Here is a 71,459-nt window from a genome sequence, read left to right as displayed (position 1 = left end):
TCAGAACGAGGCATTAAAGTATTTGGATCATCCAAGATGACAGGTCCTAGCACAACATCAGCTTCCGTTTCCTCCACTGAAGGATCATCTGTGTAGGAAAGAAGTTCAGAACAATTTTCACCTAGGCTGAGCTCATTTTGTATTGATACACACCCTCCAATCTAAGAGATGGGGATCAGAATTTACTGTGTATAGAAGCAGCGTCTCTCTGGAATCTTCCTCCTGAGCCTCTCCACCAGGCATTGCGGCTTCCAGATTGGCCTCCAAATAACCCACAGTTCTTAGTCTCACAACATCTGCAAACATCTCCAGTACCTTCAACTGGGAGCCAACTGCAGCAAGCCAAAGTAGAGAAAGAAGTTTGAGATCACTCCTGCATTAACCTGCTCTTTATTTTCCTTTCCTCCCTCCTCTCCATGGCTCTCACTTGCCCTTCTTACTTGTTACTGGCTTTATTAAAAGAGCAAGCCTTGTTCAGAGGATCCAGAGGTTGATCAGCTGCTGTGACTTTCAAGTGGCAGGTAATGTAAATCTGGAAGGACAGAATAGGGGATGACAGTGAAGCACCTCTGGAAAGTAAGTTAGGGCAGAGAGGACAGATCTGGATCTTGAAGTAAAGTTTTGCTAGCATTAAGTTGTGGGAGCAGAAACTAGTTATCTGCAGGACAATTCATGGCTAAAGTGACAAGCCACTGTAACATAAATCAATGGCTTAGTGTGACATGCAGTCACTTTCCCAATAACACTAAGGCAGTTCTTCCAGTGATCAATGTTGAAAAGGAATACAGCATGCAAATGTTGTGTGTATTATGGTGCATTTCAGGACAACAAGCTCAACATCTTCTCAGCTATCTAGAGCAGCATTCTATTGAACAAACGGAGAATTAATTCATTTCTAAAGATCCCAATAAATGTATGTGAGACAAGTGGTGGATTATCTTAGGCTTCTAGATGTTGGGTTAAAAAACTCATCATCTCCCAAAGTCCATGTTGGCTGGGGCTTGTGGAAATTGGAGCCAACATCTAAAGAGCTTCTGGTTCTTTGTGCTTGTTTTAGATACTCACCACATCTCTGATGTCTCCTGCAAACCTGAAGGCATCAATTTTGAACTGGAGAGAATCTTGTTTGGGTCTTGGAGACACAAAGGCAGAGCTGGAGTCATCTGATTGCCCATCAACCAAACATCTAGATGCAACATTGAATTAACAACATTATACAGTAAGCCTGAAGCCAAAAAAGCCAACACAACCCAGAGGATATCACAGAGACATGAGTTCTTCTTACCCATGGTAGTCAACAACAGCATATCTGGGAGAAGACGCTGTGTCTGGGCTCAGGGTGGCCACACAGTGGTCAACAAAGAGCCTCAAGGCCACATGGTTGTCAGTATTCACATCTGCCTGGATGTGCATGGTTTCCCCCAGCTGGTACCTGTTTGAGGTTCTCTCAACACTCCAGTCGCCTAGAAGACAAGTTTTAATCAAGGTGCTGATGGGAAATGTCCATAGGTGTCACCATTACAGGAAATGGTGGAAGCATCTTTGACCCTCCAAATGTTGATGAATTTCATTTCCCATTCATTGCCTGAGCAGAAGTGGCAGGGGATGATAGGAACTAGAGTTCAGTAACATCTGGAGGATCACAGGGTCCAAAACCCTGCACTAGTCAATGGTTTCTCAAAGTTTGTGGAATTTGGTTTAGGCAACAATTCCCAGAATAGAGCAAAAGGTGTCCCCACTCAACGGCTCTATGGAAAAGGAGTAACAGGTGGTTTCTGCTACAGTCACAGGAGATGTGTTGATGCATGAGACATCTCCAGACAGACTGCAGGATTGGGGAGGAAATCAACTGGGACCAGGGTACTCAAACCTGATCTCCAGCTCTTTTGTACTTCAGCTCCCAGAAACCTCTATGAGCATGGTCAATGGGTGCTGGGAGCTGCAGTTTGATTGGACCATTGTCAAGAGCAGTCTCTTTCCCAGGGTCATCCACTAAGGAGGGGACAGCCACAATTACCACTAGAATTGGCCCCCAACCATTGAAAATATCCAGTTCCCAACCAATTTCTTCCAAGCAAATCCTACCCACTACCTGGCTCTGGAGAGCATACCCTTCAACTGTCCTTTCTGCAGGTCTCTTCTAAGGAGTGGATTACCCTTCCCCTCACACTGTCACCTACCATTCATGAGGCGTAAGGAGAAGGCCAACCGCTGTTCTGAAGAAATGGTAGAGCTGAAGGGAACCCATGTGGGTCGGATGGCTTTGCTGCTCACGTTGTCTTTCCTGAAGGAAGGAAGGAAGGAAGCTCAGTTGGGTCAACTACATTCTTAGAGGAGCAGTTCTATATAATCAGAGCTGGACTAGATGGGCTAGATGGCAACTTAGTATAAGGCCAATGGATCTTCTAGTCCATCTTTTTGTCTCTGCAGAAATTCATAACTAAAATGTTCCCCCCAAAAATCAAATTGTCTCAACTAAGCCAAGTTGATTAAAAACCAGTTTAAACCAGGTTACTTTAAACCACTCTTTAAATAAAAACTAAAGTTCTACAAAAACCACTCCTTGTTCTTCAATATGAAACAACAATGACCATTTGAATTTAAACATTTTAACTTTTATCCGTTTTATTGGCAGTCGTTCAATGTTAGGCCTGTATCCAGTGTTACCTGCTTGTTTTTAATCACTTTATTTTACATTGCAAAAAAATGCCATGCAGAAACAAAATCCTTCCATTGATATAAAAGTCAATCAAAACAACTCTGATAATACTTTGCATGTTTTTTCACAAAGGGCCCATACAATAATAATAATACTTATCTATCTGCTTGCATTTGCATGCTTTCAAACTGCTAGGTTGGCAGAAGCTGGGGCTAGTGACAAGAGTTCACCCTATCATGCGGCACTCAGGCCTCAAACTGCCTGATGGTCAGAATTGGCATCTTAACCATTAAACTACGTATATTCAGATTTAAGCAGTAGAAAAATGGTGTTTCATTGAAAGATGTAGATCATATGTTTGCATGGCTGGGGGTTGCACTTGATGGCCCTTGAGGTCTCTTCCAGGACTATGATTCTATATTAAAGCCTCATAACCTTAGATTGTTAATGGTAGAAAACATTAAGATCAAGCTTCCTAATACATAAAATAGTATTTCATGGTATTCATCTAACCAGGACTCAATTTTCCCCCCTATAAAACATTAACTTAAAAAAACTGGCAACAAAATAACCAGTTTCAAACCCACCTACCCCCCAAAAAAATTTTAAACCCAGGGTTTTTCCAACCTTGAGAGGAAGTTCCCTCACCTTGGAAAGTGACATTCAATTGGAACTTCAGCTGAACTGGTCCTGACAATAACAGGATTGCTTCCAAGATTCGGGCGGTAGTAGAGGGTTATGCTGTAAACCAGGGAGTCTGGAGTCATCTAGAGAGAAAAGAATGGTGCAAAAAGATGACTTCAAAGCAAGTTTCCTTCCCACCCCCCCAAATCTGATCCACTCCAGATACATTGAGCTACAACTCCTTTGCCTTCAGCTGACATATTTGATGGGGGAGTCTACTGCTCCTGATATGTTTTCTTTCTCCATCAGCAGTTATATCAGCAGTGAAGGGGTTGTAGCCTGCCAGGTGCTGTTAAACTCTAACTCCCATCAGCCCTACATAAACTGATAAGTAATGAGGAACTGTGGAAACTTATGGTCTTGGTGGGATAAAATGTTTCCCAACCCCGGCTGTAGAAATTCTTCATTGTCTGGGGAAGCATCTATATCAACATATTATGCTAGTGAGAGCCATGAGAGCCAGTGTGGTGTAGTGGTTTGAGTGTTAGACTAGGACTCTGGAAAGCAGGGTTCAAATCCCAGTTCAGAAAACTAAACCCACTGGGTGACCTTGAGCAAGTCACACTCTCTCAGCCTCAGATGATAAAGGAACTTGTCAAGAAAACCTGACAGTAGATTCACCTTAGGGTCACCATAAATCAAAAATGTCTTGAAGGTACACAGCAACAATAAAGAGAGAGCCAGCATGGTGTAGTGGTTTGAGTGTTAGACATGAATCAAAGTTCATGTACAATGAATTGTCAGAAAGCAAAGTTGTCAGTAGCTCAGCTGCCCATGAAACAAGTTTTGGGTTTTGGACTGTTGCAGATTTCAGAATTCCAGATAATGGGGACTCAGCCTGTGGCTGCATACATATATGTTTGTGTGCGTGTGTGTTATTGGTTATGTTCCAGCTCTGAACAAAACAGTATGAAAAGGAAAAACAAAACCCAACAATACAGTCCCTAAGGCAAATTTACCTGCAAGGTACTGCCACACTCATGGAGCCCAACGTCAAAGATCACAGCATCTTCTGCAGCATCAAGGGAGGTGGGCTGGCAGCCCAGGGAACCCAGGGTCAAGTCAGTAGCCTGGATGAGCCTCCCAGTGCCAAAAAGGTCCCTTTTGACAGTCACCACCACCTGAGCCTCTCCACATTGTACAGTCACTGGTTGCAAACTGGACAAAACCCTTGGTTGGGAGACATCCACCCAAGCCCAGGGGGAGGACCAAGCCAAAGAAGAGCCATAGACCTGCTCCACTGGTGGGACATCTCTGGCAAAAGATCCCCAGGACAAATCATTTCTTGAAAAATCCCAGGAATTGTAAGGATCTACCAGGCTGATTGTGATAAACAAAAGGATGCCCTGAAAACCATGAGAAAAACCCATGCTGATATCTGAGTTGAATGAACCAAAGAAACCAAACAGAAGGCCCAGGAAGCTTTATATACTGCAGATGGGTCTCCTCTCCCTTGACAGCTGTCTTGTGTTACAACTATGGGGTGACTTTGGCCTTCTGCAATGAGACTCAGCTGGAGATAAGGTGAGTTATAGCTCTGTGACCTGATCCTGAAAACACTTCAAACTTTATAGCATCAAGAAAGCACCTGCACCATCTCTGCTTCTAGAAACTCCTTTATGACCTCTGAAGATCTGCCCAGAACTGATGCTGGGAAGGTTGCTTTCAGAGACTACACATCCCAGAATCTCCCAGCCAGCCTTTCCCAAGCTGGTGTCTTCCAGATGTGTAAAAATTCCCTTCACACCACAGCCCTAGCCTATCCCATTCAGGCATCCTCCAGATGTAGACAACTCCCATCATCCTCAACCCTAGCCCTCCCCAATGTGGTACCCTCCAGATGAGATTCACAACTCTCATCACACCCAACCAAACGGGCTAGTGGCTTGAAAGGATGTCAGGTTATGGAAGATTGCCTTGCACGCTCTTTCTGCACTCTTAAAAAGGCAGTGGTCCTGACCAGAGTTCAGAAAAGTTACTTTTTGCTGGAGGAATGCCAGTTGTCATCATGCAGGTTCTGTGCCTGGCTATAATGTCATGACAAATTTTGAACTGCTAATTCTCATCTGAAGTACAGACATTTGACAACGGCCTTAGCTTTCCACCAAGGTTTAGAAATTATGGTTTACTTAGTGATCTTGATGAATCTTAAAGTCAAAGCACCATTGTTGTTCTGTGCCTTCAAGTCAGATCCAGTTTATAGTGGCCCTAAGGCAGAATTTGTTCAGAGGGGGTTGCCTTTGTTTTCCTTTGAGGCTGAGAGATTGGGACTAGACCAAAGTCACTGAGTGGGTTTCTATGGCTGAGCAGGGATTCAAACCCTGGCCCTGCATAATCCTAATCCATCACTGAAACCACTGCACCATGCTAGCCTTCAAAGCCTCTGTGGGCAACAGGTGGAATGGAGAAAAGCCTAAATCATAATACAAATGCAGTGAAAGGTGATGAGGTAAACAGTTTGATTTCAATGAGGGCCATGAAAGGTAGTTAAAGAACCAATGGGTCTTTCATAGCAGTCAAAATAAATAAACATGTGAAGAGTAGAGTGTGACAGATCCTGCTTCAGTACAAAGTTCTCAGCTTTTTGTCAGCACATCATGTGTATTTGTGCCATCAAGTCACTTGCCAATTTATGGCAGCCCCATGGATTTCATAGGGTTTTCAAAAGTGGTTTTGCCAGCTCCTTCCTCTGAAATATGGCTTATAGCATTGGCAGTCTCCCATCCCAGTACTAACCAGGGCCGACCCTGCTTAGCTTCCAAAATCAGACCAGATCTGGTCCCTTGACAAGTATTAATTGTGCATCTGATGTGTGTGGCCTTTCCACCTGGAACAATGTTGTGGTTGACCAGAGTATAGGTAGATGTTCGTTGGAAATGACTTAAAGGCACGCAGGAACTTCAATCAGCAGTGGAGAAAAGAGCTGGCATCTTCCAGATGTTTTGTGTTTTCAACTTACATTAGCCCCAGCTAGCATTGCTAATAACCAGGAGTGCTCAATTCACACACAAAACATCTGGAGGTCTCCAGTTTTTACCATCCCACTGACATGAAGGCCAGCAGCCAGCACCACAGAATCTTTCAATGAAGCATCACTGATAAACAGAACACAGCAGCTCTCCATGTGAAAATAGTCAGTGGATACAGAGTAAAGCTGAGACTTTTAGCATACAATGCAAACTACATATGATGATAACAGAGGGGGCCTTTTCAGTGAAGGCACCCAAAATCTCTACCCTGCCACTGAAGACCATTTTAATCTTCCCAGGCACATTATATATTGTTTTGTGCTTCAGCATCTTAAGACATGTATCCTCCTACATGTCCTCCAGAATGTGGTTTCTTTTGGTATATGTGTGTTGTGTGTCATCAAGTTGTTTCCAACTTACGGAGACCCTAATATGGGGTTTTCTTGGCAAGATTTGTTCAAAGGAGGTTCACCATTGCCTTGCCCAGAGGCTGATAGCATGTGACTTGCCCAAGGTCACCCAATGGGTTTCATGGCCCAGTGGAAAATCGAACCCTAGTCTCCAGAGTCATAGTCTAACACCCAAACCACTAAGCCACATTGGGCATCTGGCTTTATCCTAGTTTTGTATTTTGTTTCTTTAATGTACCAGTTCAGTTCCAGAAGGGCAATATACAGTCGGTCCTCTGTACCCACATATTTTTTCATCCATGGATTCAAGCATCCACAGCTTGAAAATATTCAAGATTAATATGAATTCTAAAAGCAAACCTTGTTTTTGCCATTTTATATAAGAGACACCATTTCACTATGTCATTGTATTTATGAACACCCACAGACCTCTGTATCTATGGAGGGTTCCTGGAATCAAACCAAGGACCCACTGTGATAATATAGTAATACTAGGAGGAAGGAGGAAGAAAAGGAAGATGAAGATGATACGTGGTAATGATTAATTCCAGCATTATTCCCAAGTCCCATACTAGTACATAGACTTCTCAAAATCAAATACCCTCCAAGAAAAGTATTCATTAGAGTTTATTCAGAACTACATTTTAATACAACAGGTTATTTGGAAATAATGGCTAACAAGCATTGAAAATAAAAAGAATGAGTATACTATGTGCAGACAGATTCAGCTTGTTGGCTATAGAGAAGAAAAGAAAAAGGAAGAGCCAGACAGCTGGTAAGGCCAATTGACTGGGGGCAGAGGGGAGCAAAGTATCATTTGTGACAAACTTTTCGTGAAACAATGGAAAATGCTGCTTTAAAATGGAACAGAATGTGGTGTATCTCTGCAGGCAGACCTTTAAATCAGTGGTGGACAAAGTACAGCCATCCATTTGTTGATAGACTCCATCAGACATAGTCATCAGTGAATAATGCTAAGAGATCTGCCATTCACTAACATGTGGAGGGCTTCAACTTACCCACCCTTGCTTTAAGCCTTTAGGAAAGAGAGATGGAATAAAAAATCAGAACTAAAATGAGTGCTTTAAAGCCAGTGGTTGCATGCTCCCTATTCCTACCCATGGACTCAGGGGTAACCATGATGTCTTTGGAACCATCACTCTTACAAGAAGGTCATTACAGGGTTCAATCATAGCCAAAATATCTCTTACAAGCTCTATCTAGACAGAAAACTCTCTCAACATGACAAAGGATGGGACACAATTGGCCTTTGGAACTTTAGTTCTCACCATCCCTTGCCATTGGCTGTGTTGGCAAGGGATAGGATCTGTCATTCCCACCCCTAGACTAAAAATCCCACTTGGGTGTTAATTTGGTTCCTAGCCATTCAGGCTTGCCATCTTCCTTAATACATTTTTACTTAATATCCAAAGCATCCCAAGTTCCTACTTGACAACTTCAAGGGCAATCATGATGTCTTTGGAGCTATTGCTCTCACAAGAAGGTCATTACTGGCTTCAACCCTAGCCAAAAGGCCTCTGACCAGATCTCCCTAGATAGAAAACACTGTCAAGATCCAACCCAACAATGGCAGGACAGTGATGTACACTTCCACACTCTTAAAATGTTCTCCCATCCGTACTACCAAATGGAACCCCAACTAAAGGTAGGTCCTCCCTCCTCCCATGCCAACCTTGTGCTTTTAAATCCCAGAACGATCCAGTCAGGACAAAATACAAACAATTTCTATTCTCTAGACATGTTTGAACAACATATTTAAAAGATCCAACCTATTAATAAAAAGAGACCATTATGCTTTTGGTGATACGGTCTGGGGACGCTGTCTACCACTGCTGTAAAATCAAGGTACTCCTTCCTCCTTCTATGTAATTCAGGATGCAGACAAGTGTTGCAAAACATCATCCAAGTTTGCTGCAAAACTGGTTGCCCTTCTATTTTCAGAAATCACCACCAAACTCTTTCTTGCATCCTCAGCAACTCAAAGGTTCAGGCGTTCATGCCTTTCTGGTCCTATCTGCAGGTGAGGGACCAAACTCAGATGGAATGAGACATCATTCCATCATCACTGAAAGCCTTTGTCGATCTAACCAACTGCTGTTGTCGGAAAGTCCAAGTGTCTGCCCTCATCCTGTGGGTTAAAGGTAAAGAGATTACAGTCAGCTCAGAAAGTCTTTTGAAACAAGGCATCCATAAATAAAGTGGAAAAGATGCAGCAGAGTTTCCCACTGCTAAAAGAAAAGGCCAGTGGGAAATATGACCACCAGGCCTATATTACCTAAAAACTATCACCAATCCAAGGGGAAGCACTCACTCATCCTTCTTAAGAGTTTTACTGTACACTCACATGTTTGTGTTCAGACAGTCCAAATGTACCTCTTCAAGAATGGGGTGGAAAGCTGGGTTATTCAGTTCAAACATCGCAGTACCTGCTTCAAGATTGCATGGTCCAGTAATTATAAGCTTGTCTTTCCGGCCGAGCATCTTGGGCTTTAAAAAAAAGGTCAAAAGTTAGGAAACCTCATCACACTGTAGTCTAGCAAGTTTTCACATCAAGAAGAAAAAGCAGCACATTCCCAAAAGCAGAATTAAGGTGCACACAAGTGACTTGTGCCATTCACAAGACCTAGAAACTGTAGTGCATGCACTGGTAACCTCACGACTCGATTTCTGCAAACTCCTTCTTGCATCCTCAGCAACCCAAAGGTTCAGGCGTGCATGCCTTTCTGGTCCTATCTGCAGGCTACACTTGTACCTAGTCCGGAAACTGCTGTTAGTACAAAACATGGCTGCCAGGCTGATCACTGGTAAAACTAAAAGTGATCATATTACACCTATTCTGAAATCTCTTCACTGGCTCCCTATTGGTTTCCAGGCGCAGTACAAGGTTTTGGTGATATCCTTTAAAGCCCTCATGGCTTGGGTCCAACCTATATAAGGGATCGCCTAGTTCTGTACAATCCGCCCTGCACCCTCAAATCCTCTGGGAGGAATTTATTGCAACCCATAAAAGCCAGACTAATGGCAACTTCCCAGAGGATGTTCTCCGCTGCCGCTCCCAGACTACGGAACGCCTTGCTAGAGGAGATCCATCAAATAACCAGCCTAGACAGCTTCAAAAAAGCTATCAAGATGAATCTCTTCTGGCAGGCCTTCCCAGAATAGTTCAATCTAATTTCTGTACTCTCCCTACTTTATGTAACCACTGCCTCTACTAGCAAATTGCTGTCATTTTAACAGGTTGAATTTTTAAACTATATTGTATTTAATCCTGTTTTAAAGGGGGGTGTCAATTTATTTATTGAGAGTATGTATTATTCCAATATATTCTAGTCATGTAAGCCGACTTGATTGCTGCAGCAGAAAAGCAGGGTATAAGAATAAAGTTTATTATTTATTTTATTATTTATTATTCATAGGACAACAGATTTCTGCTTCTAATGCAAGGCTAGGAAATTGTAGCCCTTCAGATGTTGATGAACTACAGTTCCAACATCCTTTGACACTGACCAGGGGCTCAGACTGATGGGAACTGGAATACATCTCAGTTCTAGGGAGTATTCTGCCTCAAGGATGCACACAGTTCTTGGGTTTCATTTGAATAAAAATATAGTACAGCCTGAACAACCTGTATGCTTTATGTTTAATACAGGTGAGAGGAGGAACTTTGTTAGTTGCTGTGTGCTTCCCAGTCATTTTTAACTTATGGCAACCCTAAGGCAACCTTATCATAAGGTTTTCTTGGCAGGTTTCTTCAGAATGGGTTAGCCAGTGTCATCCTCTGAGCCTGAGAAAGTGTGACTTGCCATAGGTCACCCTGTGGTGTTTTTTAATGCTCAAGCAGGGGAATCAAACCCTGATCTCCAGGACTGTATGTTGTTCAACACTCAAACTATGACATCACCCTAGCTCTCGAGAAGGAACTACTATATTATCGAGTCTTCATCTACCTGTACAATTCAGTCAAGCTGGGCAAACAAAAAATTAATGTTGTGATTGCAGTTTGGAATATATTGATCAAGTAAAATCTGACCACAACTCCAGTTGTGGGAGTATTTTTGCTGTCAGGTGCAGGTTATTTCCAATTTATGGAGATCCTAAACCAACATGTGAGTTTTCTTGCTCAGAAGAGGTTTGCCACTGCCTTCCTCTGAGCTTGAGAGACTGTGACTTGCCCAAGGTCACCCAGTAGGTTTCCGTGGCTGAGTGAGGATCTGAATCCTGGTCTCCTAGTCCTAGTCCAGTGCTCAAACCACTACACCATGCTGGCTGTATAATCCTAAAAAATTAGCTTTTCCAAAGCTTTGCTACAGCCCTTGAGAGATGAGTGTCCAACTCTAGCATGTTCAGATAAGGTTCAGATCAAAGACACAAACAATGGTTATAAAAGGGTGTTAATATGACTGAAGCAAGGCTGTCTTACCAGCAAAACCAAGATGGGAAGAGCAATTAATGCAAGGACCAACAGAACAATGATGGCTACAGCATAGCTTGGAATGCCCAGATTTGAAAAGGGAGGCTCCAGCCCATCACCTAAGGGAAGAAACAAAAGGGAAAGCCTTGTTACATTTCCAGGACATGCTTTGAATGAAGCAACAGCCCCTCCTTCTAACTTAAGGAAGAACACCTCGTGGTCCTCCAGATACTGCATTGCCTATCCCATGATCCCTGGTTAGGGATGGTGGGATCTGCAACACCATTTGGAGGGCCACAGATTGTTCACCGTTATTATTATAGAGCAGGGACTGGCAACGAAACTAAACTAAATAGTATTGTACCTGAATGCCCTCTTGGGGTATGGAGAACATTTTGCCACATTTTCTTGCCCCCGTGCCATCGGTGGGCCAAGGAGATGCCTTTTTAAAAATCAGGAATTCATTTCCAGTTTGCTACTGCTTGTAAAACAAAAAAAGCACTGCCTCTAAAAATTGCCCACCCTTGGTCTCCAAGCAAGAGTGAAGAACCTCTTTCAGCTCAAGGGCCAAATTCAATTACAGATATATTCTCAGAATATCAACTGATTGGAGGATAATTACTATGGCTAATTATTTTTAAAAGCAACTTTCCAGTGCCAGTTCTGCAGACACAACGTTTGTGTTCAATCCTTGAGGGTCAGGTTGACTCAGCCTTCCATCCTTTCATAGGTCAGTAAAATGAGTGCTCAGTTTGTTGCGGGCAATTGGTTTACTGATTGAGTAGAGAGTGCAGAGTTCACTGAGAAGCTGTATAGAAATGTAAATACTACTACTATTGTTAAGCTCTGTTTTCCTTCTCAGGAGGTCATGTTAAAACCTATCCTTTGACATACCTGCTACAGTAAAGGAGAATGGATCCACCTGAAGGGTTGATGAATCCAGGTAATCCCTTGGACCAACTGCAAGGGCGAGGGTTTGGAGAACGTCCTTGCTGGTTGGGGCTGGATGCTGGAATATCACATCTCCATGACACATCAAGGAGCCACCTCTGTAGTCAAAAGGCAAAAAAATATCTTAAACTGTTCTAGATGGGAAGACTTGAGAAACCACTGTGAAGCAGGTTAGCCTTATACAGAATGAACTGCCCAAGTAAATTTCACCGCTAAGTGAAAGGTTACTTAACTTAGCCCAAAAAATGGGCAAAGCATGGCCCTCATGATGTTGTCAGATTACAACTCCCAGAACCCTCACCATTGCCTATGCTGGGAATTGCAGTCCAACTATATTTGGAGGGCCATAGTTTGCACATGCCTGCCTTGATCTCTCTCTCTAACCCAGCAGGGAGGAGGACAGTTTGGTCCTCCAGTTATACTTTAGGTCCAAACTACCCATCAAACACTGAAGGCTTCTGGGAGCTGCAATCCAAAAATATCTGGAAGACATCAAAAAGCCTGCCTTCTGCTACTTATTCTTCTCTAACAGGCCTCCATCTGAGGATTCACTAACTTCAACCAGCACCTTCAACAGCAATCACAGTAATTCCAGTTTCTTTCCAGCCCCAGATAAATTCTTATGCCAGGGATTCTCAACTAAGATTCCTTGGAACCCTACATTTTAATGAAAGGTCAACAAGGCATTCTGCGACAGATTGCAAGTGGAAAAAAATAATTAACTATTTTTGAGCTGTAGATTTAACTATTTTTAGGCAGGGATTCCCTGAGTCCTGAAAATTATCTCAAGAATTTCTCCAGGATAAAAAGGTGGAGAAGGCTGTCTTGTGCAAATGTCATTAACTCAGTGCCCTCTGGCTGCGTTGCAGTCAAGTAACCATAATCTTCAGCCACCACTTCAAATCTTATCACCCCATTTCAACTCCTGATAAAAGGCCTTCTATATATAGATATATATGCAGCACCTCACAAAGTTCCTGAGCAGTAAGTCTCCATTTGTTGTTGTGTGCCTTCAAGTCATTTTCAACTTATGTCCACCCTAAGTAATTTTAAAACATAATTCTCATGGCAAGATTTTTCAAAGGAGGCCTGATATTACCTTTGTCTGTGTCTGAGAGTGTGTGACTTGCTCAAAGTCACCCAGTGGGTTTCATAGCTGAGCAGGGAATCGAACCCTGATCTCAAGAGTCAGACTCCAACGTTCAAACCACTACCCAACGCTGGCTCTTAAATCTCCATACAGGGTCCATTTAATTGAAGATTTTCATACTGGCGCTTATTGTGGGTTAAGCGCCGGTAAAACATCCCTGAAGTGCGAGGGTGCAAAAGCTGGTTGTGCTTCTGAAATGTCAGTGAAGCGTCTACCATCCTTGAATAGTTCGCAGAACAGCCATTTCTTATTAATGGGAACTATGTGTTAGGAAATGGCTGCTCCATGAATGATTCAAGGATGGTAGAGCTGACAAGACATTTTCACTGATGCTTCAAAAGTGCGACCAGCTTTCATACCCTTGCATTTCAGGGATGTTTTACCGGTGCTTAACTTATGGTAAGCGCCAGTGTGAAAATCTTCATTGTCTTTTTAATTCTGCTGTGTCGCAGGCTAGGTTACTAGCAGGACTCGCGAACTTGAAGACTCCATTTCTCATAGAGCCCCATTGAGCCTAGCCAGTGATGGGGATATTGGGTAGAGCAGCTCAACATTTGGAAGGCTTAAGATCCCAGCAGCAGAGTATATGTTGAAAGTGCTACTTACGTGATCCCTCGGATTGCCACTTGCAGGAGGTTTTTGTACTTGCCCAGTACATGCATTAGCTAGTGGGGAGGAAAAAAAGAGGTTTACAGCTCTGTAAGTCATCAGTTAAAATCTACGAGAGCCTAGACCAAGGGTAGGCAACTATGGTGGGGCCAGGAGTCAGTTTTCTTCCCCTGAGATCCTCTTAGGACCAGATGGCTAAGAATACAAAAGAAACAACAAAGACCCATAACTGACCAGAAACCCACTCCTGCTTTTTGGGAAGTGAAGGGGAAAATGGAGTATTGTACACATTTTGAACCCAGAAGAGGAGGAGACCTACCTTTCCCAATGCTTTATCCAGTTTCAAATCTCTCCTACCATTTTAAAGACAAACAAGGAGTGCATCTACACTGTAGAAATAATGCCATTTGACACCACTTTAACTATCATGGCTCCATCCTACAGAATCCAGGGATATGTAGTTTTGTGGGGCACCAGCGCTCTTTGGCAAAAAAAACTAAAAACTTTACAAAACTCCAAATCCCAGGATTCCATTGGATGGAGTTACAACACTTAAAGTGGTGTCAAACTGCATTATTACTACAATGTAGAGGCTCTCTAGGACTCAGGACACCCTTCAGATGCCCTCATTTTGTGAGCTTTATTGATTTATATATTTAAATATTTATAACACATTCTCCATAGCCAAAGCTCTGAGGATGGCTCACAAAGTCAATTTCAAACAATAAGTAACAATGATTTTAAAAATGTAATTCATTTATCAGTTGAAACCCATACAATTTAAACCAGGAGAAAACAATTCAAAGTAGTGCCAGCCACAGCACATGCACAACCTGGAGAAAAAAAACAAGTTTTGACTTGGTGCCAAAATGCTGACCATATGTACCATTTTAAACAGGATAGTATCTTTTTTCCCTATTTTCAGACTGTCCACTCATTTTCATATCAATGTCAATTTTGTTCCATTTTCAAGAAAAAATGTCCTGTTACATTGTGAAAATGATTTGAAGATCCCTTTTTGAAACTGTGGTTGTCAAAAAGCTGTGTCACAGAGTGGCATGGGAAGTTTTATGATAAGGTGTTCAAAGAGTGAAATTTGCTGCATGAGATTACTTCATCGGAGAAATATTCATGGGTCAATCGTGGTGAAATACAGTCAGTCCCCCTCTACTTATACCCAATTTTTCTTTAAGTTCTGTCACTGAAGAATAATTCAAAGTTATAGCCATGCTATTCTGTGGAAAGATCTTGTAGCACCTTTGAGACTAACTGAAAGAAAGAAGTTGGTAGCATGTGTGCTTTTGTAGACTTCAGACTAGTTCCTAAGATGCATTTGGAATAATAATTGTTAGCTCAATATGTGCATGTATTAAAACTTTTGTTATCGTCTTTTTCACGAATATGGAATATTATATAATCCTGTCCTGGTTTTGCCATCCCAATGTCCCGTTTTTGTCTCAAGGAAATATGATCAGCCTATGCCAAAATGATGCCAACATTGGTGCCAATCCAAGGGGAGGGTATTCCACAATTGAAGTGCCACTGCAGAAAAGGCCCTTCCACAATGCATTTCCCATACCAGTGGGACACAGAGGAGGACCCCTCCAATAGATCGCAATTCTTTGCCAGGCATCGATAGAGAAGAACTCCCTCAAGTATCAAGGTCTGCATCTTGCCTGCCATGACTTTTGTGCAAAGGTGTTGTTGTGTTGCCGTATTGCAATGGGATATGCAATGAAGCAATTATTGGAAGGAAGGGGTTACTGCATTTACAGCTGGCATGATAACAACCAAGGGAGGGAGACTTGGCTCCAGACTATCCAAGGTCATTCTTCTGGGAAGAAAGTGGCTGTAGAAACAAGGAGAGGGCAGTATGGGAAAGGAGGGAACCAACATTGCTTTGAGTTTGTAAGAAACAAGCAATTAGCCCACCAATCATCTGAAATTAGTTAAGGCATTGCAAACACTTGTTGTTCGAACAATGAACGTTTCCGGTATGCACCTTTAGTTAGGGTTTGCTGAGTTTTAACAACTAAATTTTGAATTTCTGAACTTGGGCTGCAGAAATAATGCCGTCTGACACCACTTTAACTGCCATGGCTCAGTGCTATGGAATTCAGGGAACTGTAATTTGTTGTGGCATCAGAGCTCTCTGACAGAGAAGGCTAAATGTCTGACAAAACATGGACCCCATTCTTAGGTTAAGGATTGTGGGGGCAAATTCACAGAAGGCACATATGAACTAGAAATGGGAAGTTGGTGGCACATGTCACAGAATTGAAACCCCCAACTATTCCTCACTACTGGATATGGTAGGGCTACTGGGAGTTGAAGTCGAACAACTTCTTAGGAGAGCCACATGACTCCCATCCGCTTCTGATTTAGAGTTGTCAGAAATAGTGCAGGGAAGAATCCAGCTCCCTTCCTTTGCCCAAGGAATTTTGTACCCATCTGTCACTAGAAGAAAGATCAGTCAGTCCTTGTTCCAAGATTGCAAAGTGAAATAAACATAGAAGATGTACTGTTAATTCAAGCACAACAACAACACTAATACTCTTTCCACAGTCCCTTCAGTCTTCTTTTAAGGAGGCATTGCTCATCTAGTCTAGCCGTAAAAGACTTGATGGGCAAGCTCTAGAGGTCCAGGAGCCAGATTTTCATCCCTGGCACCCACCCAGGGACAGCATCACCCTCAAATAATGAAATCACAATTAGAATACTGTAGTTTCACTTCAACTTCCATGGTATCAGCCTATGGAATCTCGGGACCTATAGTATAGCATGGCACTAGAGCAGTAGTTCTCAACCTCTGGTCCTCCAGATGTTTTGGATTTCAGCTCCCAGAAGCTGCAGCCAGCATGACCAATGGTAAGGTGGCCTGGGAGCTGAAGTCCAAAATGGACTTCAGGATGGAACCATGGCAGATACAGTGGAATGATGCACTATAACTAGGTAGTGTGAAAGGGCCCCAGGAATTGGCCAGTGCATTGATTCAACATGTTTGTGTCTTATTCATACCACATTAGAGAGATCCCTTGCGAGATTCTGATGTTCTGCCGAAGAACGGTCCATCATTTTCTCATTGAATATTCTGTTGGTCACCAAGAAAGAAACTGGGAATACTTGAAGGCTGAGCCTTGACCCTGTAATCAGAGAAAACTTTACTGGAGTAGACTGGTAAGCTTCCATTCATTACCCACTATCACCCTTAAAATGGGATGCAGAGAGGTCGGGTTGGACAAGTACCTACTGACCATTGATGGAGAGAGATGTGAGGTCTACTGAGTAATTTGAAAGTGCCATCAGTGCTTCTAGAGCCCAGCCAATGTCAACATGAGTGTCAGTATCAATGTAGACTTCTCCATTTATGTTTATGCCACCTTGGATGTTTCTGTGCAATAGAAACCATGTTACATTAACGTAAGAAAAACAGGAGATGAAACCAAAGACCTAGCTAGTCCAGTATTCTGGCCAGCCACTGTGTGGGTAGATGCCTGTGGAGAATGCCAAAGTAGGATTTGTGTGCTACCGACACCTCCTATTTGTATTCCCCAGAGGTATACTATCATCACAATTAAGCAGTCACTGATACTTTCATCCTCCATGTTGTTGTGTGCCTTCAAGTTGTTTCCGCCTTATTGTAACTTCAGAGAAAGTTTGCCATGGGGTTTTCTTGGCAACATTTGTTCAGAGGAAGTTTACCATTGCCTTCCCCTGAGGCTGAGAGCATATGACTTGCCCAAGGTCACCCAGTGGATTTCATGGCCAAGCTGGGAATCATACCCTGGTCTCCAGAGTTGCAGTCCAACACTCAAATCATTACACCACACTGACTCTCTTCATCCTCCATATAGACTAATTAAGGTTATTCCCCTCCTCCTTAGCTACAAGCAATGCTACAATATACAACCATGACCCTCTCAAAATTGTTGAGCCACAATTCTCAGCATTGCTACTCAACATCATCAATGATGAAGATGCTGGGGGTTGCAGTCCATCAGCAAGTGGAGAACCACAGTTGCGAATGCCTGTGCATTAATACAGCATTACTACCTATTTTATTTTTCTGCCAAACAAGGCGACATCAACCTTGTTGGCCAAGTAAGGTCTCATGATTTATTAAATGTCAAACCACACTGGTCTCATGAAATTTTGTCTACTTCTTTGAGAACAGGTCCTCCTATCAGTACTTGATACTTAGCCACTACTGGTGGACTGACCCAAGATTAGCATCACCTAGATCGGAAGAAAATTAACTTACGTACATACCCACTTTCAACAAGCGAGATGTTCCGCACAACATAACAAGCTCCAAGCAATTGAGTCACCTACGGAGATAAGAACCATAGTTTTATTTAGTTATAAGGCTTCAGCTCACATACTAAAAGGGCCAACAGGCCACCACAAAGATAAGAGCCGAATGCTCAAGCCATACGCAGACAACTCAGGCCCCCTTAGAGTTTGTTTTAATTATTTAATTTATCTCAGTCTGCAAGGAATGTTTATTGTTAGCTTTCTTTATACTTGTTCTTTATACTCTTTATATATTCTTTATATAATTGTTATGTATTTTGCTTAGTTAATTTTTTGCTGCTGTTGATTTGCTCTGTATTTTTGTTTTTGTTATTTACTGCTATTGTTAATTGTTTTCCGAACAGTGAACCTGGACTTCAGGCTGAAAGAAGTATCCCACCCTGAGATTAGAACAAGGGTGGCCAAAGTGTGGCCCTCTAGAAATGATAGCTTTAAAATTTGCTCATTTTTCAGAATCCAAAGTGGGATTTATTTGTTGTTTGGCAATCTGTATGGCCCCATGAGAAAAAGTTGGGCTCTGGGATCCACCACAACTGTCCACCCAAGCCTGGATGGACCTCTTGGACTAGGATGAAGGACCCAAGTTTTCCCCCAATTTAATGATGGGAGGAGGATGCTAAACCTCCCGTGTGATAATCTCCATAATCTCTTCAGACACTTAACAAACTGACTGGATGTAAAACTATCTGCCATTTCTATTATACTCTCCTCCTTACTGCTTTTTGTTCTTGACTCAGTTTGTTCCAGTATTAAGATAGGTTATAGGTTGGTAATAAAAGCACCTACAAGAATCGTCACAAGGCTAAGGCAGGAAAAAGCATTTGGAGTTACTGCCAGCGCTCAGCAGTTCAGACAAGATGCATTGTTTACCTCCAAGGGCTTGGCATGAGTTGGTACAACCAAAAACATATCATTTACCTATATAGGTACATGAGGCAAGCAAGAGTAATGGACACAACCTACACAAGAACATGACAGTCTAAGTGCTATGTCTCCCAGACTCAAGCTCAAATGCTTATGTTACCTTGTTTCTCAGACTTTCCAGATGGTCCCAGTTCATCATACCATCCAAGGCTCCTCTGGAAGCTAATCCCAGAGAAGTGAAGGATATGTCCAGCTTCTCAGGTTCTAGGTTGTTCAAGGTGAATCCTGGTAAGAATGGAGACAAAGAAGCATTCATCCCTTGCCAAAATCCCGTGCACGCCCTGATGGCCATTTTGCTCGAAGGAATTCAGTTGGCACAGAGCTTACTTGATAAGCACTCACCATTTGAATGAAGAGACTGGACATCCAGCCTCCAATCAAAGAAGGTGTCCATGGCCCGTCTCTTTACCTCTGTGACAATCGTACGGATGACATCAGAAGGTGTGGGAACAGGGACCTTTGTCTGGAATATAGCCTCACTCTCAACAATCACAGAGCCATTCCTATTCAGAAGTGAAGAAGTTTAACATTAATTTGGCCATTTCTATAAACCTCCTAATGTATCACTGGTCCAGGACCACTTCTACAGACCTTATAGCACAGGGGTGGGTAATTGTGGCTTCCAGATAATTTTTCCCCCTTATAATCCCCAGGTGGACTTTGGGAAGAAGGGTCTGAAAGCTGTAGTCCAAACAAAGAACTTAGTCAAGCTCTGGTCCTGTTGGCAACCTCTTCCATCTGCAGGTAACTTCTACTCTCATCCACTTGAAAACAAGTAAATGTATCTGACCAAAATCTCTGAACAAGTATGTTTCTTATTACTAGCCATGCTGGGGCTGCTGGGAGCTGAAATCCAAAACTTCCAGGAGGCCAAAGGTTTCCAACACAAAGGCTACTATTTCTATACAAGCAAGGATAAGTTAATTAAAGTAAGAATTTATTCAAAGATTAGTCAAAGAAGGTCAACTGGATAATCATAATTTAAAACGATGTCACTAAAAGGATATAAGTTACTGCACAGTTTACACAACTAAAAGATATTAAGTTAAAACAATAAATTGAAAGAAGAGATGGAAAAGAGATCCTAGGTAGGAAGAGGTCAAACTTTTATGTTACGTGTTTTTTTACAAAAATGAAAGAAATGTAAGTTTTTTGTCATGTTGTATATGTTTTGTGTCTGATGTTGATATGTGGATATATATATTGGATTAAATGGCAATAAAAAACATATTTCAGAAAGCAAGGGAGGAGCAGTGGCTTTCAGTAGGAAACATCAGGCAGGTGAAGGCCCATCCCCTTTACTTATACAGATAGGTTGCTTTTGGGCATAATACCTGTGTTGATCTCTACTCTTGCCCAATTAGGTACTATCTGCCCACATTTTCAAAGCACTGGCTAGGAGTTCCCTCCACTGATCCAAAAAAACAATATAAAATCAGGACTCACAGTACCTTACAAGAGTGCTGTGGCAAAGACCCTTAGGAAACTGAGTGTTGAAACAGGATGGGGAGATTACCATCACTATTGCAAGAGCAATTAAGAAATTGAGCAATTCCTGAGAGCTACATCAAGTAAGGATTCATCATCAAGTTAAAGGTGGGCAGTGGAGGATCACCATCCATCTATTCCCTTTATTTATATCTCACCTTCCCCCCTCCAGGCTTGGACTCAAAACAGTTTAGAACAGACAGAAAATTACAATTAAAACACATTGCAATTAAAAACATAGGAAAGTTGAAATTAAAAGAGTGTTAAATGAAGAAAAGAATGTAAACCATCTAAAACTTTACTTTAAACAGGAATGGGGAAAATGCGGGCCCCCAGTATCAATTATCTCTAGCAGGATGTTGAGGATTTCAAGATGCTTAGAGTCCCCTGGAATCCCCAGGAGTCAAATTTAAAAAATAAAATAACCCCCAAAATGTTGCAAAATGCACTCTAGGATCACAGGGAGGCCCAAAAAACATTCCCCCATATCCCATAGAGGGTGTTTCGGAGCAAAAATAAATAATCTTCTTTTGCAGAACCAAAGTCTGGGAGCGGCCACAGAGAAGGTCCTTTCCTGCATTCCCACGAAACATGCTAGTGAAGGCGGTAGGATAGACACAAGTGCCTCCCTTGTAGAGCTTAAAGGTTGGGCAGGTTCATACAGGAAGATCGGCTGTTGTTATCTGCTGCCCAATCGACTTTGACTTATGGCAACCCTATGAATGAGAGGCCTGCAAAAGCCCCAGTCATCAACTGCCCTGCTCAGGTCTTGCAAACTCAAGCTCCAGCTTTTTTGAGTCAATCCACTTGTAAGCCACTCTCCCTCTTTCCCTTCCTGTCTTCTACTTTACTAAGAATTATTGCACATGTTAGCAGCTGAGCATCCTCTTGGCTTGAATCCAGTTGTATCATTAGACCCAGTGCTATGAAACAAGATGGTCCTTCAAATAGCATGGATTTGGTCCATACAGGGCTTTATACATCTATCAGCACTTTAAATGGTGCCCAGAAATAGACTGGAAACTAGTGGAGCTGTTGCAGCATCAACCTGGCTACGGCTCTGTGGAGCAGTTGAAGTTTCCAAACATTTGTCAAAGGCAGCCCTGCATAGAGTACATTATGGTAATCCAGGTGAGTTCTAACTAAGACATTTAACAACAAAAACAACATTTCTTACCTGCCTCCCCCCATGGATCGAGGTGGGGAATAACAACAATGAACAAATACACGACATCAGTTAAAACACACATCAATTTAAAAGGACAAATAAGACATAAGCATTTAAAAACAATCCACATTAAGAATTAATCACTTAAAATTCACGATTTAATAATCTTCTAGATAAGCCTGCCAGAAGAAACTGATCTTTGATGCTGTTTAAAATTCAAACAATGTATTCATCAGCTGTCACATCCCTTTTGACAGGTCATTCTACAGTCTAGGGGCGGCTAAAGAAAAGCTAACAATTGCCAACCTAGTCCTGGCTGTCTGGAGTAAATGTCTGCCAGAGGACCTAAATGTACTGAATGGATTATATGGGAGGTGGTGATAGATAAGTAACTGGGACCCAAGCCATGTAAGGCTTAGATAGTAACCAACACTTTGTACCTTGCCCGGAAACTAGTTAGCAGCCAGTAGATTGATTTTAACATTGGTGTGGTATGATTCCTTCTGGATGTTCCAGAAACCAATCTGGCTGCCGTGTTTTGAACTAACTGAAGTTTCCGAACTTGGTACAGAGATAGCCCAATGTATAGCACATTGCAAAAGTCTAGTCATGAGGTTACCAGTGCATGCACTACTATTTGTTACCATGACCAGGGAAAACAAGATACAGGGCTCCTGTTCACTTAACAATTGTATAGAAAGGGAATTTAAGCAGGTGTTCACCTAGTGAGCCTACTCCAGATGCAGCTCACCTGCCACTGCCTGCTCCAGTCTCAGCAGTCACTCCTCAGACGCATGAAACTGAGTAGCAGAATACTCTAAAGAGATTACAGGACATGAAGGAGCCCAGGCAGCTTGCAATGGAAAAGGGCTAAAGAAGGGACTGTTCAAGAACATGCAAACTTTTCTTTATGGGACTACAACTTCCAGAACCTCCCAGCCAACATCACCACTGTACTCCAAGAAAAATAACTTTCCCAGGCTCTGGGCAAGTTGTGCTAGCAATCATGAAATCATCTTAAAATGAACAGTAAATATGCCCAATTTACAATTAAAGTCATAGACAGGCTGCAATGTTATTAAAGAAAAATGACTGCAGTGAGAATAATGCAAACCCCCCCCCATGCACAATGAACTGAAACTCCCAGCATTCCTCACCATTATTTATGTCAGCAAAGCTACTAGGAGCTGTAGTCCAACCATGTAATTCCTACCCATAGTTTACTCAATGGGGTACAGTACAAACTTCCCCTGGGGGGAAAATGATGGGCAACACATTTGTTAGGACTACTTACAAGAAATGGAGAATGTTTGTTTGAAGGAAGCTCTCATAAGTAGATAACATCTTATTTACCTGGGGGCAGAACATCAAATAAGTTTATTGTTAAAGGACTCTTTGCTCAAAGGAACATTTAGAATGAAGAGTTCTGACAGAATGACAGGCAGATCAACATACAGAAGCAGTCCAAGATTTTCTTCCTCATTCTTACAACCTGAAGGCAAGATGCAACAGGATGGAGATGCAAGCTGGGCCAAAAAAAGTAGCGCTCTTTTGACTTTAGAGACCTGGCGAACTACCACCCTCACTGCCAAAGATGGCTGGTGGAAGGCTGTAATTCCAATACAGTGCACCCTTGGCATACATGCCCTCGCCGTACATGGTTTTTAAGCTTACACAAACAGCGAGGAGTAAGGGACAAAATGGCGCACATGCCAGAGGTGCATGTGTGCCACAGCATGCAGGAGCATGCCGCCATTCCCAACATATGGCAAGGGCAGACTGTACATCTTTTGTCAAGCTCTGCTTCTTGCTGCACAGATGAAATCCACTTCTTAGAGCAGCCTTTTGCAGACCAGTCCATCTACAATGGGTTGAACAGAAATAATGGTAACCTGGTATGCTACAAGTATCATAGTTAACTCCCTAAGCCTCATGAAGTCTCTCTTTGTTAGTTCTTCATACCTCCTTTCTTATTCCTAGGCAGCATCACACTACATTCCAATAACTCCCTCCACTACCATTCATATGGTTAACTATTCACCTTGGATTTAGGTGACATTCCTCTTTTTGCCTTTGTCCCCCAACAACCATCCCCACACTGGCTAGATTTGCATTTCTATTGCTAATTACATGGTTGTTACTGTTGTGTGCTTTCAGACTTAGGGCAGGCCCTCAGGCAAACTTATCATGGGGTTTTCTTGGCCAGATTTGTTCAGTGGAGGTTTGCCATTGTCTTCCCCATAGCCTGCTTAGAAATGTCTGTTCCTGGACATTTCACACCACAGACTGAAGTCTATGAAAGCTTATGCTACCAACTTCTTTCTCTCCGTCTCAAAGGTGCTACAATATCCCTTTGCATTTTGATCCTTCAGACTTGAACTCCCAGAATCCTCCTCCATTGTGAGCTACACTGGCCAGGATGTTTCTGAAAGCTGAAGTCCAAAACATCTGGAGGACCAAAGGCTGAGACCTACTGGCTTTAAGTACTTTCCTGAGAGCAGGGGTAAGATACTTGTGGTTGTCTAAGATGGTTCCCAACAAATCTTGGCACTGATGTTATTGGGAAAGGCTGGTGGAGACTGATGTCCTGCAACATCTGAAGGGGGAGAGCCAGTGTGTTGTAGTGGTTTGAGCATTGGAACACAACTCTGGAGTTCGGGGTTTGCTTCCAAACTCAAGCATAATAACAGTAAGGCGAACCTATCATAGAGATTTCTTGACAAGTTTCTTCAGACAGGGTTTGCCATTGCCATTCTCTGAGGTTGAGAGTGGGTTTTTATGCTCAAGCATGGAATCAAACCCTGATCTCCAGAGTTGCATTCTCACATTCGAGCCACTACAACACATTGGCTCTCCCCCTTCATATGTTGTATAAGTCTTGGTTATGATATCAGAAGCCAGCAAGATTCACAACTTAGTATTCACTCAACAACCATGGACTATCATCACCAATATGGAAGTTGCTGGTGTTGTTGTTGTGTGCCTTCAAGTCTATGGCGACCCTAAGGCAAACCTGCCATGGTGTTTCCTTGGCAAGGTTTGTTCAGAGGTGGCTTGCCCTTGCCTTCCTCTGATGCTGAGAGAGTGTGACTTGCCCAAGGTCATCCAGTGGGTTTTATGGCCAAGCTGGGAATCAAAGCCCTAGTCTCCAGAGTCATAGTCCAATGCTCAAACCACTATGCAGTAATATAGGGCCCATACAAATAGGCCAAAATAAAGCTGCTTCAGGTCACTTTGGAGGTATGCTGTTTAAATTATGCATGCGTCCTAAGAGTCCAGAAGCCAGGCCAAAGCCACGCTCCAGTTCTAAGGACTGGACCACAGCTTTGGCCTCTTAGGACACATGCATCATTTAAACAGCATACCTTCAAAGTGACCCGAAGCAGCTTTATTTTGGCCTGTCTGTATGGGGCCATAGATAAGAGCAAAAAAAGTTTAAAGTGCTGCCTATTCCTTTCACAAAAGGTTTTGACTCGACATGCTGAAAAACCAGATCCAAGTAGGGTACTGTCAGGGCCAGTTCCCATGGCTATAGCCAAGCTTTCTGGCAGAATTCCAATGCTCCAATAGGCCTTTGTAGCATTTACAAGAATCCAGAAACCCTAGGAAAGATGACTCAAACACTTGTTGTCTGGGACATTGTGTATACAGCATAAAACAGTTGCCTTCAAGCCAAGTTTCTGGCTGCTCAGGTGTTTTTGTAAGTATGACTTGTTGCTAGCATTGGACATTCAAGATAAGAGACATAAATAGTGGGAAATCTTTCCAGTGTCCTTTTATCATTTTCATTTTTAACCCTTCCAGCTCATCGCCAGCCTTTGCAATCTAAAAACAACAAGTCCTTCACCCAAAATTGTAACATTTCTACCAAGCTCTAGCACCATCACCCAAATAGATGCATTTTCACCGCAGAAATAATACAGTTTGACACCACTTTAACTGTCATGGCACCATCCTACAGAATCTTTGGATTTGTAGTTTTGCGAGATATTTAGCCTTCTCTGTCAGAGCACTCTGGTGCTACAACAAACTACAAATCCCAGGATTCCATAGCATTGAGCCACGGCAGTTGTCAAGTGTAGTCAAACTGCATTTTCTGTGGTCAATGAAGCTTCAACTTTCAAGCTTAAAACATGGCTAATACTAGCCCCTTCCGACGGGTCCTCAATAAAAATGGTAATTTCTCCTTTAAGCTTCTTGAACATAAATACAGAAATACTAAAGTGCTTTTTAAGATAAGGGTGGAAGACTTTAGATCTTGGGTTCAAATTCAACTCTTCCATGCTTCCCTAGCTCTTGTTTGAGGTATTAAGTTACTAATGGTATTAGCTCTCTGATGGGTTCATCACACAGTGACATTTTGTAACCTACCTGTAAATACACAGATGTTTATTGCACAAATCCCAACAAATCTCTATATGAACCCACCCAAGTCCTAAGATCCTCTGTAGAAGCCTTTTTCTCAGTCCCACCACATATGTCCACTGGATGATAATACAGGACAGAACCTTCACAATAGTTGGTCTCAGAGTGTGGAATTCCTTTCCACTGGAAGATAGACTAGTACCCATCTTCATTATTGCCAGTGTGGCATAGTACTTTGAGTGTTGGACTATGACTCTGGAGACCTGGGTTGGCCATGAAGTCACTCCGACTGCCTGAGTGAAGATGGGCTGGATATTATTATTATTATTATTATTATTATTATTATTGAATCCATTGGGTGACCTTGGGCAAGTCACACTCTCTCAGCCTCAAGGGAAGGCAAGGGCAAACCTCCTCTGAACAAATCTTGCCAAGAAAACCCCATGATAGGTTCACCTTACGGTAATTCAGAAACAATTTGAAGGCACACAACAATGACCATTTTATTTAAACAGGCCTGTGATGAATAATTTGTTGCTGAAGGGTCTTGCTAATGGCGGCAGTGTGATGTATTGCTATGTGTACCTTCCAGTCCCTTTTTATTAACAGTGACCCTGTTACAGGGTTTTCTTGGCAAGATTTGTTCAGAGAGGGTTTGTCATTGCCATCTTCTGAGGCTGAGAGTGTGACTTGCCCAAAATCACCCAATAGGTTTCCATGGCTGAGCGTGGATTCAAATCCTGGTCTTAAAATTAAGGGTGTTCTAGTATGATAGCTTGTTCAGTTGTGTTTCAACTTTTATCATCAGGCTTGCTGTTCTAGTCCAGTGGTTCCCAAACATTGGTCCTCCAGGCATTTTAGACTCCCAGAGGTTCCAGCCAACCTGGCCAAGAGTCAAATTCTGGGAGGTCAAGTCCAAAATACCCGGAGAACCAAAGTTTGGGAACTACTGTGCTATTCTATTTTAACTTGACTTTTGTCTTCCAGCAGTTGTTTAATTTTTAATTGGTGGTATAAATTCTATGCCTTTTAAAGAAATAACAAGAAATAATTAAATTAATTAAATTTTAATTAATTAAAATAATTAAATTATTAAAGAAGTAATAATTAGCAATTTAATTATTCCCAGCTTGGCTGTGATGACCTTGAGCAATCACATGCTCTCAACCTCAGAGGATGGCAATGGCAAATCTCCTTTGAAATCTTGCCAAGAAAACCCCACAATAAATTCACCTTAAGGACACCATAAGTCAACAACCTTAAGGCATACAACAACAACAAACTGTCCCAAGGCCTACCAACAACAACAACAACAAATGTGTATATATACACACACACACACACACACTTGAAGGTTTGAATGTACATCAGGGTCTCCAGAATACTTACTGTTAACTTTACTTCTTTCTCCAGCTTCTTAAAGCTTTCAGAGGATTTGTTCCCCAAGGCTTTGGTATAATTAATTCCAGTGAGGCGAAACCACAGAGGCAGAGCATGTACTGCTGGAACGAGTAATGTAGGAGGAGTTAAGGTGGTCAGATTCTCTTTTGTAGCTGACTCACTCAGTACTGGAACCTTGGGTGAAACTGGTTGCCTTGAAGAGTGAGTACCTGGGATCACAGTCCCCCTCTTGGCACCAGTTACTGTCTTTGCTTTGTTCTCCTTTGAGCTGGTTGCTTTGGCATCAACTCCAACAGTGGACCTGTTCTTCATAACATCTCCTGTCCCTAAGGTTGACACCAAAACCTTCCTAGTCAAGAGAGGTTGGGAAGTTATGTAAAGATGAGGTGGAGATAGAGATGGAGTGAAGGATGAAGTGGTGGTTCTCATCCTGCAATAGATGTTGTTGCAAGTTGACTTTGATTTATCAGGAAGAAATCTGGGGGTGGTCAGCAGAGCTGCTGTGGCAGAGGACATGAGGACATTTTGGGCAGAAGAGGACTCTGAGACAGGCATAGAGACAGGAGGGTTTGAGCCAGAAGAATCTATATAGCCTTGTCTAGGAATATGCAAAGCTGTTGTGTTGTCATCTAGTGGGGCAACAGCAGTAGAAGCATCAACAGACTTGTATCTTAGCTCAGTCTCTAATGTAGTAATTACAGCAGATGTATTTGGGTCAACCTCAAGGTCCTTTGTAAGTGGAAGTGGTGGTAATGTTTTGTACAGAGTGCTAGGTGATATTGGAGAAGGTGTAACTGCTTTGGAGCCAGACTGCCAAACCTCTGCACTTGAAAGGCTGGACAGCACTGTGATCTCTGACACTTCCTGGTCTTTCTGAGCTTTTTCAGTAGCCCCAAAGTGCATTTCCAAAGTCAGCTCAGTAACACTGGTCCTAGAGGAGTCAGGTGATGAAAAGCTTGTTGATACAGATCTATGGGTTGTAAGTAGAGAAGATCTCTCCAGTTTTGTCATATCTGTCAGGGAAGCTGTGGTATGCAAAGGCATGGGAATGCCATCTTTCCATTCAGGGGATGTTACCCCGAAGTGCTCTGTGGGGCCTCCTGTGTGCAGATGTGCCATCCCAGGAGAAGTGGGTTCAGTTGGCAATGTAAACCTTATTGTATCTAAGTAGGGGAGAGATGGAAGTGTACTACCTGTTCCTTCTGAGGGCTTGTGTGCAACATCATTGCTATCCTTCTTTGTGACCGATGACTCCGCTGAGGCCTCCAATCCAGAAAGTTCCTCAGATGTCAGCACAACCCTAGATGTGGCAAGAGAGGTGGAACTTGGAGGAGATAGTGTTGCTTCACTCCACCTTTGAGGCAAGGTGTTGTGCTGATCTGCCAGATCAGCTTTGGGCTGTACAGAAATTAAGCTGGAGGCCAACCTCAGAGTTGGCATGGTCTCTGTAGTTGTAAGCAGGAGCTCCAAAGAGAGGATAGGTGACACCACCGCAGTTGTAGTGCTCTGTCCCATCTTCGCCAATTCCCACCCACTAGGAGTGTTAGTCACAGCTTCCAATGGACCATCTTGTAGAAGGGGAATATCATACCCAGTTCCAGTGTCCCCAGAATGCAGTGTGTCAAGTGGAGAAGCAGTTGAATGCTGCCAATATAAGAAGTCTGTGCCAAAACGAATGCTACTACTTGTGCCCTTTGAGATGGCATCATGTGTAGGACCAACATAGAGTTCAGTACTTTCCTCTCCTCTGTGAGAAGTGATGCCCTTCCATTCTAACTTGGTTCTTTCAGCCAGAGAAGTGCTTAGTGCGTCCTCAGTTGCCAAGGAGGAGACCTCATATGCTTTTGTAGTTCTCAGACTCGGAGGAAGAGCTGTCAAAGCTGGACTCCTGAGGTCATCTTTTGGCTGGGAACTCAAGTTAGCTTCTGCAGGCATGCCAACAACTACTGTATTAGGATCCAGTTGGGTAGTGGCAAGAGAAAGGCTGAGTTCTGGCATCCCAGCTTCAGAGGAGTAAGGAATGTGCATAGGAATCTCTGTGGCCATCTGGTTAATACTATTATCCAAATCGCTGGGAGACTCTGTTGATAGAGCAGACATAGTACGAATCTCTGCAGCTGTGGGAGTAGGGGTAGATCGGAACAAGCTGGTAACCAGAGGTTCAACTTGGTAGCGAATGGGAAACTTTATGCTAGTTGTGGAGCCAATGAAATCTGGCAGACTAAGGTGAGATGAGCCCTTGGCTGAGTGACTACTTAAGAACCTAACAGAGAAAGGGAGCAGAGTTACAGGAGCTGCACTTGTAGGAGACACTTTAGTGGCAGGTTCAGTGATACCAGTTTCCTGGCCAGTATGTGGAGTCATCTGCTCTGAGTGAGTCTTCCCTGAGCTTGAATCAGAAGGCTGTGTAGGGGGCAAGTCAGATAAAGTATCGGTAGAATGCTGTAAGACAAACGCTAGAGAGCTGTGGGCTCCACTACTTGAGTGGAGATCCTTAATCCCCGCATCAGTCGTCCCAGGAGTTGTTCCACCAGGAGATGCAGAACCTTGAGGACTAGCACTCAGGGTCTCAGGAGGAGTTGCAGGAGTTGGGTAGGACACTTCAGTCTTCCTGTACTGGTTACTGAGAAAGCCATCCTGTTTGGGAAGATCAGTGCTATGGTAGCCAGCATTTCCACTGTACAGATATCTCCCCGTAGGATGCCAAGGCGGGTGGCCTTTGGTAAATCCATTACTCAAGTCTGGATCGGTCATGTTCCACCTATTTGTAGAGTTCTGGAATGACAAGGGCGCTGGGGATCTTGGTCTTGCGCCAGGTAAAGTTTGGTAAGATGCAGCCAAATGGCTTTCGTTATATGCAGCAGTGTTGGCAACCAGAGGAATGATAGCCAAGAAGATCTGCCACATCCATCTTTTGGAAACTGTTACCAAGCCCACAAGAAGGTGGGAAGTTCCTCTCCTGGGTTTTTGGGAGCTTCTGTAAGGGTCCAGTTTGCCAGATGGTGGTCCTGCCCATTGACTTACAATAGAAGAGTCCATCGGTGTTGGTCAACTGCACATCAGAAAAAAACAGGGTCGCCTTAGGGTCACCATAAGTTGGAAATGACTTGAAGGCACACAACAAGGCAACTGCTGCAGAAATTATGTTTTAGATCCAAGGCAGCCTTTTTTTTTTTAACGACCCAAAATGACTTGGAACTCATTGACATGTTGCAAGCTTTCAAAGGTTTATATAAGAATACAGAAAAGTCTTTTTACAGGAACCTTTAAAAGCTTGCAATATGTATTTTGTGCATTTTAGTTGTTCTGATAAAGACATCACACTTGTGTGGATTCTGGATGTTATTGTACTTTGCTATATGGCCAGCATGGCTACATCTGGATAGGTTTTCTGTAGAAGAAGGTAAAGGAGACTCAACCTAGGGGAAAAGAGATTAAACTGGAATACACTGTGAGGATCTGGGCTTGCTGTGAATTGGGCCTTCCTAATGTTTTTTCATTCTCATCCAGGTAGGTATGTAGCTATGGAGGAAACAAAATGAAGGCATTGCTCTCCAAAAGAATTCTTAACTGTCCAAACCCCCAAACATCAATTTTAACCTGTCCCCAAACTGCATGCAGAAACACAGTTCATGCACCGAAACAAAAGGGGTAGGCTGTGTTTCAAAGAGAATTAAAATACAGCAAATTATCAGAGTTCTGCAGAGTGAAACCCCATCACACTCTCTCAGCCTCAGAGGATGGTAGTTATCAACCTCCTCCCCTGAAGAAACATGCCAAGAAAACCCCATGATAGAGCCTCGGGGTCACCATAAAGTCAGAAATGACTTGAAGGCACACAACAACAACAACAGCAGCAGCAGCAGCAGCAGCAACAAAGGTGTATATGATTTCCAAAGGCTCACACACTCTGCAAAGCTAGAAATTTGGGGACTGAAGGGAAGTTTCTTAGCAAGTTTCATTGGGGAGGACAGGATACTCATTTGGAAGGACAATGCTCTCATATTTTGCTCATCTTCTCATAGCTACAACCCTGTTGCCTCCTTTAATTAAAAAAGGAGAAAAGAAGAGAGGGAGGGAGGAAAAGAGAGAGAGGGAAGGAAGGAAGGTCAGGACAGCATACCCAATCTTCCTCTCTTACCTTGTATATAGTTTTGAACACATTTTCATATTTTGCATTGTGTATTATTTATTAACTCTTTAACATTCTTTGATTGTTTGTTTTTAACCATACATCTACACTTTTCAATGCTTTGGTCTGGTTTTTAACTTGCCCTGTTTTAAATTTGTTGTCAGCAGTCTTGGGAGAAAAGCAGGGTAAGGATAATTATGATCAATCAATCAATCAATCAACAACTCACTGTACCACAAGCTTCCCAGGGGAACTGAGATTTGTTCCTCAGCCCTAGCCTGGGTGTATGTGTACACACACACACACACACACACACACACACACACACACACACGTTTATTGCTGGTTCAAGGACCCCCCCCCCCAAAAAAAAAAAGCAAGACATCACTTTGTCTTGAGGCTAGCCTTCAGCTGCATTAATAACATTGACATGAGCCCAGTGAAAATACTCCATTGAGTGCACACTACCTGGATCCATTTCACAGATGCTTACCTGGAAGCAGGTGACCCAACAGCAAAGGAAAAGAAGCTTGGCTCTGTGTTTCTCCTCCTTTTATCCCTTTTTTCCCTCTTGGGGCGGGGACTGCAAAGCCCCCATTGATTCTTAGAGAGCCAATAACCTTTTTTAAAGCTAGCCAGGATATTTAGCATCTTTTTCAAAGAAGCTCCCCATCCATCACTGGCTCTTGCAAAACCAGGAAAAGACACTTTTGCAAAAGAAAGGATAGGAGTTTATAGAGGCTGTCTTGAGGCTAGCCTTCAGCTGCATTAATAGAAGCTGACTCTGGAATTAATTGTATCACAAAAGTCCACAAACCTTATACCAGTAATTGTCTTTCTTTGGAGGAATCTGTAAAGAGCATCTCATGCCTCAATGTCCCCTTTTTTGCATTAAGGTTGCCAACTTTCGACTTGACCATGCACCAGTGCAAATAGTCTTACCAATGCCACTGTTTCCTTGCTTCCTTTGCACAGAGCTGGTGGCTATGAAAACATATGGAGCAGTTACCCATGATGGGTTTTATGAGCAACTGGCAAGCTACTCGATAGGCCCAAATACCTTAAATATCATGTAAGATCTTGGAAACTTCTTACACCAACTTACAGTGACCCTAAAGCAAATGTATCATGTGTTTTCTGGCTAAATACCCAGCACCACATCATGTATGCTCTTGGAAGTTTTTTCTTGTGTCTTCTGCATATGACCTAAAATATTCTTGGGATTTCTGGCTAAATACCCTAAAGGCACCAGTTAATGTATGATCTTGGAAGCTTCTTGCTGTTGTATCTTCGATATATGACCTAAAGCAAACCTATCATGGGTTTTCTAGCTAAATACCTTAAAGGCACCAAATCATGTATGATCTTGGAAACATCTTGTTGTTGTGTGACTCCAACTTCTGGTGACCCTAAAGCTAACCTATCATGGGTTTTCAGGGGCTGAGAGTGTGTGACTTGCCCAGGGTCACCCAGTGGGTTTCCATGGCTGACAAGGAACCGAACCCTGGTCTCCAGAGTCACAGGCTGCATCTACAATCTAGAATTAACCCAGTATGACACCACTTCATTACCATGGCAGTATCCTGTCAAGAGAGTGCTGGTGCATGACAAACTGCAAATCCTAGGAGTCACAAGTTCAGTGTGTGTCTGAGAGAAGACTATTGTGCCTTTAAGTAAAAAGGTACTCTGCAGTGTGGGAAGGAAGCAGAGAGCAAATTGCTGCTGCAGATTGAATTGCAGATCAGGTAAGGTTCAAAAGTGCAAAGCTAAGAAGCAGCCATTAGATGGGGGAAAGGCTCATCCAGTGAGATGGAGAGGTAGATGCATGGAAGCCAGATAGAGGGACAAGAACACTGCCTTTTTGAGTAAATCATTTTGGGTCACAAAAGATGCTGAATAGTTTTTGGATTTCCTGGATATCCATCAGGTAGAGGAGGAGGGAGAAAGGATGCTTTACAAGGCAAGATTTTGGACTACAGTGCCTAGAGATGGGACTACAACTCCTATACTGGATCTGGGAGAAAGTTCAGAGTTGCAGTCCACAAAGGTCATTTTTCCAAGGTCTCGGGCTGACAATCCTCTGGATTGTTGTTGGACTACAATTCCCAACATTCTGCACCATTGCTGTGTTGATTGGGATTGCTGGGACTTACAGTTTAGTAATATCCAGAGAGCTATAGGAGTAGCCTTTTTGGCAATATCTGTGGTATAACTCTAGTGGTATTTGCTTTTTCATCTAATGAGTCAATAAGAGTGGGCAGGTTGCAGATTTTGCTGGACTGCAGCTCCCACCAATCTCAGCCAGAATAGGAATGCTGGGGGTTGCAGTTCAATGACATCTGGAAGGCCACAACTGCCCGCCTATGTGTCCAGATGCTATATATCATAATCTCTGCAGTGTCGAGACAGGGATTATGGGAACTGTAGTCCAAAATGGCACAAAGAGCTGGAAACATTAAAGTAAACATTTAATGTTTGACATATAAATATTTGTAAATAAACAAGATGCCCATCCACCGGCCCGGGGGGGGGGGGAGAGGAGTTTCAGCAGGAGTGGTGCAGCCAGCTGTTATGTCTAGAAGTTGAAATTTTGGGATGCATCTACACTGTACAGATAAGGCAGTTTGCAATCACTTTAACTGCCTTGGCTCCATCCTACAGAATCCTGGGATTTGTAGTTTTGTCAGGCACCAGCACTGGCAGAGAAGGCTAAGAACCTTGTAAAACTACAAAACCCAGGATTCCATAGGATGGAGCTATAGCCCTTAAAGAGGTGTCAAACGGCATTATGTATACATTGTAGATCAATGTTTTGGATTTCCAATTCCCAGATGCCCCAGCTAGCTTGACCAACTGTCAGGAATTCTGGGAGCTGAAGTCCAAAACATCTGAAGGACCAAAGTCTGGGAAACACTGTGGTAAATGTACTTTTGGAGTACCTCTCAGAGAATTTGCCAGGCAAGTGAAGAGAACCATAGCCTTATTTGGGGTGATTACATTAACTTAAATTAAAGGCATTCAACTGCCTGAAGTTACTATTATGTGGATTTCCAAAGGTCACCCAGTGGATTTCCGGGCCAAGTTGGAAATTGAACCTTGATCTCCAGGGTCATAGTCCAACACTCAAACCATTACACCAAGCTGGCTTGGGTTGCCTTATTCCACTTCCTACCAATTTGGGTGTCTAATTTAGATATTATGCACATCACTTTTAACTTGCATTATAACAATGCAAATAAAAAAGATCTCATGCCATTGTAATGTGCTTTTCTTTTGCTTCTTGCATTCTGCCTTCCTTTGCCTTGCCTTATGCTCTCACCATACATCCCTCCCTTGCCAATCTCTTTTTCCTTTTGGAAAGGGAAATCCAAAATGGATTTGGTTTCTTTGCAGAACAGCTTGATTTTTGCCCAGTATCTCAGCTCTTACAAGAGCTACGTTTTAAATCAAAACTTCAAATTCGGGGCAGATGATGGTCTAAAAGGGCACCAGGGATCATGCCAAGAATCCAGGTAAAACCCAGGCAAACCTGGGGTATGGCAACTATATAGTAGAAGGATGAAAACACAAAAAGTGCCAAAAGAAGACGCAGCAGCACAACAGTTCCAAAACAGAATTTTTAATCTCAGTGAAGCACCTCTTAGAAACTGTATCTTTAAAAAAAGGTTTTTAAATAAAAAGGCAAATATGTTTCCCATCGTAACTTTATACAAAATTTACAGTATCAAACACTTGTTACCAAATGGTCACCCTGTACTATATATATTTTTTTTAAAAAAAAATTAAGACTTGTTTCTTTCTCCTCCAGCAAAAGAGGGAGATGTCTGATCTCTGGCATTCCCTTTTCCAAACTGAACTGTGTGTGGATAAATAATAAGAACCATCAATGCAGACAGTCCTGCCTCCGGATTGCATTGCCTGAGCAAAAAGGCCTTTACAGTGTGGTTTACACAACATTGAAAAATAAACACTTCTATGTCCATTCCAGATGTTCTTTTTTGGCATGATTGTCACCTGAGAACAACAGTTGCATGGCAAGCTTTCCTGGCATTATGTGGATCCCTAGGACACTGAGTGCTAGCTATGTCACAGTAGGAACCAAACCATGGCAATGTTGCCTTTGGGGAACAACAGCTTCCAGCATCCCTTAGCCAGTATAACCAGCATAAGTTCTAAAAGGGATAGTTCCAAAAGGTAACTTTTTGAAGCATTTTTTTAGGGAGGAAATCTTCACTGGGCACTTCAAATTTTTCCAGAGCATTTTGTGATTAAGCACATACCAGACTCGGGAAGATAACCCAAACCTTGGAACTTGTTTATGGTTTTGCCCACCTTGTCAACAACAATCCATTCTGTCAAGAAGGTAATTTAGGTGGGTGACCTTTTTTGCCACATATACAAACACTCACACATTCATACACGCTCACTCCTCCAGCTCCAACCAGCCCTTCTTATAGTCCTGCAGGATCTCGAGGTAATATTGCCACTCCGGTTCGCTGTCGTACTTCACCTCATAAACTGTCTTCAGAGGGTTTTTGTGATGCTTGTGAACCTGCAACACCACTCCCTGATACCATGCTTGAGTCTTGTCCTTCTCCTCGTACAAGTGTCTGATTCGCTTGCCAACCAGTTCCGGATACCTCGCAGGCAAAGCAGGGATCCTCATGCCACCACATCTCTGTCCTACAAAACCCTTCAGGAGCAGTGAAGGTGGCTTTCTCCCTTTCTTCTCCATGGCATTAAGGACAGAAGGCCCCTGTATATCTCGCAGGGCATTCTGGAATTTGATGTGGACCGATTTCCGGAGATGAAGGGCCTTTGAGGTACTGGTTGTTTTCCTGGCAATCTTATTAGTGAACTGAACCTGAAGAGTCCTGGGCAGTTTATGGGCTGGCAAAAGCTGCCTCTTAGCACCAGGGTGAAGTGGGAGACCCTTGGCCTTCGAAGTCGCAGAAGCAGCAACATTCTCCTTCCAGATGTTTACCTGCTTTGATGCAGTGTTAATCTGGACAGAAGGCAAATAAGGTTCCTCAAGTGTTTCATCATCTGCTGGTCGGCTCGTCTTGGAAGGAAAGCATTTAGTCCTCCTCCGAGGTGGTGATCCCCATTTTCTCTTTTCCTTCCACTTCCCTTGGAAGTTCTGGCCCTGAGTCTTGGTCACTGTACCCTGTAAACATCTGGCCACATCTGCTAGCTTCAGGTCATCTGCTGCTGAAGAGCTGTTCTTGCCATTTAGGATCTCCCCAGAAGGATCACCTAATGAAGTGGGGAAATTGAAAAAGAAAAATCCAAGCATGTTAGCACCTTCCATTTCTGTAACCTCAGACTCATACTCTTTGCTCAAAAGATAATACAATGGATTCCCACCATCCTCACCGCACCTGCAACAACCTATTAGATCTAGTTCCTGCAAAGACGACTCTGAACATAAACGCTGGTGGCCGAATTTGGGATGATCAGCTACAGCTTGCTAGTTTTCATGCCAAGAAGTGCTCAACAAAGAGGAACCTTGGTCTGATTGTGATGAATACTTTATGGGCTAGAGTGGTGCCAATGTTGGTATCATTTTGGTGCCAAGTCAAAACCTGGCTATTAAGTTAACGCCTTTGGGCCTAATTGGTTTTAGCCAGGCTGTGGACATGCTAGAGGTGCACTATTTTAAAATGTTTTAAACAGTTTAAAATTGTCTGGATGTACTGTTGTTGTTTTTGGGTGCCTTCAAGTTGTTTCTGAGACCATGAGGTTTTCTTGGCAACATTTCTTCCAAATTTGCCATTGCCTTCCTCTAAGGCTGAGAGAGTATGACTTGCCCAAGATCACCCAGGGATGACCAAGATCATGGCTGAGATGGGAATCGAACCCTGGTCTCCAGAGTCATAGTCCAAACTCAAAGCAACTACACCACAACTGCACATCAATTGATTAATTATCTAATACATTTTAGTCTTTAAAATTATTGTTATTATTCATTGTTTTAAATTTGTTTTCTTGTCACCTGCTGAGATCTGCGAATATAGGATGGAATACCAAGATTTTAATTAATAAATAAACAATATTCTCTCAAGTAAAGGGGGCAGCCCATGATAACTTAACCTAAGCATTGCCACAACTGGACAAAACAGTCAAAAATGTTTTAATAGTAAGGACCTATATCTGTTATACAACACGTAAACCAAATTGATATTTCCAATTTGGTTTAAAAAGTGCCCTTTGGCTGCTGTGCACCATGAATATATGTGAGTATATGTGGAGCTCAAGCAAGCCTACCATCTCATCTCTGGTTTCTAAAATTACTTATACCAGAGGAGATAAAGTAGCTATGATGACTTCAGAACACATTCAATTTTAGAAATATGTTCAGGGGCTGCTTTCCAGAAGTGGTTGGGACCAAAGGCAAAAAGGGTGGAGACAAAAAAGAAGAGAATATTTTAACTTAAAAATTCTTCCTGCTAGTAGCTTAAGGCTCTCGAGAATTATTTCAGTCTTTTTACAAAGGGGAACAAAAGTCATATAAATGCTGGAAAACCAGTAAACAATGTTAACATGGGAAAGGGGATATAGGATTATGAGGAACCCTGGGAGATACGATTGGGTCTCCAAGAGGAGGGAAGATCTATACCCTCCATCATTTCAAAGATATAAACCTACACAGGTGTGGCCAAGCAACATCAGGGGTTGGTCAAGATGGCAAAATTAATTAATAAGGAACAAGATATGCAAGGAGACACTGCAGCAGTTTGCTTTTGCTTGAGCCTACTGGAAAGGAAAATGTTCTATCCCTCCCCCATCACCCCATTGAGTTAACTGAGTGCACAATACATTTGCACTTTAAACTCACTGTGCAACAATTGAAGTGAGCTGTGGACAAAGGAGGAGAGAAACTGGGAGATTTTAAAAGCAGCTGTAACTACAGAGGATTAATCAGGACTGTCCCTGCCAGATGGTGGCATTTTGGAGAGTGTGCAGATATGGCCCAGAGCCTAAAATTCCTCATCTCTGGTTTACTCTGATAACTGCTCTCTGAGTATTTGGACACATAGGGCCCAAACAGACAAGCCAAAATAAAGCTGCTTCAGGTGACTTTGGAGGTATGCTGTTTAAATGATGCATGCATCCTAAGAGGACGGAAGCCATGCCAAAGCCACACTCCAGTCCTAAGGACTGGAGTGCAGCTTTGGCACAGTTTCTGGCCTCTTAAGATGTGTGTGTCCTTTAAACAGCATACCTCCAAAGTGACCTGAAGCAGCTTTATTTTGGACTGTCTGTTCAGGCCCATAAATGTCTTTCTCAACATCCTCTAACTTTGAATTGAAGATCCTGGTGACTAAACCCTATGTTTTCCATATGGAAAACACCAGTTCATTTCCCCTTAAGAAGATCCTTCTGTCTAGCCAAGTCCAAATCAATTGTTCCCTTTCAGTACCCTCCAGCCCTTTGACCTGAGGATCATCTCAAAAAATCATATGGACTCTTCCTCCCTTCTCTTGTACACACACAATCTCTCTTATGAGCAGATGCACCCACACAAAGAGCAGATACCTACTTGGAAGCATGCAGGTCAGCCTGCGAACTTGGACCTGGAAAAAATAAAGTTATTTATAATCATCTGAAATGACAGTAGAAGTGTTGGTCATAGAAAGTCAGTCTGGAAGGTTGTTGTTGTTGTTGGTAGATCACAGCTAATGGGATTAAAAATCAGCATGCTCAAGAAGAACACAGGAAACTATCTCATGCTGCATTGGATTATCGGACCACCAAGCCCTGCCATTCCCAGTCTAGTACCTCTAGACTTTAATTATGTGACTTTGGCCCAGTACAGACCGCCCAAAAAGGGCAGTCTGCCAGCACAACGGACAAACCGTGTGACTTCCTTGCAGAGCAAAAAGAACCCACAAAAGCAGGCTCTTTTTGCGGCACTATTATGGCACCGTGACGGGCGGATGCTAGGCGTCCGCGGCATCAAAATGGCGGCACCCATCTGTACAGGGCGCCGCCATTTTGACGTACGGATGACGTACTAGAGTTGTGGGGCGTTGCCCCGAGGCAACCCTAGCCCATCATCAAGACGTGCCACGAGATCCGTCTGTACCAAGCCTTACAGACAGATCTTCTGAAAGATTGTCTCCCTATGTGTACCTGCCTGAGTCTTGTGATCCTTGGGGAGGACTTTCTCTTGGTCCCACCACCATCACAGGCCTCTCTGGTGGGGACAGAGGAGAGGGCCTTCTTGGTGGCTGCTCCCAGGATGTGGAATTTCCTTCCATGGGAGGCTAGGTTGGCCCCTTCTCTTTTCGTCCTTCTGTGACAGGCAAAGATCTTTCTATTGAAACAAACACCCAGTGATTAACTAGTTACAGGGGGTCATTTTTATTGGCAGGGAGGATTGCTGGTTGTTGTTTTTTTAATGTTCTTGTTATGTTTTAAAATAGTTTTAAACTTTTAAAAATGCAGTTCTCATACTTGTGGTCATGTGCCCTTCAAGTCATTCCCAACTTATGGCAACTCTAAGGGAAACCTAAGGATCCAGCGCAGCATAGTGGTTTGAGTATTGGACTGTAATATTCTGGACACCAGGGTGGAAATCCTCCCCATACATTCTAGAGGGCATTTTGAAGCATTTTGGATTTCTTTTTAACTACGGGGGACACAAAACAGCCCACAGGCTGCACATTGCCCACCCTGAACTGAAATTAATTAAAAAATAAAATGTTACTATTATTGTTACGATTATTACCTGCACTTACCAAGCTGTTGCTTGACACAGTCATGCCAATGAAGGGTCAGGAGGTCTGGGTAGATGTCCGGCAGTTGCTTCAAGGCCAAGAGCTTCAACATGCGGGAGGTGCAGCTCTTCAGCTCCAACTCCCTCAGCAGCTTCTCTTCGGAGAGGGTGGTGGGACGCAGCTCCACCTTGTGGTTCTGCAGCACGTGGTCCACAGAGGTGCCTGAGAGGTTGGGGAAGAGCTTCTTCTTCACCACATGGATGGGGATGAAGATGGTGCCTGCTCGGACCACGTGAGGGAAGGGGCACTTGTGGGTGAACAAGAAGTTGTCCAGTTGAGAGAGAAGCTTCCGAAACAGGGCCACCATGTCCTTGAATGCCAGCCAGACCTGCTTGCCCTTAGATGGTTTGGGAACGTTGGGGACCTTCACACCATTCTTGGATTTGGCCAAACTAGCTGCCTTCTCCTTGAGTTCTTGATCAGACTCAGCCTTCTCCAGCCACTCCTTGAGTTGCTCCGGAGAAGAAGCAGACACCGAACAGGAGATGATGGTGCAGATGGAGGTATGCAGGTCAGTGAAATACTTCTGCGGTGAACTCTGCTCTCCAGGAGATTCATCACTTGCAGGAGGCAAAATCTTGGCTTTCTCAAGCACAGGGGAGACAGGTGGTGTGCTAGGAGGCAAAGCTTTAGGAGCATCTGGCAGGGTAATGTTGAAGACTCTCAACTGCAAAAGTTGTGTTTCAGGCTGAGTCACTGCCTGTTGACCACTGTGCTGAATGGGTGGGCTGATCTGCTGGGTCATGACTAGTTGGTCAGGTGAACTGTTTTGCCGAGTCACCCTTTGACAGGGGCTTTGTCTATCTGTTGGGCTGTTTTGGGACACCTCTTGGTGGGCAAGTGTTGGGCTCTTTTGCCGAGTTGCCACTTGCTCAGCATGTTGCTGTAAACAGACATCACTAGACAAAGCAGCCATTTGGGAACTTAGTAACCGTGACAGAGAAGGGCTTTGCTGCACTGAAGAGCCTGCCTCCATTGCTTGCGATTTCCTGATCTTGAATTTTTTGAACAGGAATGCTGCCGAACTCTGAAAATTGCACCTTCTTTCAGAGCTGCTTTGCACAGACAGCTCTGAAGCCTGCCTGTTGGTCTCTGGTAACACCTCTTGTCCACTGGATGGTCTCTCTTTCACCTCCCCTACATTGGTCTTGGAACTTTCCCTCCGAAAACTTGGGATGTCCACCAAGGACTCAGTTTTACTGCTAAGGTCTAGTGCATTGTCGTCAGACTCTGTTTCCCCAGCCCAGCCATTCGCACAAGTTTTTGAGGCTGGTTGACTAGATACAGACCCATTTGGAGGCAACAGCTTGACTTGGAAGCTGTCTCTGGTCCCAAAACATTCTCCATCCTCTCTCTTGTCCTCTGTGCAGTTGCTATTTGGTTCCCTTTTGCTAACTTCTGCCATTGCATTGCCAGCTACATCTTTCTCCCCAGGCACTTCTGATGACTTGAGACAATCTGGCTTTGCAGAATGAGGGCTGTCCATACTTTTGCCTGTGTTCTTGGAAGAGTTCTCCTCCAACTGGCCAGTTTTAGAAAGTGGAATCTCTACCGAGTCTGAAGAACCTTCTAGGTAATCTCGGTAAGGTGCCAAGCTAAAGACATTGTTGATCACTGGCATAGGAGGGGAAGGTGGAAGTGGAGGTGGGGGCATCTCAGGTATTGTAGTAATGCCTCTTGCTTTTCCCTCAGGTGACTGTGGTCCATTCTGGAAAGAGGGATTTGAGTCTTCTGAAACATTTGGAGCCTGATCTGCCTTAGAGTAGGAGCTGCGGGCTGTGACTGGACTATCAGGAATAATTATGCAAGTGCCTGATTCAGGTTTGTGATTGTCTACATTTCTCTTCTTGGCATCAGCAGTTAAAGAGGACCATTTGGGCATGTGAGGGGGTTCTTTTTCCCTAGCTTTGGCCTTCTCTGAAGGGCAAAGTCCCACTTCACAGCTGGTCTCTTGCATTTGCCCAGAGCCACCAAAATAGCCAGGTAACTGGTCCAATGAGGAAAGTGATTGGAAAGCCTCAGATTGTGGAGATGGCTGTTGACTTGGAAAGCTCTTGCTGGTTTGCTCCATAACTCGCCTATCTTTGTGCCATTCTCTAGGGGGAAAAGAACCATAGTAGGATGACTTTTTGGGCTGAGCATATGCAGCAGTCGGGGGTTTCTGTGGTGCATCCACTTTGGCAGCCAATGAGTATTGTTGGTGCGCTTGATCCCTTGAAGTATGAAGGCCAGGAGGAGTCATTGGAGGAGGACCAACTAGCTTGTAAGGGTAACTCTCTGGATAGCCAGGATGGTAACTCCTTGGCACTGAAGGAAAATAAGATCCAGGAAGAATGGGGGGCTCCTCATTAACCAGGGAACCAAAGCTTTTGCAGGCCGGCAACGCAAGCAAAGAATTTGGTTTCTCCACTTGTGCATAGCTCTGATGATACAGCAGCATCTGCTCATGGGATGTTAGTGGGTAGGAGGTTAGCGGGTAGCATGCGGATGACCTATCTTGATATATTAAGGGTGGAGGATGCTCTAGTGGGTTCACAGGAGGAGGTATTTTAGGCCACACATGTTTGCTGAGATTGCTGCCATGTGTCTCAGAGATGGTTTTCTGACTGCTGCATGTGCTGAGATAGCTTCCATCCCTAAAGGAAGTGTTCTGGCCCCCTTGGCATTTTTCAGAGGACTTGCGATAAGGTGAAAAGCCAGCTGGGTTTCTAGCAACATCCTTGTGCCCTGGAGGTAATGGCAGAAAATTGGTTTTAGCAACCGCTGCTTTTTTGGGCACAACAGTGCCATAACTAGTGTTTTCTGTACAGCTCAAGGGTCCCAATGGAGGCAGAGTCCATTCAGTGCCCAGTGGCAGTTTCAGGGTGCTTTCCACTGGCATTCCCAAATCTAAAGAATCTTTGGGGCTGTAGCCAGACTCAGTGCTGTAAATGTGGTGCCGATAAACGGGCTTGGGCACTGCCAAGGTAGGGAAACTTGTTGGTGCTCGGGGAGACTGCTGTGCTACATAGTTGTGAATCCAGCCTTGTGGACCATAGCCTGGATAGCCCATGTAGCTGGCCCACCTTTCCTGAGCACTAAATGCATCTCGGGATATGCATTCACTGCCCTTCCCATGCCCAAGTGTTTGCCCCTGTGCCCCAAAGCTTTCTGCCTCATGTTTGTACAGCATACAAAGAGTTTTCTCTGTCTGCAGCTGCTGATTTGCCACACTGGACGTGCAATGGGGGTAGGCCTCGGCAGGAGTCCAGTGAGTCAATGATTTGGGCCCTTCATGGTAGTTCAGAGGATAAGAAAAATAGGATTCTTTGTAGCTGTAATGGTTTTCAGAGGCATGGCCTGGCAGAATGCCTGACTTGCATAAATCTGCTGTGTGGAGTTGGCTCGGTTCTGCCTCCAGACGAGGGAGCTTGCTGTAGCTCACGGTGCCCACAGACTCCAGGTGACGCTTCTCCGCCATTATGCCTCTGGTCTGGGATGTATGGTAGGAAAATCACACTGGATATTCTGGACCGGGAAGGAAGAAAAAGAATATGATCAGCAATCTAAGCAAACATCAGTTTGGCAAGCAAAGACTCAATCAATATGTGTGTGGGTCACATCATTTTGGCTACAGACAAAAGTATGCATAGCCTTAACACTGTACACAGAGGGGGAAAGTGAAACCAGAAACCAGAGTGCTCCTCTTTAGGATTTCAACAATGCACTTTTCCAAGATACCCCATTCCATTCCCCTTTCCTCTCAATTTTTAATCCCCACTAAATCTGTCCAACCAGATTTTAATGCTCATGATATATCATTAAATACCAATGTCAGAATCATCCAGGTCATAATACAATCATCCCTCCATATCCACGGGTTTTGCATCATCAATGGATTCAACCATTCACAGCTTGAAAATATTCCAATGCTGATGAGGATGGTGATAAGAATAAGAATAATTCCAAAAAGCAAACCTTGATTTTGCCATTTTATATAAGGGACACCATTTTGCTACATCATTGTATTTAAGGGGGCTTGAGAATCCATGTATTTTGGTATCACGTGATGTCCTAGAACCAAACCCCAGCAGATACCAAGGCCCACCTTCAATGTATATATGGGCATGAAAGCTGAACAGTGAAGAAAACTGACAGGAAGAAAATCAACTGATTTGAAATGTGTTGCTGGAGAAAAGTTCCATGGATATGCCCGGCTTACAAAAAGACAAATAAATGAGGCTTACAGCAAATTAAGCTTGAACTCTCACTAGATGTCAAGATGACTAAACTGAGGCTGTGGCACTTTGGACATACCATGAGACAATTAGAAAAGACAATAATGCTTGGAAAAATCAAAGATAATAGGAAAAGAGGAAGACTGGTTCAACCAAGGATCCTGCAGCACTGAGTTTGCAAGACCTGCGCAAAACCTCTTGGAGGTTTCTTATTCATAAGGTCATTATAAGTCAAAATGACTGCAAACGTTTACTCAGCTCTGCCCAACAGGGATTGTAACTTAAAGCATTTTTTCTTTTCTTCCTTCCTTTTTTCTCTCTTCCTCTATCCAAGCCTTCGCAAACCACTATAAACCACAATAAACTTTTGTCCCCTAAATTTAAAAGGCCATAAACATTTCATGGATTTCCTGGAACAAATACAGAGGGTATTTCCTGAGTTGCCATTCAAAAGGCATTCTGCTGTCACTTCCAGAATTTCAGTCTGCATGGCCATTGACCGTGCCAATTTAGAGATTCTGGGAGTGCATCTTTCCTTCCTTAACCAGTTTTGGTTGTGTGGGCAAGAAAAAATACAAGGTCAGAGGAAGCTCTAAGAAAAAAACAACAGAGAATTCGAAATCTAAAGCAATGGCATCCGTCCCCTTCTCTGGCAGAATTCCATGAATGAGGCAAAAAAACTCTACGGGGTGAGTCTCCTTTATCCAAAGTACTTAGGACAAGTAGTGTTTTGTATTTTGGATTTTTTTAGGATTTTGGAATACCTGTATTTCCATATGTGTACATCATGAGATATCTTGGAGAGGAAACTCAAGTCTAAACACAAAATTCATTTATGTTTCTTTCACACCACATATACACATACCCTAAAGGTAATTTTATACAACATTTTCAATAATATTGTGCATGAAACCAAGTGTGCATACACCAAACCATCAGAAAGCAAAAGTGTCACTCGTTCCACCACACAGATTTTGTAGCATTTCAGATTCTGGAACTGCAGAGAAGGGAGTCTCAACCTCTAGAAGGAAAGTCTAGCCTGGGAATATTTGGAGTGTAAATCTTACCATGCAACATTCTTCCAGCAGGGGGTATACTAACTCAACTATTTACATCCCGTGATCTTGGGAAGAACAAGTTTATGATGAATCAAAAGAATCATCTTTACCAACAGTCTGTTTTACCCATCCACTGAAATCAGTATCATTTGTAAGGGTAGCTATGGCAGGAGATGAGGGCATTAAGTTCCCCATATGAATTCTGCCCTCCCCACAAAATTCCTTTAGTCAACAAATTTCTAGCATTGCATGAAGTGAAGACTGAAAATTGTTCACACCTGAAGCTTTATACAGCACACCCATGCTGTATACAGGCTCACAATATGCAGACTTGAGGTCACATGGATGGCAAGCACTAATATAGCGAATGGGGTGCGCACCATGCTACGCACCATGGGGCATAGGCGGAATTTGCCTTACGTGGGGGAGTTTCAGAACAGATCCCCGCGTAACACGAGGGCACACTATATTTGCTGAATTTGTACTCGTCTGCCTCTTTTCTTTGGATGCCTAAACTGTATTTCCATATTTCTAAATGCTCACAGTTTCAAGTTATTGCAATGCTAGAAATGTGAGGACTGAAGAAATTTGGAAGGCAAGTCCCTTATTTTTTTGTCGTTCCCACACCACTTCCACTACACCCCTGATTATTTTAACCCTGGGAATATAACACATAAGCAAAACATTTTCTAATGCAATGTTATACACCCTTAGAATGTCTTCCTTTACTTTCAGATGCATACCTAAAGAATGAGTCAAAGTAGTCTAGTTGATAGCAAGAGCATTTTTGTAACACTGTTTCATTCTCACTGGGTTTGGATGTCAAAACCAAAGATGGTTAGGTATACCATGTCCCTGTTCTTTAAAAATAATCATAACCAAGATTGTGCACCAAGCTATTTAAAATTAGTTTTTTGTGGGTTTTTGGGCTATGTGGAGTCCATATGGTCACAGACAGAATAGGCAAAGTGATGAGGAAGAACAACCTGCAAATGGTTTACAAACCGACGAAGAAAATCCAGCAAATGCTTTGCTCAGCCAAGGACCAGAGAGACCCTCTCACAGCCGCAGGAGTTTACCGCATACCATGCAGCTGCGGATATGTCTACATAGGGACCACCAAACGCAGTGTGCAAACAAGAATCAAGGACACCGCAGACTGGGCCAGCCAGAAAAATCAGCAGTAGCAGAACATGCCACAAACCACCCTGGGCATAAAATACTGTTTGAAAACACTGAAATCCTGGACGATGCCAACCACTACCAGGTCAGGATGCACAGGGAAGCCATTGAAATCCACAAACACCTGGACAATTTCAACAGAAAAGAGGAAACCCTTAAAGTAAACAAGGTTTGGCTACCAGTCCTGAAAGACAGCAAGATAAAGACTCAACAAATGCAAATGAGAAACAATGAGCACTGTCAAGCAGACATTAATCTTCTTTTGCAGACCCTCCCACCCTGAGGCCTGCCATTAGCAAAAAAACAATATACATGCAAATCACTCCTGCCTTTCCAGGTCACACAATATATATAGCCAAGTCCTTTCCAGGCAAACATTCTCTGAAGATGCCAGCCACAGATGCTGGCGAAACATCAGGAAGAAACTCTTCTAGAACATGGCCACATAGCCCGAAAAACCCACAAAAAGCTATGGATGCCGGCCATGAAAGCCTTTGACTTCACATTACAGTTAATGTTGATCAATATCAATGGCCCAACTATCATGCATAAGGCAGTAAGCATAAAAGAAAATGCTGGTATACATAACGGGTTACAAACAAGACATCATTCCTGGTTCATGATCTGGTGCCCACAATCGAAACAGGAAAGCTGCCAGGTATTTGGAAATGTAAATATACCAACGGATGTTTTGCAATAGGGTTTCGTTTATATTTGATTGCCAATGTGATGTAGCATCCAGAAAGCTGGAATCTGAACTAGGAAGAAACAGGTTGAAATATCCACTCAAGATGGCCTTTGGCCAGCTACCTTCACTCCCTTTCTTCCAGCCTATGCAACCTTACAGAACTATTGGGAGGATAAAATGGGTTAAGACCATCATGGTCAACACAGAATTGCTTAGAAAAATGGTTAGAGAGACACTGATAAAGTAACAGAAGCTGTGATTTGTGTAGATTAGCTTTTCCCATTTGCTCACTCTCTGGATGTTCTGGAATATCATTCCCATAATGCTGGCTGGGGATGTTGGGAGTTGTATTTCAACATAACCAGAGGTTGCCCATTTTGGAAAAGCTACTATAATCCATTTTACACAGCAAACCTTGTTGAAAACATCAAAGTGCCATTCATTTAAAACCCTTTTTTAACAACTTGTTGTTGTTGTGTGTCTTCAAGTTGTTTCTGACTTATGGCGACCCTAAGGCAAACCTGGAGTGTCCTTGGCAAAATTTGTTCAGAGGAGGTTTGCCATTCCCTTCCTCTGAGGCTGAGACAGTGTGACTTGCCCAAGGTCACCCAATGGGTTTCATGACTAGGTGGGAAATCGAACCTGGTCTCAAGATTTGTAGTCCAGTAACCAAATCACTACACCACACTGGCCTGAGTTACAGAGAAGAGAAATCCAATTGTTTAAAAAATATGCCAAGCATTATAGCACCCAAGGTTTGACTCTGGAGGTGCTGAGTGCAATGCCAACCTGGATTTGAAGACACAGGTTGAGTCACCCTTATTTGGAATTCAAAATCCAAAATACACCAAAATCTAAAACTTTTTCAGGGTTGATTGAGGCAGTGACACCTTTGCTTTCTGATGGTTTGGTCCACACAAACTTTGTTTTATGCCCAAGATTACTTTAAAATATGATGCATAACATTACCTTCAGGCTATCTGTATAAAGTGTATACTAAAGATAAATTAATTTCATGTTTAGGCTTGGGTCCCATCTCTAAGATATCTCACATATAGTTGCCTCTGTGTTTTCACTAACTTGAGATCCGCGGTTTTGATTATTTGCGGAGCGGCAACCTCTATTAAAGTTAATGATGTGTGTGCCAATGGCATGTGTGCACAGCAGGAGCACGCGGCCATTCAAGTCTATGGGGCTTGAATATCTGCGGATTTCCAGATTCACGGGGGGGGGGGAGTCTGGAATGGATCCCCCGCGAATTCAGAGGAATATGCAAATATTTCAAAATCCAAAAAAATCCAGAGTCCAAAACACTTCTGTTCCCAAACATTTCAGATAAGAGAGACTCAATGTGCAGCAGATTTCACTGCAATAAGAAGGAAGTAGGGACTGGGACTTTATTCTTTCAGGTTTCTACCTCCAACAAAGGTAGGAAAAAATGTAAAACTATAATTAGCTGAGTTTTACCTATAGAGCATCTAAATGTTTTTCCAGATGTAGCAGTACAGAAATTTCTTGAGACATTCAATGTTCCCTGCCCAAGTAAGGAGATGTTCCCCAAGAGAAGTTACTTTTCTGCTGGCCTTGTTTCCAACCCGAGTCACCTACACACACTTCAGAGCTGCTACTGCAATGGGAAAACAGAGATGTGTGAAGTGTGGTTACTTAGGTACTGTTTTGCCCCACCTATATTCTTATGAAATGGGAGGCTTGAGAACATCAACACACCCAGACCCCAAATTCATTCCTACGCACCCGTCCTCCAGAACAGTGTAGCCTCAAGGCAGGGTTGCCTCAGCAGTGAGTGGATTGAACAAATGAATCACAACTAGGTCAGCCGCCTTCACAAGCCTTTCGCAGACAGATTGTGTCAGATCCTCATTAGGTAAAGCCAAGTTACGACAGGTTCAAATTCCAAAGTTCAGAGCTGGACATGAACTATTCTTCAAAAGCTTTCCAAGCCTATCAGGAGGTAACCATTATTTGCTACTTTCCAAAGAATGAACTGAACTGAACTATGTGTGTCACAGGATCAGAGTATTCTCTCTTGCTCAAAATAAAGCAATGGAAAACATGCCTAGGAAGGGGAACTGATGGCTTACACTAGGAATGGGAATCAGGTGCCCTCTAGGTTTTGTTGGATTGCAAGTCCCAGCAGCTCTGGACAACACAGCATGCAATACAGTAGTCCATTCACATTCACTGGGGTTAGGGGTGAAGGATCCATGTGAATATGGAAAACCCACAAATAAAAAACATATTATATGTTTTTGTGGGTTTTTCAGGGTATGCGGTCATGTTCTAGAAGAGTTTATTCCTGACGTTTCACTGGCATTTTCAGAGAATTTGTCTGAAGATGCCAGCCACAGATGCCGGCAAAACATCAGGAATAAACTCTTCTAGAACATGGTCACATAGTCCAAAAAACCCCACAAAAGCCTATGGATGCTGGCCAAGAAAGCCTTCGACTTCACACACAAAAAAACATTCTTTTTACCTAAGAGAACACCTCTTTATGAATCTCCAAGTCTTTCAGTGCAACTCTATCATCAACATCTGCCAGAAATTGACCACAGAATCATGCTGAAAGACAAAGAAATGCCTAGAGAAGTGTTTTCTCTAGGAACTTCTAGGTTCCCCAGCACAAGTCTATGGTCAACTTCCAGCAGAATTGCGCTGGAGGACCTAGAGATTCCTAGAGAGGACATATTAATCAGAACCGCAAAATGATGAAATCCACTAGTGTCAAAGCCATAAATGTTGAGGGCCAACTGTACTTGGGATCTGTAATCTAGCAACATCTGGAAGATCGCACAGACCTGCCCCTGTTCTAACAGCAGCATCCGCACAAGGTTATGATGGCCCATAACTCATAAAAACACATGAAAAATAAATCATGAGAAATAAATGACTAGTCCTAATGCCTACAGAAAACCTCTGGGGATCAAATGATCCAACATATAATCCTTCAAAGCCTGCAATATGAAACTGGAAGTTCAGACCTACTGAATCCAGTGAGATTTCCTTTTCAGTAGACATAGATGGGATGCCATGCCTCAAACCAATCATCTTGTGTGCTGACTTGACTGTAAGCAAGGATTTCCAATTAGAAAAGTAAATGTACAAGCACACAATGGCCCACGTCACAACACAAGGTTGTCAACACATGTTTCATTTCCAGGGGCCCATCCACACTAGACTGAGGTCCAAAACACACTGCAGAACTGTTGTTTTGTGAAGCATTTAGCTATCTGTCAGAGAGCTCTGGTGCCACAATAAACTCCAATTCCCAGGATTCTTTAGCACTGATCCAGGGCAGTTAAAGCGATTTCAAACTAGATTATTTCTCATAATTCCCTAGCACTGAGCCAGGGCAGTTAAAGTGGTCTCAAACTGGATTATTTCTGCAGTGCGTTTTGGACCTTAGTTTTTCTTTCCTTCCTGTGCCTTCTGGGCTATTTTGTCATAAACTGTATTCTGCACCTATCAAGTTGCATGGTTTCAGCAATGCAGTCCTATAGTACAGTTGTCTGTCGGTATTTACAATGCATAGCTTCAAACTGGCACCAAGTGATACATTGTCCAATAAACTCCATTCAAAAAAGTAATCATTGGGATTTGAAGATCAACAACATCTGGAAGGCTGTGTGATTCCCACGGCTTGTGGGAGATCTAGCTGTCAAAAAGTCAGTCGTAAAATCTGTCCCACATAAAGGAGCAGGAAAGGGAAGGGAAGGGAAGAGCAATGTGCTGGTAGTTCATCTTTGTTCCTCCCTGGGGCTCCACAATCATTTTGTACATACTGACCAAAAGCCAATTTGTACTGTCAGTGGAACAAAGAAGAAATGCATTCCTTGAACTCAAATCACTGGGTTTAAGGGAGAATCAGAGTTTAAATCTGGAATATTCCCTTCCCTGCACCAGCAAAAACCCCTTTCAGCTAGAAAGCTAGCAGCTCGGTGTTTTCCCCATCCTGATCTAAGAAGATCACAAGGCTTTTAGATTTTTCTAGTTCCTTCTCCCCTCCATCTTCCAGCAGCCCAGCCTGCATGGAAACATAGCATCTTTATTGAAGGGCTCAAACAGACAGGCCAAAATAAAGCTGCTTTGGGTCAGTTTGGAGGTATGCTGTTTAAATGATGCATGTGTCCTAAAAGGCCGGAAGCCGCGCCAAAGCCATGAAAGCGTGCAGTTTTGGTGCAGCTTCTGACTTCTTAAGATGTTTGTGTAATTTAAACAGCATACCTCCAACGTGACCCAAAGCAACTTTATTTTGGCCTGTCTGTTTGGGCTCTAAAATGACCATCACCCATTGTATAACGTTTCTGCATTTCTCAGAATCCAATGCATTTATCTGAAGCTGTTGCGCCACTCCCTTGTTGCACAACACAGAGAAGCCGAAACTTTTTTAAAAGGGGGGGCTTGCAAAGAGCTTCAGTCTGCACATCATTTAATATGCATTGTGAGAAAGTAGGCATTGTACCTTCACAGCTCATGCAAACCTATTTTCTCCTAAGCTGCCAGTACAAACTGGATTCATAGCCTGGCTGTGAAGCTTTTCAACTATCTGCTATTTGGCTACCACAATATTAATATATTCATAAATTGGGTTATTGTAGCCCTGCTAGACATAGTGCTCCCAAACCTTGGATTCTCAGATGTTGCAGTATTATGACATCTCCTCATCCCCAAGCAGCATCAAAGGTGATGGAAACCATAGTTCAACAACATACTAATCTAGACCACCAAGAAACACTGAGATCTAAATGTATAATTGGAGTAAAATATTGTTGCAAAGCCAGTTTAGTGTAGTGGTTTGAGTGTTGGACTACGATTCTGGAGACCAGGGTTCGAAACGCCTGCTCAGCCATGGAAATCCATAAGCAAGTCATACTCTTTCAGCCTCAGAGGAAGGTAAACACACACGTACACACACAAACCCATCTTCAAGAAAACTTCAAGACCCCAAGAAAACTCCAAGATAGTTTCACTTTAGGGTCGCATAAGTCAGAAACAACGTGAAGGTACATAACAACAAAAACAACAACACTGACTTAATGACCTGCTTTTGAGTTTCCCAGAAGCATTTGTCCAGCCATTGGGGAACCAAAGTGCTAATCTGGATGACTCTTTGGTATGATCCAAAAGATTTCTGGAAACCTAAATCCAGAGTTTAGAAAAAGTATTGCTGAACCACAGCAATACTTTTAGAATACCCCCAGCCACTATGGCCTGTCTGGGGGATTATGGGAGTGACAGTCCTTCATTTTGCTTTTAAAGTTCGTTGGTAATGAAGTTAGACTTCAATATGAACAAGGATGAAATCCTATTTGTGGTAAAATATTGTCCAAATTCCTATTCCCAAGAATCATAGCTTGGAAAAGTTCTTTCCCTGGAGTACAACACTCAGAATCCCCCAGCAAGCACACTTTGGGAGCTGTAGTCCAAACGAACAAGCTTTCTGATTTCTATGCAGTGCTGAGCCAAAAGAGACATTCCAGACAAACAGCTCCTACATACTAATACTGGTTGAATCTCCCTTATCCAGAATGCCAAAATCCAGAATATTCCAAAACCTAAAATTGTCCACATGGGTGGCTGAGACAGTGACTTCTTTGCTTTCTGATGGTTCAGTGTACACAAATGTTGTTTCATGCACAAAACTATTAAAAATATTTCATATAAAATTACCTTCAGGCTATGTGTATATATGAAACACAAATGAATTCCATGTTTAGACTTGGGTCCCATCTCTAAGACATCTCATATATGTGTATGCAAATATTCTAAAATCATTAAAAAAAAAAAAGCAAACCAAAATCCAAACATTTCTGGTCCCAAGGGTTTTGGATGAAAATCTCAACCTGCCATCCAAAATCCAGGTTGAAATAGTCAGTGTGGTATAAGAATTAAGAATACTGGACTGAGGCATGCAAAATTTGGATTCTATTAGCTATTGAGCCTTAGGACTTGCTGGATGATTTAGGGCCACCTTATCTTAGGCCTGAAACACAGGGTTAGCAACTCATATAGTAAAAAGAAATTTCTTCCTACAGTTTAGGTGGAATCTCTTCTTGTAATTTCAATCCATTTATTCATCTCATAGTCCCTGTAGCAGCAGAAAACAAGCTTCATCCATCTTCTACATGTCATCCTTTCAAAGATAGCTATCATCTCACCTCTCAATCTTCTCCAAGGTAAAGATGCCCAGCTCAAGTTGTTCCTCATAAGGCTTGGGTTTTATTGTCTTCAGCGGCCCTCCAGCACTTTTTCCACCTACCCTCCGTTTTCCAAGATCTTTCTTTTAGGTTCCAAGGAACCACTGAACACCCATACTGGACCAAATACATAAATAGATGAAAAGGGATTACATCAATGGGAAAGCCAACTCTATGCAAGCTGTGTGCATGTTCTGTTTCAGTGAAATTGCAATTTGATTGAGACCTTGGCGCCTGGGTGAACCATGATAAGGATATGTAGAGCAGAACTGTACCCAGTAGGAGGCCAAAGGGAACATCACTAGGCGTCACTGACTTTTAGGGAACCATAACATAATTGTGTTATTTTTAAAAAGCTGATTTGAAGGACGCTGATGCCTTGGTTACATACCCTTTGGATTTCTGTAATGCGCTTTATAAGAGCCAGCATGGCATAGCGGTTTGAATATTAGAGTACAACTCTGGTCATAAAATCCACTGGGAGACCTTGTGCAAGTCACACACTCTCAGCTTCAGGGGAAGGCAATAGCAGACCTCTTCTAAATAAATCTTGTCAAGAAAACCCCATGATATTCGCCTTAAGGTTGACATAAATTGGAAAAGTCTTGAAAGCACACAACAACAAGATGTGCTTTAGATGGGGCTGGCTTTGAAAAGTGTTTGGAAACTTCCAAGAGCTAAAATCAGATTATTAACTGGGCTCCCTTGCTGCAAGATCTTCAATGGCTTCTGGTCTTTTTCTGGACACAATTTAAAGTGCCGGTGATGACCTATAGAGTCCAACACAATGTTCATTCCAGCAATTTGAATTGTATCTCCATTTATGAGTCCATCAGAGCCCTAAGATCTTTAGGAGATGCCTGTCTCTCTGTCCCATCACCATCTCAGCCTTGTTTTGTAGGGAAACGAGAGAGTATCTTCTTGGTGGCTGCTCCTAAACTTTGCAACTCCCCACCTAGGGAGGCTAGGGTGACCTCCTTCTTGCTCTCCTTCCACACGCAAGTCAAAACATTATCACGCAGGCAAACATTTAGATACTGTGCTATGCTGTTTTGCAGTTTCATTTAATCTTTGCTTTTGTCTTTTAAACAACTTTTATATTTATACAGCCAGCCCCATGGATTCTTTAACCACTGATTCAATCATCCACGTCTTGAGAATATTCCAAGTATATATTAATTCCAAAAAGCAAACCTTGATTTTTGCCATTTTATACAAGGGACACCATTTTACTACCCCACTTTATTTAATGGGACTTGAGCATCCATGGATTTTGATACCCGTGGCCGTGGGGCATCTCGGAACCAAACTCCAGTGGATACCAAGGGCCCACTGTATAAGGCACCAGATCCCGTCTGATCATGGAAGTTAATCAGGTCATCCCTGGTTAGTACCTGGATGGGAGACCACCAATGAATACCAGGTGCTATATGTTAAGGAAAAAGCAACATGGGATATACAGTGAATGAAATAAAACATGTATGTGAGAGTCAGGGTGACTCAGCAGAAGCAATTAAGAGCCACACAGGTGTAGAAGGTAATGGAATTAAAAAGTCCTAAATGCCAAGGACAGAAATGCAAAGTGGATAATTGAACACACCTGAGAATTGTTAAGTGGTCAAGGCTGAGATGATGAAATCATTAATTCTGGGTAGAAACAAGAGAACCAATGAGAGTGGATGTACACGCCCACTGGGTGGATACTGACAAGAGTGGGTGGTATTTTCCAATGACTATAATAATGGCTATGAATCCCAATGTATTTTGTGGGTAGTAGTAGTGAGGAGTATTATTGGAGTTGTGTTGGATAGTTTTGGAGCTGTATATAGTAGAATAAAGTAGATCTTTTATATAAGACTACTGAGTTGTCTGGTGTCTTGAGTGAAGATACAAGAGCCAGCTGGATCCTGAAGAAGTGGGAAGACTTCTGTGGATGCAAGAGTGAGAAGGCTTGGAGAGTTTGTCAGGGTCTTCAGCCTATTCTCTGTAACTCTGCTGCTTTAGAGCAAAGCTTTAACCACTGGCCAAAACTGGTCAGCGCCGGTGCGTAACAAGGTGGTGAGTTCGAGCCAGAGGTGAAGAGCTACAACTCCCATCATCCCTGACACTATAAGCTATATTTCAGAGGAAGGAACTGGCAAAACCACCTCTGAGCATTCCTGGTGTAAGAAAACCCTATAAAATTCATGGGGTCTCCATAAATCAATAAGTGGCAGGAAGACATATATTCATTCTCTCTCTCTCTCTCTCTCTCTCTCTAATATCACATATATAGAACAGGAAATGTTTGTCATTATATCAACACGTGTAAAGTCCTTTGTGAGCAATTTTGAAACTTCTGCATTCAGAAAGCAGTGGGCAGCTTGGATAAATAGGCTACGGAGGGGATTTTCCCATATTTGCTAAACTCAGGTGGGTAGGAGGTTCTCAATGGCAACTGGCGGCATATGCCCAAAATCATAAAAGGCAAAATGTTTGCTCAGCACAGCTGAGGGCTATCTGGGAGCATCAAAAGCAACAAGGGAAAAGGCAATGCCCCTCCACCTCTACGTATCCCACCCCCTCAGCTCCTGGAATAAGAAACTAAAAAGTACACCGAGCCTTTCGTATTTGCTGGGTTTTGGGTCCAGGACCCCCATGGATACCAAAATCCATGGATGCTCAAATCGCATTAAATACAATGGCATAGTGAAATAGTGTCCTTCATATACGATTGCAAAATCAAGGTTTGCTTACTGGAATTTATATTTTTAAAAAAATATATTTTCAAGCCATGGATAGTTAAATCTGTGGATAAAAAAATCCGTGGATAAGGAGGGCCAACAGTAGAAGATACAAACAAATGCATCTGCGGAAGTAGACTTAAGTCTCCGAAAGCTCATGCTACTAACTTCTCTCTTTCACTTAGCCTCAAAGATGCTGAAAGATCCCTTCGTATACTGATTTTCCAAACTAACATGGCTATGTCTTTGAAGACAAATGAATAATCTGCCGTACCTTGCATTCCTATGCCTCCCTCTTCACCTCAGCTATGGGTGAGAGCACATTGATAGTATTATCACTTGTGGAGGACAATAAAATGAAAATGTTAAAATCCTTTAGTATCAGTTCAGCTCTCATAGCTCGAGAATCGCAAGGCCTTGGCTTCACTTCCTCCACATCGACTGACAAATTTCATCACAAGGTCATTGGGGTCCCTTTTCCTCTCTCCTCACACACTGTGCCTCATTCTCAGCTGTCTGGTTTGTTTTTCATCAGAACGTTTCCAAACTGGCACATTTCTTCATATTCTGAAAGTTGTGAATTGCAATAAAAATTAAATGAGGGCAGGTACCAAAGCAGACAGATTTATTCATCAAAGGCCAGGGCTTTCAGTGCATAACTGTTAAATGTCTGGTTTTGAATCCCTGCATATTCCAATACCTTGTTGCTGAGCGAGGACTGCAAACTCTCTTTTTGTTTCCCCTGAATTGTTTTATCTGGAAAATCTACAGAGCAGGCAGGCAGGCAGGCAAAATATAGTTGGCCCTCCACATTTGGACAACTTCAACAGGAAAGAAGAAACCTTTAAAGTTAGCAAAGTTTGGCTATCAGTCCTGAAAAACACTACAGTCGCCCCTCCTTTTTCATGGGAGATCCATTCTGGACCACCTCGCGAAAATGGAGTTTCGCATATATTCAAGCCCCATTGGCGTGAACATAGGTGCATTATTATTATTATTATTAACCTTTATTTATAAAGCGCTGTAAATTTACACAGCGCTGTACATGGCCATGAACACGTGTACGAGTGCCTCAGGCACATGCCCCATTATGTTCTCCTTGCGAGGGATGCGAGTTCCAAAACCACAAGAATGGAGGGAGGATTGTAAAATCAAGACCCAGAAAATGCAAATGAAACCACCCAGGGTCAGAGGTTTTCCCAGCAAACAATGGTTCTCTAATTAAACAGACCCTCCTAATCCTCTTTGCATATCCTCCCACCCTGAAGCCTTGCCATTCAACCACAGAACAATACACAGATTAACATGGAAATCACTCCTCCCAACCCAGGGTCACACAGTATACACATACACACACACACACACACACCACCCACTTCCATGCCAACATTCTCTGAAGAAGCCAGCCACAGATGCTGGCAAAATGTCAGAAACAAACTCTTCTAGAACATGGTGACATAGCCCAAAAAAAACCAAGTCATTTGTTGACACAGAACCACAGAGCCCAGCTATATACAGAATCAAGTAAAGCGAGTCAGTGTGCTGCAGTGGTTTGAGCACTGGACTATGACTCTGGAGACAAGGGTCGAAATCCTGGCTCAGCCATAGAAATCCACTGATTGACTTTGGACAAGTCACATCTCTCAGCCTCAGAGGAAGGCAAATGACAATCCTCCTAAATAAATCTGGCCAAGAAAACCCCATTAACCAGGTCACGTTAGGGTGGCCATAAGTCAGAAACAAGTTGAGGGCACACAGCAACAACAAAACTTTTCATAGTAAACAGGTTTATGTTGATGATTGTTACTGTTTGCTGGCAGGTCAGCTTTGATTTATGGCAAATCTATTAGTGAGGGGCCTCCAAGAGCCCTGGTCACAGCCCCACTCATGTCTTGCAAATTCAAGGCTGTGGCTTCCTTGATGGAATCAATCCATCTATAACATTGTCTTCCTCATTTGCAAACATTTTGGTGCCAAGAACAGAGATTGTGGCCTGTTACAGACTGCCAAAATAAAGCTGCTTCAGGTCTCTTTGGTGGTATGCTGTTTAAATGATGCATGGGTCCTAAGAGCCCGGAGGTCGCGCCAAAGCCACACTCCATTTCTAAGCACTGGAATGCAGCTTTGGTGCAGCTTCTGGATTCTTAGGGTGCATGCATCATTTAAACAGCATACCTCCAAAGAGACCCGAAGCAGCTTTATTTTGGCAGTCTGTAACAGGCCAAAATCATCTTGCCCATGGGCCATACTCCATGGAGATGTTCTACTACATAAACCCTCTCTGTAACCTTTGGTCTAGGAGTGGACCACTTCTGGCCTTCTAACTGCAACCCCATCATCCCTCACCAATGGTAATGGTGGCTAGGGGCAATGGGAGTTGCAGTTCAGCACACACCCCTGCAGCAGTGTAACAAAAAACAGATTCCCTTTTCCTTTGGAAAAATGCATTTATATATAGGTAAATAGACTGAGGACAACCAGCATGGCATAGTGGTTTGTATGTTGGACTATGACCCGGTTAACTCTGAATCAGGACCCAAGTGATTCTGCACTGCAGATGGTACGCTATGAAGAGAGGGTAAGCTATTAGGTAAACATGCCATGTTGCAAAATAAATGCAGCTGTTGATGTCTCCCCTACCTAAGAGAAGTATTAAAAATGAAATGAAATAAAACACCCAATGGTAAACATAAAAAGATGCCAATGATGTCTCTAAATGTAAACTACGGTAACCAACTTGGCTCCAACAACTGGTGAACAACTTGGCACTCTTGCATGCCTTTGACGGGAAGTACATGTCATTCATTCTGTAGAATTTCCTGGAAAATTAGTTTTAGCACTGCAGACGTAGGTGGAGTCCAAAACATAAGATTTTTTGATACTCAGTATGCCAATTGTGCATTATGGGAAAACCAAGAGCTTGGGTATGTCATGATGTAGAAACAATGCTTTTTGGCTATGCCATTTGCAAGGTCTGCTGTGTACCTGATCTCACTGTGAATTCAATGGAATTTGTACTAAGAGGTTTTTTTACTTCTACAGGAAAAAACATACAGCAATTTTTTACCAAACTACCCTTCGTACCCTTTGGAGTTTGGTTCCAGGACCCCCACTGGATACCAAAATCTGTGGATGCTCAAATCCCATTAAATTAATGGTGTAGTAAAATGGTGTCCATTCTATAAAATGGCAAAAATCAAGGTTTGCTTTTGAAAAGTGTATGTATGTATGTTGTGGATGCCTGAATCTGTGGATAAAATATCTGTGGATCCTGAGGGGAGACTGTATTGTGTTTGTAAGCCATTGTATACCACCTTGCATCCTGTGGTGGGACAATAAAACAAAAATATAAAATATACAAATATAAAATAAAAACAAAAACAAAAAATAAATAAGCAAACCGCATTAATTCTTCCCTTTTTATGAAGCAACCTAATTTCTCTGGCCCACATTTTCACAGGGTTAGTCAAATCCTATTTCCATCTGTCTTTTCCCCCTCTTACGATGCTAGTCCCATTGCAGTCTGTAGATTCCTCCATCCTTCTTTTCATCCTTCAGAGTATTTGAGGAGCAGAGTACATTGTTCCATATGCAAAGGATCCCAGGTTCAATTGTGGGCAAGTCAGGAACCCTGAAATGCCAATGCCTCTTGTGGCGTAGTGTTTTGGGCTAAGATTCTGGAGACCAGGGTTCTATTCCCAGCTTAGCCATAGGAACCCAGTAGGTGACTTTGGACACATCATGTGCTCTCAAGCAGTGGCAAATGTCTGAACAGATCTTGCAAGAAAACCCCATGATAGGGTCACCCTAAGTCAGGATCGACAGGAAGGCACACAACAACTTATCCACTCTCCACTGGTATACACAGGTGAAAATGATCCTCACGTTACCCAGCCTCTTGTAAGCTTCCTTGATCTAACAAATTCCCCAACTTTTAAGAGAAGCTGACACAGTTGGTGGGGACCCCCCCAGTCCCGTCCCTACAACCTTTCTTTGAGTAACACTAGCATGAGCTACAATATAACCTGTTTGCCCTGCCCGTATTTCAACTGTTTTTCCATGCCTGTTTTAAAAACTTAACAGGTAACACCACTTCTGGCATTCAAAGCATGTGAGCAATGTGCTAATGATTGATGTGTTGCCTTTGTACAAAGTCCAGCCTTCCATCGGCATACATATATCCATCATTCGACCTGCCCACATGATGTTAACGGTCACCAAACAAGCCAAGAATGCTTTGACTGAAAACAAAACACATTTGCTAAGGTTCCTTCTCGCCGTGCCTATTTTCTGTCTCACATGAGCTCAGGACCACATGGATTGGAAATGTAGTCATCCAGTTTCATGACCCATTCTGTTTGCTCAGCGATATTACGGATGGCTTATAAAACACTTCTAAAACACTTTACCAGGGGGGAAACTCTCCAAGCTGGCAATCTCATTAACTTTTGCTTTGCCCAGAAATTACCTCTCGTTTCTGAACAACGGCATGGCAAGATCCCAAGTCTGGCTTAACGCACATAGCACACCATCCATTTTACTTAAAAGTGGCTTTTAGTGCATGTAACAAGAGAACGAACCCAGTATGGTCCCAACACTTGTAAATTTGTTCAAGCTGCTAGAAACGGGTTTCAGAGGTGCTTTTTTTTTCTGGCTGTAGGCTGATACTAGTGGTAGACCACTGGTGTTGCTTGATTCGCATTGGCAGAATATACATAACCATGCATGACCACATATGTAATTACTAGGAAGTATAAAAAAGCATAGCCACCACCGACGGCAGGGAAATAACACTGTACACCAAATACCACTGGCATGATACTCTACCACATCTGATAGTAACCCTTTTAAAGAGCCGTATCTTTAACAAACAGAAACATTATACATAATGGTGTCCAGATTTTCCCTTGTAAACTGAACATAGGCAGCAGCATTCTTCATGCACTCCAGTTTCTGGTTATTATTACTGATAATCTTACTAGTATTGAACAGTGCAACATTATGCACATTTACTCATAAATCAGACTCACTGATTTCAGTGGAGGGTTTGACATTGTGGTTTGTGCACTGGATTGCGACTTTGGAGCGTTCAATTCCCAGTTCAGCCATGAAACCCACTGGGTGACCTTGAGCAAGTCACACTCTCTCAGTCTCAGGGGAAGGCAATGACAAACCTCCTCTGAACAAATCATGCCAAGAAAACCTCACAATAGGTTCATTCGCCTTTCACCTAAACATGCGCACCATTTCTTCCCCTCCCCAACAATGTACTTTTCTGGAAGCATTGCCAGCAAAATCAGCCAAGCAAAATTTGGCTCCATGCATCACAAAAAATAAAAGTTACTTTCTCCTACATTTTTCATCTCCTTGGCTTCATGTGTGTCCTCCTGCAGCAGCTCCCTGTGGCGAAGGAGAGCCCAACTGTGTGTATGCTTTCCCTTGTGCCTCTGGTGGAAGCATGACATGCTCGCTCACACCAAAGGCATTTCCTCTGCCCTGCCCACTGAGCACATTTGTGTACATGAGCACTATAGTTACAACACACATCATAGCTTTCGGTGGCTCAGGCGCTACCCACAACCACCTCTGCACAAGGTAGAGCTTTCAGCCAGAGCCAACCACATGTCTGTGCCGAAGAAATGGTTTCCAGCCTTATATATGCGTGCCTTCATGCGCATGCATGCCCACTTCCCCCCTCCACCCAAGGCCAACCCTCCCACACTCTCCTATAAAAACCACAAGCACAACTTGAGCAATCCATACATGGCCAAGAAGGAAGGCCTAGGGCCATTGCATTGTCGTAACTTTCCAACAAGAAACAGATGATCTGGTGGGAACCAGGGAGAAGAGGAGATCCACTCCACAGTCAAGGGAAGAGGAAAAAAGGAGAGGGTTGGGGAAAAGTGTCCCAACATTTTAAAAAAATAAACACAGAACACTTTGTCAGATGGAGATCAAACCCAGCTTCTCTCCAAGGCAGGATTTGTCTTTCTCTGTTGAAAGAAAGAAAGCATGCTTCCCTCATTTCCTCTGCTCTTTTAAAGCAGACAATCCATCTGAAAAATTGACAGAGCATCCAAGACTAGCAGGGCTGCAGTAAATGGGTGGTGTGGGGTGCAAAATTATTATTATTATTATTATTATTATTATTATTAAATGTACTTCAGAGTAAGCCACACTGGGCATAGCAGTTTGAGCCTATTACTATTATTATTATTATTATTATTATTATTATTAATTGCATTGTACTGCAAACTTACTGTGGAGTAAGAGAGCCAGCCTGACATAGCAGTTTGAGCCAATTATTATTATTATTTATTGTTTGGAGTAAACCACACTGACACAGCCAGCTGGCATAGCAGTTTGAACCACCTTGTTGTTATTATGATGATTATTATTTATGGTATTGTACTGCAAACTTACTTTGGAGTAAGCCACACAGCCTGGCATAGTAGTTTGAGTCTATCATCATCATCATCATCATTATCATCATCACCTCCTCACTTTTTCCCCAAAACTGGGACTCAAAGCATTTTACAATACAATTAAAAACATACAAAGGTGAGACATCAAAATAGACCTGGGGCAAGTCACACTCTCTCAGCCTCAGAGGATGGCAAAGCCAACCCTCCTGTAACCAAACCTTGCCAAGAAAACCCCATGATCCAGTTGTCTTAGGGTTGCCATAAGTCGAAAGCAACTTGAAGGCACACAATAAGAAATCTACATTGCAGATCTGATGCAGTTTGACACCACTTTTTAAGCGCTCTAGCTCCATCCTATGATTTATCATTTTTACAAGGTCTTTCCCCTTCTCTGCCCAGAGTGCTGGGGCCTCACAAAACTACAAATCCCAGGGTTTCATAGGATGGAGCCATAGCCATTAAAAGTGGTGTCAAATGTCATTGTTTCTACAGAGTAGATGCACCCTTTGTCAGAGAAGTCCAAAGACCTTGCAAAACTACATATCCCAAGATTCCATAGGAGAGAGCAACAAAGTGGTTTCAAACTGCATTGTTTCTACAGTGTAGATGCAGCCTTAGTCTCAAAGATGCTGTTGGATCTGTCATGCATGCTGGAACAGACAAATGCAACTGTCTGTTTTGAATACGCTGGAAATGGTTCAAACCTAGAAATCTTAATATTTGCTGTGTTTGCCTTCCCTGGATCCCTTTGGATGCTCAGAGCTCTCTTTCTGAAGGCTCCAATTAAATTTTAGTTTACTGCAATCCTAGAAAATGTTAAGGAAAATGTCATGGGGGGGATGGCAACACAATTCTTATCTGGGAGCAACACTTTCACAGCGACACCCCTGCAGGACTTTTGAGTGCCATGCTACCCACATTTTTCCTTCCAAAACCATACTTTCAACAGAGTTGACTCACTATTAAAACATGCACAGGACTGCAGACTTGAATGCAGGGAAAAAAACTCAGCTTTTCAAATGCAATGTGTGCCCAGTGGTGGTGAACATGGGGCGGCCATGAGCATGTGCAGAGTGCTTTTTGAGAATCCATGGGGTTCTGAGATCTCTCCTTTTCATACCCTTCCTCTCAAATTAAACAATTTTCTTCAAATGGGGTCCCTACAAGCATGTGTAGAGCACTTCTTGAGACACTCCTTCCATGGGATTTTGAGGCTTGAGAGCTCTCAGTCTCATGGTTTTCCCCCTCAAACTAAACTTTTGTTCAAATTGAGTCCCTATAAGCATGTGCAGAGTGCTTTCCAAGGCACCCACATCTTTGGGTTTTTATAAGGCTTGAGATCTCATGTTTTCTCCCTTCAAACTAAACTTTTTTTTTGTTCCAATGGGGTCTCTCTGAGCATGTGCAGAGTGCTTTCCAAGAAGCCCCTTCCATCTGAAGCATGAGATCTCTTTTCATATTGTTTTCTCTCTCAAACTAAACTTATTTTGTTCAAAGAGGGTCTCTAGGAGCATGTGCATGGACTTCTGAGACTTGAGATCCTTCCTTTTCATGGTTTCCCCCCAAAAAAACTAAACATTTTTTCTTCTTCTGGACAAACCAGGGGTCCAAGATTTCTTCCTTTTGGTAGCAGAGAGGCCTGTGTCCTTCCAAGAGAATGTCTCTCTCCAGTCATTTTAATTTGGTGAAAATTGTATTTTTCAGAAAGCCAGGGAGGAGAAAGGAGAGGAGCATCAGGATGTGATCCAAGAGATCTCTTCTTGGGGATCCAGTCCTGGAAGCACGTTCCGGGAAGGCGTCCAACTTCATCACCCGCAGACTAAACACTGTCTTGATTCTTTCTTCCTCCTGAAGGCTCTGTTTATGGAGAAGGAGACATTTCTGGCCAGCCAGGGACCCAAGCATCAGATACACAACACAGATACGCACACAAACACACACTTCTTCCACCTGGGTCCTCTCTTGGAGAACAGCTGCTTCCATTCATTCACCTCCCTTCTCCTACATTTCCCATAAACTGATGCAATGCAAGACAGGTCATCACTCTGGTTTTCTTTTGGTTGCACTCCTGTATAGACAAAGAATGGAAACCCAGAAGCCCCCTTCCATGCAAAAACTACATCACTAAGGGAAATCCCTGCTTTTGGACCCAAATCCTTGTCCCAAGGCCTGTTTATGTGAGGAGTGACTCCAGATTCCTCAGGGATCTCTTGCCTGCAAGCTCTCCAAAGAGTGGATCTACACTGTAAGCAATCGTGTGTCTTGGCATCCCTTGAAGCGGTCCAGCTCCATCCTATGGGATCCTAAAGGACTTAGAAATTTTACAATGGCTTTGTGTGTAGAGATGATGGGAGAAATAGTGCAGCTTGGCACCACTTTTAAGCACTCTATCCTATTGGGCCCTGGGTTTGGCAGTTGTACATGGTCTTTGTGGATGCATCTGCACTGTAGAAATAATGCAGTTTGCTATCACTTTAAGCACTCCAGCTCCTTCCTGGGATTTGCAGCTTTACATGGTCTTTGTGGATGCATCTACACTGGAGAAATAATGCAGTATGACACCACTTTAAGGGCTCCAGTTCCATCCTATTGGGTCGTGGGATCTGCAGTTTCACATGACTTTTGTGGGTGCATCTCTACTGCAGAAATAATGCAGTTTGGCACCACTTTTTAGTGCTTAGCTCCTTCCTGGGATTTGCAGCTTGGGCTTGGGTGAGAATCCTGGGGAAAAACATAGAGGTCCGATCCTTTTCTTACCTGGATCTGCTGCGGCTTGGCTCCTTTGGAGGTAAATCTGGACCCCCCAAAAAGCATCTTATTCCCTCCCCCACCGAAGGCTGGAACAAAGTAACTTTTTAGGGAAGATGGTGGAGACAAAGTTGCAAGTTTGTAGCAACAGAAGAAAAGGATCCACACGAGGCAAAGAGAGGTTTCAATTGATCCCAGGGACTTGATCCCTTCGGATTTGGTCCGGCAAAGAGCGATCTGCCACTGGCTTTCCAAAGAAAGAAAAAGAGCCCAAACTTCTCAATGAGGAGAAGAAAAGAAAAGGTGCGGATCCGGATTCACTTCGCTTTAAAAAGAGACAACAACAAAAAAATGCCAATGGAAACCAGACTCCGAGGGATCCCAGATCCAAAAGGTTCGGCCAAACACCCAAAGAGAGGCTTCTTCCCCTCCCCTTGCACAGGAAGGAAGCAAATCCGGAGTGACTCCGGAGCAGCACCACTTCTGAAACTCAATGGGTTTCCTTCTCTTTCTTTCTCTCTGGCTTTCTCCAGCAGTCCCTCCCTTCGGAAGCAAGAGAAAAAGAGAGAGAGAGAGAGAGAGAGAGCTAAGAGGGGGTGGGTCGAAGGGAGGAGCTGCAAGGAAACCAAGGCGATCCGGAGCCTGATCCGGATTCAAGAGGGATGAATCCCATCAGGGTCCCCCAAGGAGGCTTCCAGAAGGGCCAAGAAACCCCCCAGGAATATTGGCTTCCAGGCTCAGAAAGAGAAAGAAAGCCAAAGCAGAGAGGAAGAATTCAAAGATAGAGTCTGTAGAATCAGTAGCCAAAGAGATCTTGTAGCATGTTTGAGGCTCACTGAAAGAAAGAAATAGGTAGCATGAGCTTTCCTAGGCTTCAGTCTACTTCCTCAGATGCATTTATGAAAAGTAATGTAATGTCCAAATGTATCTGGAGACATCTGGTAGCACCTTTGAGACTAACTTTAAGTAAGAAGTTGGCAGCAGGAGCTTTCCTATACTTCAGTCTACTGTACTTCCTCAGATGCATTTGTGTAAAGTAATGCAATATCCAAATGTATGTGGAGAGATCTTGTCGCCCCTTGGAGACTCACTGAAAGAAAGAAGTTAGCAGCATGAACTTTCCTAGACAACTCTACTTCCTCAGATAATATTTCGTATACTGTATACTGTAGTATACTGTAATTCAGGCCTGTTACAGACAGCCAAAATAAAGCTGCTTCGAGTCACAGTGGAGGTATGGTATTTGAATGATGCATGCATCCTAAGAGTCCAGAAGTCGCACCAAAGCCACGCTCCAGCCCTAAGGACTGGAGCGTGGCTTTGGTGGGGCTTCTGGACTCTTAGGACGCATGCATCATTGAAACACCATACCTCCACTGTGACTCGAAGCAGCTTTATTTTGGCTGTCTGTAACAGGCCATAGTGTAGTATATTTAGATATAGCCTTGTTAGTCTGTAGAATCAGTATATAGAGAAATCTTGGAGACTAACTGAAAGAAAGAAATTGGCAGTGTGAACTTTCCTAGGCTTCAGTCTACTCCCTCAGATGCATTTATGTCACGCAATGTGATGTCCAAATATATCTAGAGAGATCTTGTAGCACCTTTGAGACTCACTGAAAGAAAGAAGTTGGCAGCAGGAGCTTTCCTAGGCTTCAGCCTACTTCCTCAGATGCATTTCCCTTGAGTGAGACCAAGCTGTGGCTAACAAGGGAACTGAAACTATTTTTAAAAATCCCCAGTGCACAGACCTAAACACTAATGCTACAAGTAAAGGGAAACGGAGGAGCGACAGAGAGAAAAGAAAACCTCCCACACATCTCTCACAGCTGGGCGGAAAGATGTTTTATTTTAGTTTTTTTCAAGAATGCAGGTGCCCAGCTCCTCTTTATCTGCTGGAACACTCTGCAAAGATTAATAGTAAAGCCTGTCTCTTACCAAGTACAAAATAAACCCTTGCATATCACTGCATAATGGCTGTTGGTGGAGCTGAACACATAGTCTAAAATTGTCTGTGGCTTCTGTTTCAAGTCACATCCAGCTTATGGCAAACCTCTCATGGGGTGCCATTGTCGTCCCCTGAGGCTGAGAGAGCGCGACTTGCCCAAGATCATCCAGTGAGTTTCATGCACAAACTGGGAATTAAACTCTGATCTCCACAGAGTCACAGTTCAACACTCAAACTATTATGCTACACTGGCCCTCAAAGGTAAAGCTACTTGCTCTGATCAACATGTTTTGCCTGTTCCAGTGCTTAAAGTTATCTCCAGTTTTGACAACATAGGGTGCTTCTACACTGTAGAAATATTGCCATTTGGCACCATTTTAAATGCTGTAGCTCCATTCCCTGGAATCCTGGGCTTTGTAGTTTGGCCTTCTCTGCCAAGGAGTGCTACACATCCCCTGCTTCTGTAGGATGGTGCCATGGCAGTTTAAGTAGTAGCAAACGGCATCATTTTTACATTGTAGATGTCCAGGGCTACCCAGTAAGTTTCATGGCCAGGCTGGGAATCACCAAGATGCAAACTAATGAATGAATGATGTGTCTCCTGATGTTTTTGGACTGTAACTCCCAGAATTCCATACCATTGGCTATTCTGGCAAAGGCTCCTAAAGGATGTAGTTTAACAATACCGAAAAGGCCACACAATTTCCTTGATGAAGAGAATGACTCTGATACCCCTTTTACCATAACCATTGCATTTCTTTGCCCCAGCTGACCTCTTCCTTCCTTCCTTCCTTCCTTCCTTCCTTCCTTCCTTCCTTCTGTCCGTCTGTCCTTCCTTCTTTCCTTCCTTCCTTCCTTCCTTCCTTCCTTCCTTCCTTCTGTCCGTCTGTCCTTCCTTCCTTCCTTCCTTCCTTCCTTCCTTCCTTCCTTCCTATCACATTACCAGCCTTTGACAAGAAGGGAGACTTCAGAGTTCAGAGAATGATGCAAGAACCTTAGGGCTTTTGATGAGCTGCCAACACAAAAGAGTGGAAAGTTTTCGTCTAACAAGACCCATGAGAAGCAAAAGCACAAAAGCTGGATAAAAGGAGGGGCAGGAGAGACTTCCAAGGCAGCAAAAACACCCCCACCAAGAGTTGAGAGAAGCAGCCTTTGCCAAGGCAGGGTACCCAAATGCCATTGCTGGCCTCTCATTGCTTAGCCAGCAGGATCAGTGGTCACTGGTCAGGGGCATTGGGATCTGTAGTCTGACAAACTTGGAGGAACCTAGATGAGAAATCCTAGGAACACTGGAGAGATTATACTTGGACAGGCAAAAGTTTCTGCTTCTTCTCAGATGGCAAACTACTCTTGCCCAGTAGCCCAATCTGGCCAGGAGTCAGGACAGGGATACATCAAAGCCCATTGAAATCATCACATCAAAGCCATGTCTTCACAACTTGTGTGACATCCATCTTCATTTCAAAAGCTCTCTACAAGCAATCAGAGCTTAGAAACTGCCAAAATCCCTCCAAGCCAACATGGCCGCTGGAGACTGGGATCTGTATATTCCCAGAATGACAATGTAAAATTATTTTTTGCACTTCTGATGGACAGTGCTGAATTCTGTAACATGGGCCCTTGGCATCCACTGGGGTTTGGTTCCAGGACCTTTTGTGGATAACAAAATCCCCGGGTGTTCAAGTCCCATTAAATACAATGGCAGACTAAAATGGTGTCCCCTTTATAAAAAGATAAAATCAAGGTTTGCTTTGTGGAAATATATATATATATATATATATATATATATATATATATATGAGAATACTTTCAAACTGCAGATGGTTGAATCCATAGATAAAGAATCAATGGAGGCTGAGAACATGCAACTTGCCCAAGGTCACCCAGTAGGTTTCCATGGGCTGAGCGGGGATTCGAACCCTGGTCTCCATAGTCACAGTCCAACACTCAAGCCACTATGTCCTACTGGCTCTCTCTACCAAGTAACATAGCAGTAAATTCAAAACATATTGAGCTGAATTAAAACTGCAATTCTGTATATACTTAAGAGGACATAAGGCACACAACAACAACGACTCTCATGTAACTCTTGTGGCTTCCATACATAGCTGGCTGCTATTGCAGTCTAAAATTCCCAAAGAGCAGCTTGTCTTTTGGATGCAGTGAAGTGCTGCACCTGTTGAACTGGTGGCCTGTGATGTGGCTATTAAAACCAAAATTCCAGGAAGAAGTGAGGAGAGAAATTGCTCTTTAAATCCCTGTTTTGCATGCTAAAGTCCTCTGGAAGACACGATAATGGCCTTATTTTGCATAAAAATGAAATAAGCTCCATTCTAGAGGTCGAAATGTCAAGTACTTGTATTTGCTACTGCATGGACAATTGCTTATTTCCCCAGAATACTTAGCCATTGTTAAACAAACCTGCAAACCTTCCATCTCTTGATGGCTCTGCATTGAGAGGAGAGAACAATAAAGTTTGAAATGATGAAGAACTGAGGAATGACCCACACATGCATAAATATAAATTTCATCTGCAGTCTAGTTAAAGCAGGAATAAATAGATTTGTGAATTATGTATCTTTGGTTGCCTCTTTCCTATAAAACAAGTGCATGCATCCAGGTAACAGAGAGGGGCAATCTGTGACCATGCAGATATTTTCATACTACTATTCCCAGTGCTACCTAGCAAAATCCCTCAATGGTTTGGGACGCTGGGAGTTGACATCCAACAGTGTAGTCTTGTTAGCAGAGCAATGCTGGGAGTTGCAGTCCAAAAATATAATCCCTCCAATATCAAAGTAATTCAACATATCTGGAGGGTCTGAGACTGAAGAAGACTATCCCAAGGTCTATTTATCTGAACTCTCAGTAGAAGCTAAAATGACGCAGCTGCGCTTTCGCTAGACCACGAGGCAACATGACTCATTGGAAAAGAGGATAACACTCAGCAAAGTGGAAGGCACATTACAGGTGGATTGATGCAATAAATATTTGGGAAGCCATGTCATGTCTGTGATCCTTCCCCAGTATCTTCTGTACTGCACCAAACATCCCATTTTGGACACTCCTGGCCATTTCATCACATCTCCTTTCTGGTTCCCAGCCTGCACACACCACATTCTTAAACTCCACCATTCATATGGCCACCCACCCTGGCCTCTGGCAACATCTTTCCTCCTGCCTTTCTCCTTCAAGGATCATCATTAAAACTGAACTTGTCAACTCATCACCATCCCCATAAGTTTTGCATTCCCATGGCTATTCATACAGTCTGATTATAAAAGGCCTTCCTGAGTATCAGTTCACTCCATACACCTGAAGAAGTAGATAAAGTCTACCAAAACTTATGTTAAAAATTCTTTCTCTTGGTGAGCTCATCCCATCTCCTTTATGGATCCCTCACTACATTTTAATAGTGGTAGAAGTCAAAGGTATAGCTGTGTTAGTCTGGAAAATCAGTATGCAAACATGCATCTGAGGAAGTAGGTGAAAGTCTATGAAAGCTAATGCTTCCAACTTCTTTCTTTCAAACAAAAATCCATCAGTAATACCTTTATTGGCCAACAGAAATGCAAAATATACTTGTTGCAAGCTTTCAAAGCTCCATGGGCTTCTTCATCAGGCAAGCTGTTACAAACCATCTTATAATGGAGACATACTGGATTGCAAAAGAGGAGTCCCTGTTGAGATGCAAAATGGACTTTAAATTTCCTAGACTTTGAAAATCTCCCTATTGCTGCATGGCCAGAAAGAGGAAGAGCCTGCAAAAGATATCCTCCCCATCATAGCATTTTACTAAGGACTGAAACAACAT

The 71,459-nt window shown here is 43.0% G+C and overlaps 3 protein-coding genes across 8 annotated transcripts in view; all 3 read right to left on the bottom strand.

Annotated features, from left to right (window-relative positions):
- Positions 1 to 4,713, bottom strand: part of LOC149307234 (zona pellucida sperm-binding protein 3-like) — a 7,235-nt gene extending 2,522 nt beyond the window's left edge. Inside the window, exons 1-8 of the mRNA XM_089538292.1 lie at positions 4,303 to 4,713; positions 3,308 to 3,426; positions 2,181 to 2,284; positions 1,286 to 1,463; positions 1,066 to 1,186; positions 441 to 532; positions 187 to 332; positions 1 to 88 (exon numbers count right to left, since the gene is read on the bottom strand). The exon at positions 1 to 88 is cut by the window's left edge and continues 32 nt beyond it. Coding sequence (XP_089394418.1) covers positions 1 to 88; positions 187 to 332; positions 441 to 532; positions 1,066 to 1,186; positions 1,286 to 1,463; positions 2,181 to 2,284; positions 3,308 to 3,426; positions 4,303 to 4,713 — 1,259 coding nt within the window. The remainder of the gene's footprint in view (positions 89 to 186; positions 333 to 440; positions 533 to 1,065; positions 1,187 to 1,285; positions 1,464 to 2,180; positions 2,285 to 3,307; positions 3,427 to 4,302) is intronic.
- Positions 4,714 to 8,570: 3,857 nt separating this feature from the next.
- Positions 8,571 to 30,563, bottom strand: LOC149307233 (uncharacterized). The gene is made up of 12 exons (XM_089538290.1): positions 27,513 to 30,563; positions 23,053 to 23,111; positions 19,445 to 19,605; positions 19,203 to 19,327; positions 18,134 to 18,192; positions 17,119 to 17,255; positions 16,883 to 17,007; positions 13,862 to 13,920; positions 12,049 to 12,203; positions 11,164 to 11,273; positions 9,088 to 9,230; positions 8,571 to 8,871 (listed from the first exon to the last, which is right to left on the bottom strand). The coding sequence occupies exons 1-12, from the start codon at positions 30,561 to 30,563 to the stop codon at positions 8,778 to 8,780; spliced, it is 4,278 nt and encodes a 1,425-aa protein (XP_089394416.1). The 3' UTR covers positions 8,571 to 8,777.
- A 4,704-nt stretch (positions 30,564 to 35,267) lies between these two features.
- On the bottom strand, positions 35,268 to 66,058 carry PRMT2IP (PRMT2 interacting protein). 6 transcript variants are annotated; one of them, XM_089538675.1, is made up of 4 exons: positions 65,708 to 66,058; positions 40,391 to 43,946; positions 39,200 to 39,233; positions 36,826 to 36,912 (listed from the first exon to the last, which is right to left on the bottom strand). In XM_089538675.1, exons 2-3 carry the CDS (start codon positions 43,897 to 43,899, stop codon positions 39,215 to 39,217), a joined length of 3,528 nt encoding a protein of 1,175 aa, XP_089394801.1. In that variant the 5' UTR covers positions 43,900 to 43,946; positions 65,708 to 66,058; the 3' UTR covers positions 36,826 to 36,912; positions 39,200 to 39,214. The 6 variants fall into 6 exon arrangements, with proteins under 6 accessions (XP_089394795.1, XP_089394797.1, XP_089394798.1 ...); XM_089538673.1 differs by having other exon boundaries at positions 40,401 to 43,946; XM_089538669.1 differs by lacking the exon at positions 39,200 to 39,233 and having other exon boundaries at positions 35,268 to 36,912; positions 40,401 to 43,946; positions 65,708 to 66,045.
- Between the last annotated feature and the right edge of the window lie 5,401 nt (positions 66,059 to 71,459).

The sequence above is a fragment of the Sceloporus occidentalis genome, unplaced genomic scaffold (assembly GCF_023333645.1).
Source record: "Sceloporus occidentalis isolate IW3139 unplaced genomic scaffold, rSceOcc1.0.p SCAF_9, whole genome shotgun sequence".
Lineage (NCBI taxonomy): Eukaryota > Metazoa > Chordata > Lepidosauria > Squamata > Phrynosomatidae > Sceloporus > Sceloporus occidentalis.
This window is presented reverse-complemented; position numbering and strand designations above follow the sequence as displayed.

Excerpts from the sequence above, each read along its gene's own strand:
- LOC149307233 (XM_089538290.1), bottom strand. The coding sequence starts at position 30,563 with ATGGACTCTTCTATTGTAAGTCAATGGGCAGGACCACCATCTGGCAAA. Across the intron at positions 23,112-27,512 it reads AGAAAGAAGTAAAGTTAACA|GTAAATAAGATGTTATCTAC; the intron begins GTAAGTATTCTG and ends TTCTGCCCCCAG. Across the intron at positions 11,274-12,048 it reads ATTCTCCTTTACTGTAGCAG|GTGATGGGCTGGAGCCTCCC; the intron begins GTATGTCAAAGG and ends TTCTTCCCTTAG.
- PRMT2IP (XM_089538669.1), bottom strand. The coding sequence starts at position 43,899 with ATGGCGGAGAAGCGTCACCTGGAGTCTGTGGGCACCGTGAGCTACAGC. Across the intron at positions 36,913-40,400 it reads CTGTGTCAAGCAACAGCTTG|GTGATCCTTCTGGGGAGATC; the intron begins GTAAGTGCAGGT and ends CCACTTCATTAG.